We start from the raw sequence: 60,948 nt of genomic DNA on the forward strand, positions 1-60,948 counted from the left end.
TCAATCACTTCGTCTCAAGGCTCGTTTTCTGTGCTTTCACTATCAGAATGGCGAGCCGTGCTATGAATCTTCTCAAGAACCAATTGCATAGTCCCAAGTTCTTTCTCGATGATGTTAAAGGCACACTTGTCTCATTACAACTAAAACCAACTGCTAATTTTTTTCGACTCACTTTTTCTCTTACGAAGATTTGATCCATTGACATTTTATTTTAAAATGTGAAGAGTACTACTAGGTTACACAGATATTGGTTTCTTTTGGCCTATTGAGGTTTGTCCTCCGGCTCATATACTTGTAAATACTCTTTTTTTTAATACAAATTGGTTGAACTTAAAAAAAAATAATACTCAATAAATAAATAATCGAAATACTACTTTCATTGTCAAAACCTCGCCAAAGCTTTGATCAGTAAAAGCTTCATCGGAATTCTTCATAGAGCTTCGCTGGAATTGATCACCTCACCCACTATATTCTAAACTCACCTCAACTTATGAGCATTGTGTTGCGTTAACCCACTATGGGCCTTTTTATAGGCCCCTTGGTTTGTGAAACGATAGATTAAATAATATAATGTAAAATGCGAGCAACCCCCCTGAACTATGGGGGGGTTTTGCAACTAACCTCCCTAAACTACAAAAAACTCTCCTGAATTTTGATTTTGTTGCATACTACCCCATCAGGTCACCAAAAAAGATAAATGACATTTTCCTTACTATATGTTTGGCTCTTAAAAACCGTGGTCCTTTCCAAGTGCGGAAAGGAGGGTGAATTTTGAGCGTGCCAGGAACAAATACCGTTCCAAAGTGGATATCTGAACAATTATCAGAGTTGTTCTCTTGGAAAGCCGACTATTGAGATCCTTCAGAGTTGTTTAGCCGAGGGGTCATACCTTGATTCGAGCTACCAAGGGTCCATTCCAACATAGACTCGAACCTTTGAGAGATTCGGTCTACCATTTCTTTTAACTTTCGGTCTTGAGAAAGAATAGCTTTTGACAGGTCTTGCGCAACTCTGGATAAGTCTTGAGCGACTTTTGCTTGGTCTTGCGCAAACCTATCTTGCTGCATTGCCATCATGCAGATATTGTCTATTATGGGTCCATTTGCCATCGTTTGAGCAAATTTTTCCACCATATCATTTTCATCAGGTGCAAATTGTGAACTTTCCATTGGTAGTTCACTGGCTTGCATCTCTTCTAGTTCGGCAAGGTCTTGAACAAACTTGCCTTGCCTTCTTCCACCGAATATTGAATAATCTGTTAAGATGTCCCGCCGGGCGTGCCAAGATGTTCAGCTCCTAAAAACCGTGGTCCTTTCCAAGTGCAGAAATGAGAGTAAATTTTAGGCGTGCCAGGAACTGCTGTCGTTCCAAAGTGGATATTCGAACAATTATCCAGTAGGAGATTGTAGGGATCAAGCGATTGTACGAAGGACTGGAATTACCACCTTCAGAGGTTCTTTTTGCTTTGAACAAGGACTTTTGGACTACTCTATGGCTTGTGGAAAGGAAAGCGGTATTAAAAGTGCAGTACTTTAGTTAAAGGTGCTGGAAAGTAAGAATAATAAGTGCAGGACTTAAATTAAACATATTAAAAGTGAATTACATGAACGTAAAGATACATGAAATGTAATTGAAAGATAAGGTATTGTTGGTTGTGTGTGTTGAACAAGATTTGATAGTTAAACCTTGATGCTCTATTTATAGAGCTTTTCATATATGTAAAAGCTTGATGTGGCAACTTCAACGATTTCTACGTGGCCTTTCTTCAGACTGCCAAGTGATCCATGATCTTCCAGCCTTCTCTAAATGTTAACAAGTGTAAAACCATATTCTCCCATGATCTACAAATGATAAATAGTGGTCTTGGCAGTTGAATACATGTTTGTAAGCCTTCTCCCATGTTCTGGAAATACCCAGATGGAAAGGCGGCAGTTTCCAGCAGCAGTTGAGAACTTCCACTTAGAAGGTCAGGATCATGCCACGTGTCCCATGTCTTCCTTAGTCTTCTCCCTCATGCGTGGTCTTCTCCTTTATTTCAGACCATGATTCCACTAATTTAACCCTTGTCATCCATAACCTCCGACAGCTTCCTCTGTTAGTGGTAGTTACTGCATGAAGTACCACCACTTACAACTGATATATTCTTGTTTGGCCAAATATCCCACATCTCCTAAGCTTTAGGTAACCTATTCTAGGTTAGACTTTCCTTTCTGAATCGTGGCATCATGGCTTTTCTCATAATTTCAGTAACTTCTCCATCGTGGGCTGTATATCTTAGTTTAAGGTAACTTCTTTCAACCAGATTTTCCTTCCTTTCATGGCATCATGGGTTGTATCTAATACGAATATATATATATATATATATAGCCGAAGGGCATTACTTTCCATTCATAATGACCAAATGGAGTAGTGAAGGCAATTTTGTATCTATCTTTCTTTCGGAGACGAATCTGCCAAAATCCTGACTTCATATCAAATTTGAAGAAAATTACTGCTTAACTGAGGCGACTAATAAGATATTTTTTATTGGGAATGGGATATCTAATCCATTCTAAGACCTTATTTAGAGGTTTGTAATTGATAACTAGGCGAGGAACACCTCTTTCTAATTCAGAATTTTTCTGAACATAGAAGGCTGGGCACGACCAGGGTGACTTACTCTTTCTAATAATCTTCTTATGTAGAAGATCATTAATATCCTTTTTACAGAATTCCATGACTTCAGGGCTCATTTGGATAGGCCTTGCTTTAGTGGGAATGTGCTTTCTCTTAAACCCTTTAATGTAAGGTAACTTCACAGAATGTCTTTTTCTATGCCAAAAAACAGTGGGCAAATCAGAACAAACTGTATTTTTAATTTGTTGTTCAAAATCTTGAATTTTTGTTTAAAGAACTGGATCAGTTAACTGAACATCAATTCTTTTGTAATTGACTTCTTCTTTTAAGAAACCCAACTGTCGAGTTTTACTTTGAAGTAGATTTATGGATTTGGACACAGAGGAATCTATTACTGATTTCAATTCTTTCTTGGAAGGAGGACTCAAGAACTTAAACTGAACTTTGTGTCCAAAGGGTTGAGTGACTAATCCATCATTATCAGTGGTGAATGGGTAGAAGAGGTAGATGAATGGAACACCTAATATTAGCTTATCAGTCATATTTTTGACCAAGACAAATGATGTCTTAAAACATACATTGTTTTGGCAAATATAAGCTTTAGAAAGCTTGTATTTTATGTCCATTTTACTAGCATTAGCTGAGCTTAGCCTTTCAGAAGTTTTCTCATAGTATTTAGTTGGTATGAGGCCTTCCTGAATGCAATTAAGATCAGCTCCTGTATCAACCAAAGCAACGACTTCAAGTTTGAAATCTTTGTTGATGATAAGGGTAACTTTAGTATACCATTTATGGAATGAAATGTGATTTAAAGTTTAGATTTTATTAGAGGATTCAGAACCAAAGGGGTTTGAATGTTTTGATTCTGCAGAATGAGTGTAAGTTTCTTCATCAGAGGATTCAGAAAATTCTTTTCCGATAAAAGAAAAGGCAGGATTTTGCTTTAATTCCTGAATATCATTTTTGATAACTTGGTGATTCGTCTTGAGATTTTTAATCTCAGTTTTTATTATGTTAATTTCTGTTTGCAGATCTTGGATAGTGACTTCTTTAGGTTTGTTATTAAACCTTTCTAAAGTTTTATATAGACTAAAATTGGGCTTACTAATTGTTGGGGCTTCAGGTTCTAAGTTACCTAATAATACCTTAAGTTTTTTAAGATATAAGGTTTTTAACTCAGGGTCATCTACCTTACTGATTAGGTCAATGAGTAGATGTTCTTGTTCATCATTTTTTGTAAGAACATTAAGCGACTTACTAGGATTGCAGTAACTATCTTTACATCCTAAGGTAATATTGGGAGAACTAGGAGAAGCATCAGATGACTGGGAAGAGGAACCAACTTCTGGATCACTACTGCTATCATCAGTGTCTTTTAACTGGAGAATTTGGTAAATGGATTCTTTAATTTCACTAGGGATTTGTAACTGATTGATCTTGGTCTTTGCATAACAGTCTTTTGCAAAGTGACCTTGACGACCACATTTGTGGCATTTATCATTTGTGGTAGGGGTATTCTTTTTCTCAAAATCCTTTTTCCTAAATTTCTTTTTAGGTTTAGGCTTTTGAGAATAATATTCATTTTTTGAAAAGACTGGTTTCTTATTTTTGTAATTCCTACGGTAACTTTTCTTTTGTGACTTGGGGTGTTGTCGAGAGGGAGCTATGGGTGGAAGACCATATTTTTCACAAATGGTTCCCATTTCATATTTAGCTCGTTTTCTATCATCCTGTAACTGGTTACTAATTTTCATGTCAATACACATCCTTAATCCTTCCTTTTGGATTAAGCTGATGATATTGCCATATATGAGGTTATCATAATCAATGTTACCTGTGGCTTTACTAAGAGTATCTCGAATCTTATGGGCAACGAGATTAGGTAATCCAGTAATGAATTTTTCTTTCCAGAATGGTTTGTTACTATCATCTGTCATCATGACTCTGGATAAGAATAACTTAAAAAGGGGAAGCGCACAATAACTTAAAAACAATAACTTAAAACAAGTTAAGCATTAAAATAGATAAGGCGGTGTATAACCGACCAAGCATATATATATATATATATAACAGAAATATATAAGACGGTATATAACCGACCAAGATATATGACAAGATAAATAACTAAATATTAAACTGATATTAAAATCAGAAACTAATTACAAAAGATTACTGAAAATAACTTACAAATTAATGTAACTGATAGAGGTCTGAAGAATACAACATATTCGTGGTGTATTACACTCAGAAAGGATAAATAAACAAGAGCTGAATATTACAACTGGAACTGAATATTGAAGCCTGAATTCTCTCTCAAGCGAAGTCTGAAATCTAAGCCTGAATGAAGCCTGCTGAACAATGGGACTGACCACTGAATTTATAAATGGGGCTCGAGATATCTGGGGTGTAATTTTTGGCTTTCAAAAAGTAACTTTTGACTTTTGAGGCATCTGTGACTGTTCATGAATAGTAAGTTACTGTTCCTGTCGTTTGTGCCGACGGTTACAGTAGATGAATAGTTCTTTGTCGGGAGCATTGTTGAAATAGTGATTCTGTTGACAGTTACAGTAGAAATAATGACTTTGACCTGTTACTATAGCAATGTTGACTTTTCCTGAAAATCCTTAGTAAGGATCATCATAGGGATTTTGACTATCTTGGAATACTGAGTCATCATATAAATGAACTGGGTGACTAGACTCAGCTTCAGAAAATGCATCATCAGCTTCTTCCTCTTCCTGGGATAGCTCTTGGAGGCGATCAGTTAAGGAAGCAGCCATTTTCTTGAGCTCTTCAATCTCCGATTTGGGAGTTTTCTTGGATTTGGAGGTAGTTGCAGAAGAGGTCTGTTTGTGTTGAGTTACTTGTTATGGTTGTGAAACCGCTGTAACTGGTGTTGGTAACTGCTGGGGAAATTCTCCGTTAATGTAACCAATGATTCTGTCAATTTGGAATGCGTCCCACCATTTAACATAGTGACGATGGATAACTAGTGTGCCTTGGATATCATATTGTCATTTGAAAATCCATGGAACTTTGTATTTGCAGGAGAAGAGAAGGAGAATAAGGAACTGAGAGTTGTGTTTACTAACTTTGTAAACAATGTGGAAATATTTGATTTGGTTGGCAAGAGTTAGGGGCAAGATTTCTGGAATGAAGCCATACTAAGACCACCATTTCATAAACCAGGTAGGAATTGAAGTTTTGTAATTGAATTGGTTATCAAAATTGAGAAACCAAGAATGTGTGAATGACTCATTTTGGTGAAGCAGGATGATAAACCAGTCATTCATGTAATCATGGTAATTAAACACATAATCATTATCAGGCAATGGTTTGCATAGAGTAGGATGACTACCCCATTCTTCTAAGGTCATGATTTTTTGTATATAGAGAGAATGGTAAAGAACCTTTGTTTTATCAGTTTTGTCAGAGATTTTGTTAATACGGATGGATTTGGTGGAATACAGAATATTTTTGTAATATTGAAGTGACTTGAAGGGATGACTGGAGCAATAGTGAAGATTATGAGGAAAATAGGACTAGGCCAATTCAATAGGGTTCTGTATGTGACTAAGAGAGGGCTCTATGTAGAATAAGGGATGAAATGGTTTTTTAATGTAGTTACAGGGTGCTTTGGGAGTGGGTCTTGGTGCAAATGACTGGAGGGAGTTTTTAGTAGTAACTTCGAAGGGATCAAGTGCAAGGTCAACTAGAGCAGACTTGAAGGTTGGTAACTGAGAAGTAAGTGGTTGGAATCTATTGTTGACTGCTAGGGCAAAAGATTGTGACTGGGATTGTGATCTGGTGACTGGGGTTTTGCCGGAGCAAATATCAAAAGGTTTAACTCGGGGCCTCTGGGGAGGCTGTCTGTTTGCCATCAGCTTTCTGCAAGAATTCTCTTGTAAGAAAATCTGGAATAGAATTGTTACTTCCTTTGATATATTCGATATCAAAATCAAATATGCTTAATATAGCTTGCCACCGGGCGAAAATCTGTTTAGAAGCAATATTTTCAAAATCTTTTTTCTAAAACATATTTTGCACTTTGACAATTAACTCTGACTAAAAACTTTTGATTTAAAATATCATCTTGAAATTTACTAATACATAAAACAATAGATAAAATTTCTTTCTTAATAGTACTATAGTTACTTTGTGCTTTTGTCCAAACACCATAATCGAATCGAACTAATTGTTCAGGTGCATTTGGACTGACTCTTTGCTTGAGGATGCCACCATACCCAATGTCAGAGGCATCAGTTTCAATTATTTTGAAAAAATCAGTAGTAGGAATGCCAAGACAAGGCAATGACTTGACATATCGCTTAATAGATTTAACTATATCAATATGGACAGAGGTCCATGGAGGAGGGTTACTTTGCAAATGTTCAAATAGGGGCTTACATTGTTTATGAAGATCTTTGTAAAAATCAGCAATGTAATTTAGAAACCCTAAGAATCGCTGTAATTGTGACTTCTCTAGAATTTGATCTGGGAATTTATCAGCAAATTGAAGAGACCTATCAGTAGGACGAATTCGGCCTTGATAAATATTGAATAATTTTATTTTTGTAGCAGAAACAACTAGACCATTCTTTTGAATTGTCGCTAGAAATGATTTCAAATGTTTCTGGTGTTCATCAATTGACTTAGAGTAGATAAGAACAACATCAATATAAACAATGGAAAAGTGACTATAAGGATTGAAAATATCATTCATGATATTTTGAAATTCACTAGGAGCATTTTTTAAGCCGAAGGGCATTACTTTCCATTCATAATGACCAAATGGAGTAGTGAAGGCAATTTTGTATCTATCTTTCTTTCGGAGACGAATCTGCCAAAATCCTGACTTCATATCAAATTTGGAGAAAATTATTGCTTGATAGATACGACTAATAAGATATTTTTTATTGGGAATGGGATATCTAATCCATTCTAAGACCTTATTTAGAGGTTTGTAATTGATAACTAGGCGAGGAACACCTCTTTCTAATTCAGAATTTTTCTGAACATAGAAGGCTGGGCACGACCAGGGTGACTTACTCTTTCTAATAATCTTCTTATGTAGAAGATCATTAATATCCTTTTTACAGAATTCCATGACTTCAGGGCTCATTTGGATAGGCCTTGCTTTAGTGGGAATGTGCCTTCTCTTAAACCCTTTAATGTAAGGTAACTTCACAGAATGTCTTTTTCTATGCCAAAAAGCAGTGGGTAGATCAGAACAAACTGTATTTTTAATTTGTTGTTCAAATTCTTGAATTTTTGTTTAAAGAACTGGATCAGTTAACTGAACATCAATTCTTTTGTAATTGACTTCTTCTTTTAAGAAACCCAACTGTCGAGTTTTACTTTGAAGTAGATTTATGGATTTGGATACAGAGGAATCTATTACTGATTTCAATTCTTTCTTGGAAGGAGGACTCAGGAACTTAAACTGAACTTTGTGTCCAAAGGGTTGAGTGACTAATCCATCATTATCAGTGGTGAATGGGTAGAGGAGGTAAATGAATGGAACACCTAATATTAGCTTATCAGTCATATTTTTGACCAAGACAAATGATGTCTTAAAACATACATTGTTTTGGCAAATATGAGCTTTAGAAAGCTTGTATTTTATGTCCATTTTACTACCATTAGCTGAGCTTAGCCTTTCAGAAGTTTTCTCATAGTATTTAGTTGGTATGAGGCCTTCCTGAACGCAATTAAGATCAGCTCCTGTATCAACCAAAGCAACAACTTCAAGTTTGAAATCTTTGTTGATGATAAGGGTAACTTTAGTATACCATTTCTGGAATGAAATGTGATTTAAAGTTAAGAGTTTATTAGAGGATTCAAAACCAAATGGGTTTGAATGTTTTGATTCTGCAGAATAAGTAGAAGTTTCTTTATCAGAGGATTCAGAAGATTCTTTTCCAGTAAAAGAAAAAACAGGATTTTGCTTTAATTCCTGAATATCATTTTTGATAACTTGGTGATTCGTCTTGAGATTTTTAATCTCGGTTTTTATTATGTTAATTTCTGTTTGTAGATCTTGGATAGTGACTTCTTTAGGTTTGTTATTAAACCTTTCTAAAGTTTTATATAGACTAAAATTGGGCTTACTAATTGTTGGGGCTTCAGGTTCTGAGTTACCTAATAATACCTTAAGTTTTTTAAGATATAAGGTTTTTAACTCAGGGTCATTTACCTTACTGATTAGATCAATGAGTAGATGTTCTTGTTCATCATTTTTTGTAAGAACATTAAGCGACTTACTAGGATTGCAGCAACTATCTTTACATCCTAGGGTAATATTGGGAGAACTAGGAGAAGCATCAGATGACTAGGAAGAGGAACCAACTTCTGGATCACTACTGCTATCATCAGTGTCTTTTAACTGGAGAATTTGGTAAATGGATTCTTTAATTTCACTAGGGATTTGTAACTGATTGATTTTGGTCTTTGCATAACAGTCTTTTGCAAAGTGACCTTGACGACCACATTTGTGGCATTTATCATTTATGGTAGGGGTATTCTTTTTCTTAAAATCCTTTTTCCTAAATTTCTTTTTAGGTTTAGGCTTTTGAGAATAATATTCATTTTTTGGAAAGACTGGTTTCTTATTTTTGTAATTCCTATGGTAACTTTTCTTTTGTGACTTGGGGTGTTGTCGAGAGGGAGCTATGGATAGAAGACCATGTTGTTCACAAAAGGTTCTCATTTCATAGTTAGCTCGCTTTCTATCATCCTGTAACTGGTTACTAATTTTCATGTCAATACACATCCTTAATCCTTCCTTTTGGATTAAGCTGATGATATTGCCATATGTGAGGTTATCATAATCAATTTTACCTGTGGCTTTACTAAGAGTATCTCGAATTTTATGGGCAAAGAGATTAGGTAATCCATTAATGAATTTTTCTTTCCAGAATGGTTTGTTACTATCATCTCTCATCGTGACTCTGGATAAGAATACATCTTTATACCATCTAAAATCACTCATGGTTGGGCAAGAGAGATTGGTAAGCTGGTCATGTATTCTAGAGGTGATGTTACTGAGAGTACCTATAAAATGATCAACTATGGTATAAACAAGAGTATTAACTCCATCAGGAATAGCACGACCTATGGCTTCATAAAAAATGGGAAGACCATCATTGTCCTTTTGAATAGCATTTTTGATTTGTGTTCGAGAATCTTCAGTTAGATGTTTCTACCACCAAAATTTTAACATCCCAGAAAATCCTAAAGCCAGCAGATCAACTATTTCAGGTTGACTAAGATTATGTGTGGTAACATAATTATTAGCCACCATGGAAATATGACTAAGTTTATTTAGAATTTCCTGTTCTGATAAACCATCTATATTATATTCATAGAGTTTATCAGAGGATACAGAAAATTGATTTTGAATATTTCTTTCTTCATATTGAAGATCAGGGGGTGTTGGCCTAGGATACCAATTTTTGATAAGACTAGTTGGATTGACACGTTTATTGACTAATCGATTAATTTCTATATTAGAAAAAGCATGTTCAAGTTGTTGAATATCAGAGGGGTAACTAGAGGTGGAAGAAAGACTATCAAAATCATCAGTATTATTGATGACAGTGAGTGTTTTATCTTCTTTAATGGCTTTGCCTTTCTCCATGGTTTTGAGAAGAGTGTCAATCTGGAGAATTACAGAAGGATCAGGAAGGGCTTTGGGAAGGCCTTTTTGCTGTGTAGGCATAGAAATAATTGGTGACTCTAGTGGGGTAGAGATAACAAGTGGAATAGGAGGCTTACTAAGGGAAATTTCAATTTTATCTAGTTGAGTCCCAATAGTGTGTAAATATTGGTTAGTAAAATTATTTTGTTCAATGACTTTCCTTGTGTCATTATCAGTAACTGTGGTAATAACTTTTAAAGGAGAGGCTGGGATCTCTGTTCCCATGTGATCTATAACCAAGGAGTCTAGTGGAGGATGGGAGGAGGAAACTGTTGATTTATTTTTCCACTTGACTTTAGTTAATACATTGACTTGATTATAACAGTTTTCTAGATAATAAAAAATTTGATTTCTAGTTGATGCTCTGTCATAAATTTTTGCCAATGACGGAGGATTTTTTGTTGTTCCTTCTCAGTATGATTTTTCCAGAAAGTCTTTCTTTTTGCTTTGTTTTGCTAAGAGGAATATTCATCATGTAACTTGAAGAGATCATATTTAAAAGGTTTACGAATAGTGTTTAACAAAGGGTCGATTAGGTTTATTAATTGATATATATGTACATATCCAGAAATATACATCATTGCCCACAATCTTCTGTCAACCACGTTCCCTTGAATTTTGGTAATTTCCCTTCTTGAGACCTTCCTTCTAGGTTTAAATTTCATGGAGCCATGAACTCCTTGATTTTAGTAGCTTTCTCATCGTGGGTAGTATTCCAGAATATAAATATAAGGGTAAAGTACAACCACACCCCCTGAGGTTTGGCAAAAGGACACTCAGATGAAATTTACTTGTTTTTTGGACAAAGACCACCCCTGAAGATTCAAAAATGGACAAAAACACCCCTTTACATGAGAAATTGACTAAATTACCGTTTAACCATTTAGGAGACTTTTTTAACTTTACAATTTAATAAATTGGACCAATCTACCCTCATGAACAATTTATGCATAAAAAAAAAAGGTAACCAAAAAAAAAAAAAAAAAACCTTATATTGTTCACTTTTTTTTTTTTTTTTTGTTATTTACTTTATAAATGTCCTAACTTCTTAAAAATGTAGGCGTCTAAAATAATTTTTTGATCCAATACATATATTTCAAATAAATTATATTTTGTTATTACTTCTTTTCTTTTTCTTTTTTTATTTTTAAATTAAGATGCTTAATTATTTCATCTAAAAAAATTAAACTAATCTCTTTTCCTTAAAAATAAAAAATATTGTACCTTTATGTTGGGAAATGCATGATATTTGATATATAATTTAGGATGCATAAAAATAATAATAATAAAACAAAGGGGGAAAAAATAATAAAACAAAGGGAGAAAAAAAAAAAAAAAAAAAAGGCACGCATAAAGTTAAGATGCATAAAATTATACTGATACCTATTTTCTTTTATATTAGAAAATGTATAATATTTGATATATAATTTAAGATGCATAAAGTTATATTGGTACCATATTTTTTATTTTTAAGGAAAAGAGATTGGTTTAATTTTTTTAGATGAAAGAATTAAGCATCTTGCATAATATTTGATATATAATTTAAGATGCATAAAGTTATATTGGTACCATATTTTTTATTTTTAAGGAAAAGAGATTGGTTTAATTTTTTTAGATGAAAGAATTAAGCATCTTAATTTAAAAATAAAAAAGAAAAAGAAAAGAAGTAATAACAAAATATAATTTATTTGAAATATATGTATTAAATCAAAAAATCATTTTAAGAAGTTAGGACATTTATAAAGTAAATAACCAAACAAAAAAAAAAAAAAAAGTGAACAATATAAAGATTTTTTTTTTTTTTTTACTTTTTTTTATGCATAAACTATTCATGAGGGTAGATTGGTCCAATTTATTAAATTGTAAAGTTAAAAAAGTCTCCTAAACGGTTAAAGGGTAATTTGGTCAATTTTTCATGTAAAGGGGTGTCTTTGTCCATTTTTGAACCTTCAGGGGGTGTCTTTGTCCAAAAAACAGGTAAGTTTCCTCTGAGTGTCTTTTTGCCAAACCTCAGGGGGTGTGGCTATACTTTACCCTAAATATAAATATTTATACACACATATACACACATACATATATATATATGCAAAAATATATACTTGCTATTTTAAACCATCACCCACTTCCCTTTCTTCTGTAATGTTGCCGACTTAGCTGAAGTAGTTGTTTGGATTCTCATAAAAACAAGGAGAAAATCCAGCCCCACGTGCTCTTGGTCAACTCTTGCCTTGACGTAATTAAAAACCTTCCTTTTAGGATTCTTTAAAAGCACGATCTTTTCATAAACCTTCCATAATACCAACTCTTAAAAGAATTGATCCAACGTGGTCAACACCGTGACAAGCTCAGTAGAACTCGCCATGTGGGAAAAAACAATTGGTTTGATGAACTTTGACTTGGATAAGTGTATGAGGTTGAATATAGTATAGTATTTCCATGTAATCTCTTCATTCCATATAGGAAGATGTGGGCCCTTGTTTTAAAGATGGCAAGTCCTATTTGGACTCACCTCTTTCCTTTTTTAAAATAGAAAACCCCACATGGTAGGATTGTACTAACCCACTTATCTTTGATTTTTAATTACTACGTAATATTGCATAGCTCCCAATAATAACTTATTAGAGTTGCAATCCAGTGTGGTAAGTTCCATTGGAACTCACCACATATCGCCTTTCCATTGAGCCAAAAATAATAGAGTAAACATATGCCCCCCAAATTTCATGCCTTGTGGAACAATTTGATGACAAGGCATGTGATTTGAATTTCGCCATATAAAGCAGAAGAAAAAGAAATTGAAGAAGAAGAAGTGGAAGTACTGGAAGAATGAAGGGATGTTTTGTATAAAACAAAGGGATAAGAAAAAGTTTCTTAGGTACTTTCAATATGGCTGGACTTAACTTGGAATTGCTAACATGGAAATTCATGTATATACAAGCGAGATGAGTAATTTTAGTATGAATAGAACCTGGACCATGTAATGTAGACTCTTCTCAATGAAATGCTCCATACTTAGGAAATCAGCTGATCTTGGAAATTCAGCTAAGTCTGCTTCATAACTTTAGCCAATGTATTTGTCCAAGTACTTAGCTTTTCCTTCTTAGAATGGCCGAAGTATGGCCATTACGCTTCCTTTCCAGCTTTTCGGTTTACTTGGAAAGGAAGATACTAGCCATTCTACATGGCCGGTTGAATGATTGTGGATTTCCAGTTTTCAGAGATTGAAGGGTGATATTCTTTCAAGTATGCACCATTCACAGGATGCTTGTAGGATCCTCCATCTATGTTCATCAATCTATAAGCCTATTTTCCAAGGACTTGTTCCACCAAGTAAGGACCATCCCAATTAGGGGTCCACTTTCCATATTCATTGTCTTTAACTGCAGGTGAAAACTTGACTTGCCATACCAAATCTCCTTCAACAAATGATTTTGCCTTTACTTTCTTGTTGTATGCCCACATGACTTTCTTCTTTTGAGCAATAACATGGTCTAAGACATTGAGACAGACTTCATCAAGGTCTTCCAATTCTACCAACATAGCATGGTTGTAATCTGCTGGAGTTAGCTTATTTTGGAAAGCCACCCTTACAAACCTAATGGTCATCTACATTGGAAGGACGACATCATGTCCATATGTAAGTATATATGGTGTGACGCCCGTACTCGATCTTTTTAAATTCCTGTAAGCCTAAAGGGCCTCAGAAAGTAGGTGATGCCATTCCTTCGATGATTCTCCACCATCTTTTCAAAAATGTTAAGAATTACTTTGTTGGAAGCTTCTACATGTCCATTTGCTTGGGCAAAATACGGAGTAGAACTGATCACTTGGACACCACATTTAGAACAATAATCAATAACTTGGTTTCCAACAAAGGAAATGCCTCTGTCAGTGGTGAGAGTTTCTAGAATTCCAAACCTATGAATAATGTGTTTCTTGATAAAATCAATCACCGTTGACTGCTCACAGGTCTTCAATGGAATAACCTCTACCCACTTTGTGAAATAATCGATTGCAACCACCATATAAGTGTGGCAATCTGCAGATGATGGCCTTAACTTTCTAATAAAATCCAAAGCCCACCCTCTGAATGTCCATATTTTCACTACCGGCTACATGTTGATGGTTGGAACTCTTTGGACTGGGCTATGTTCTTGACATGCAATACAAGTCTTTACAAACTCTATGCAATCTTTTAATATGTCTTTCCAATAATAACTGTACCTTCTAAGAAGCCACATCATCTTGATTCCAGCTTGATGTGCTTCGCATATTCCAATGTGTGATTCTGTCATCACTCTCATGGACTCATTCCTGCCAAGGCGTCTAAACAAGAGTCCATCTTCTTTATTCTTTTTGTAGAGATCTCCATCAATCAAAATATAATAAGGTGTCAAAAGCTGACTCTCTTGTCCACCTTAGCACAAGGCTCCTGTAAGAAATGGATAATTGGTGTTCTCCAATCTTCCAAGTCTAATCCATCTATATCAACATTGAAAATCTCCCATGTCTTCCTGGCAGGTTTGATTTTTTCTGGCCCGTCAGCTTGGAAATGACCTGCCATCTCATGCCGTGACTCTATAGAAGGGAGAGTCCTTCTATTAATTGTAATCAAGTTCTCTTCTACACCCAGTGGGACTTTTACTCGAGAAGCTAATTAAGCTAGATCATCAGCCTCCATGTTTAAATGCCTTGGCCAATATTTGAGTTGGAAATCATCAAACTAGCATAGTAATTCCAAGGCCACAGAGTGAAAAGGCCTCAAATGCCAGTTGAGACATCTATATTCTTCAGAAAGTTGGCTAAGTATCAAGTTTAAATCTCCAATAATCTAGACCTTATCCACCTTTAGCTCTAGTAGGATTTCGAGCCCAATAATTAGTGCCTCATACTTAGCTTGGTTGTTTGTACACTTGAAATCCAAGAAGAAAGAAAATGTGGTTTTCCTTCCCTTTGGTGAAATGATGACTATTCCAGCTCCTCCTCCATCATGAGTGCTTGATTCATCAAACATAAGAGTCCAAGGTGTATAGTCAAGGTAGAAATTATCCACCTCGTCACATACTTCTGAATCTATCTTGGTAGAAGGATGATCTGTTAGAAATTTTGCCACCGCCCTTCCTTTGACTGCCTTTTGTGGAATATACTTGAAAAAAAACTTCATTAAGGCCAATAACCACTTTCCAATACGTCCAGTGATCAAAGGCCTCGAAAGTATATACTTAATCAAATCTGCTTGAGAAATGATATACACGACTACTGGCAACATGTAGGTTCTTAACTTCATAACCACATACTATAAGGAAAGGCACAACTTTTCAATGGAAGTGTACCTACATTCCACTGGAGTGAACACCTTACTTAGATAATAGATGGCTTACTCCTTTCCCCATTCATTGTTATGGGCTAGGAGGGTTCCAAATGATTCATCAGCGGCCGATAAGTATAATCTTAAAGGCCGCTTCTTGATTGAAGGCATCATCACTAGAGGGTTGGCCAGGTAGTTTTTCAAACCTTCAAAGGCTTTCTGGTGTTGTTCTATCCACTTGAATTCTTCAGCACCTTTCAATTTCAGCAATGGGGAGAAAGCTTGAGTCTTTCTAGTACGGTTGGCAATGAACCTCCTTAAATATCCAACCTGGCCAAAAAATATTTGTAGTTCTTTCTTAGTGGCCTGTGGCTTTGCTTCAATAATTGCCTTTACTTTATTTTGATCTATCTCAATACCTCTTTGGTGAACCAGGAAACCCAAGAAGTTTCCTGCTGAAACCCTAAATGTGCAATTCAAGGGATTCATCTTCAACTTGTGCTGCCTCATTCTTTCAAAAGCCATCTCAAATTCTGAAGACAGTGAACCTTGGCCGAGGACTTGATGACTACATCATCAATGTAGACTTCCAGAAAATGGCCAATCATGTCATGAAAAATGGCATTCATGGCCCTTTGATATGTTGCTCCAGCATTCTTCAACCCAAATGGTATGACAACCCATTCAAAGGTTCCAACGGATCCTGGACATCTGAAGGCTGTCTTAGCAATATCTTCCTCTATAATGTAAATCTGGTTTTACCAGGAATGTCCATCCATAAATGAAAGAATTTCATTCTTAGCAGCAGAATCTACCAACTGGTCAGCAACAGGCATTGGGTATTCATCTTTTGGAGTTGCAAGATTGATATTCTGGAAATCTACACATACCCTTAGCTTGTCATTCTTCTTAATAACTGGAACAATATTAGAAATCCAGTCCACAAACCTGGTGGTTCTTATAAAACCAGCCTTATGTAGCCTTTCAATTTCTTCCTTGGCCTTTAGAACAACTTCCTAGGACATTCTTCTTGCAGGCTGCTTGAAAGGTTTAAAACCTTCCTTAATTGGCAGTTTATGCTCCACCAACTCTCTGGAAAGTCTTGGCATTTCCTCATACGTCCATGCAAAGAAATCTTTGTATTCTTCAAGCAATGAAATCAATTCTTCTCTAAAGGTTGGTTCCAAAAGCTTACTGATGTAGGTAGGCCGTGGGTCTTGCTCCATTCCAAGATTAACTTCCAAAAGTGGATCTTGCTCTTCGGCCTTAAGATCATCAAGCTTCATTGGTGCTGCCTTCAAGTCTGTTAGTTGGATAGCTTCCAACTTGTCTTCAGTATCTTCCATAATCTCCAAAACATTGGTTGAAAATGAAGTACTGGTAGCTGCAGTCCTTTTCAGCCATAGCTCGGCTAGATATGCTTTCAACCTGGCAAGGCAGCAATTAACCACCTGGCCAAGTATTCTATCTTCTTTAGGTTTCTCTTCTATAAAAACTTTTATTTGAAATGTAGTGCTGAACACCGGCTTTTGGTAGAATTATTGGCATTGGTGTTCCTTGGAAAAGCTCACTTATGTCCTCTTCTATGAGAGTTCTCCTCATGGTGGTCTTCCTTGGACGGCCCTCGCTATCCTTTATAATAAATCTGATTGGAACGAATTCTTCACTGTAAAGCTCAGCATCTGCATGGTAAATTATTGCCACAAATGACCGGTTATCAGCCTCCACCACTTTTACCTCATCTCCATCCCAAAATATCAACATTAGATGGAGTGAAGATGGAATGCAAAAGTTTGGGTGAATCTATTCACGGCCTAAAAGCAAGTTATAGGCCGTTGTGGATTCAATGACAAAGAAGGCTGTGATTGAAGTTCTATCTCCCACCGTTAATTCCAACGGTAGAATACCTTGTGTCTTTATTATTCCTCCCGTGAATCCAATAATGGATACATCAATTGGAATGATGTCTTCAGGCGATTTTCCAAGCATACGCGTGACATTGATTGGAACAACGTTCAATACTGAACCATTATCCACCAGAACTCTTGTCAGGGGCCTCCCTTCCACCAGTACCTTAATATATAAAGGTTTGAGCTGCTGAGTCATGCCATATGGTGGCTTTTCCAACACAATTTTCTTTCGAGCTGCGGGGCTATTTTCTTCAATCACAACTCCCTTTGATTTATGAAGATGTTCAGCTTCATTTTTTAAAACCTCTTCTATATAGATACCATTATTTGGTTCCATTATGAATGGCCCGGAACTAAACTGTCCAAGGCTTTTCATGGGAGGACTTGTATCTACTACATCTCCTTCCATTGAAGTTGGCTGATTTGGCTGTAGCTCAAAAAACAAAGGGAGAACCACTACCATATTGCAAGTAAATTCACCTAGAAGGCTCCCAAAATAGATCTTTTTACTGTTGCTGGAACTGTTTAAGATTTTTAAATATGTTCCATCTTTTGTAGAAGGGTCATCTGTCAATAAGGAATTTCTAACTTCTGAATCAAAATCTAGCAAATCATCAGGATCTCTGTCATTTCCTTTAGCTGGAAGTTCTGATAATTCTGAAGGCTTGGTTACCTTTTTTAGCCAGTTGGACCAACCATGGTCTTTCTCCCATAGTCTCTTTCTATCTGCCCTCTTCCTTTGCTGCCTTCTGATGAGCGCAGAATATTGCATATTCAAGCGCCCTAAATTGCATTAGTTAAGTCCATTATTTGATTTTATTATGTAGATTATCTTCATTTGTGCATTTTTGTTTATTTTCAGGTTCATGGGCTTAAAAGAAGCAAGAATGATGTTTTGTTGAAATTTTGAATGCAAAGGCACAATGTTGAAGCTTGGCAGCAGTGGAACCTGACTTTTGTCACCATTTTCGACCTAGCAAACTCAAGAACTGGACTTCCATCATAACATGAAAGATTTAGAGCTCTGAATTAGCTTTCTAAATCTTCAAATGGTTTGTCATTCGGAGCTCGGAGCAGAGAGTTATGGCCTTGTTACCAGAGGTACGCAGAACAGCCTGGCAGCAATGAAATTCTTCCTTGATCTTCATTTCCGACCAACCATCCTTGAGAATTGGATCTCCACCAAAGCATGAAGTATTTAAAGCTCTGAATTAGCTCTCCAAATCTTCAAACGGTTCATCATTCGGAGTTTAGACCGCAAAGTTATGGCCATTTTCATCAAAGTAGGTCTGGGCAGAGCAAGTGAAACATGGAGCTTTTTACACTAAATTCGAGTGCTCGAGGCCTTGCTTCGAGTGCTCAAATTTTGGGCAGATTGTTGTTTGGGAATAGCCCATTTTAGCCACTTGCACTCTACATTTACCAACTTTGGATTTCCCTATTGATGAGGTGGTTGAGGATGTCTTTTGGGAGAGAGAGAGAGGCCTTATCTATAAAAGAGAAGAGAAGGGAGGCCACACAAAGGGATTATCCTACATTTTTACAAGATAGAGGAGAGAGAAGAGAGAAAGAAGGAAGTGTTCTTGAAGCCTAAAGAAGGGAGCTCGAAAATGGCTTGTTCATCCATGCTTCTTCCTTCTTCTAGCTCACTCATGGGTAAATAAACCTCATCTAGGGAGGTGATGAAGCCTCCCCTTTTGCTTATGTTCTAGATTAGGTTCTATTTTGGGGATTATGATGTATCATTTTTGGTCTTTTTATAATCTAGAGCATATTACTTCTTGTAATGAATTCTAATGTTTATAAATGATTGTTGTAAGTGATTTATCTTGTCTTAGATGGTTTCTTGTAGTAATCATAATGCTTGTTTCTTCATGGTGACAATGGAGATAGGATTATGAATAATTTTCAAGGCATGTTGATAGAGAAAATGGATAGTCCATTGCTTAGGAACTTCCTTTGATGGGTTATGCTAGTTTCCTACCTCATGTGCTTTATCATTTGATTACAAACTTGATAGTTCTTGCTTGAGTGAGTATGTTGAAGGCTACACTTTAGTTTAGGTAGCTCAAATGTATGAATTTTTGAGGGATTATTCTTGTTTAATGATTTAATGAACTTCTCTAAGGGTATATGGTAATCTAGTGTTGCTATATATTTCGTGACCATTTTATACATTGTACTTCCCCAATTTAGCCTTAATCTAGCATGTACTTAGGGTGTAGTGTGGATTCATCTCCCTAGTCTTTTCTACTTGTATCTCACTCCTTTAATTTCCTTGCAATTTATTGTTTTATGCACTCCTAATTTCCTAGTTTAGTGACTATCAAACAAACTCTTATTACCCCTTATCATTCTAAGAACAATTCTAGACTCTTAGGTTGCCATAGACTAGCGCAGTCCCAGTGGTTCGACTTACCCGACCAATAGCCCTATTTTACAATGATTTGTGCTATTGCGAAGGTTGATGTATAGTTGATCAACCGATCAATTTTTGGCGCCATTGCCGGGGACTGCAAACGGTTTAGCGACCAAAGTTCTAGGGTTAATTTTAGTTTGATTGTGAATATTGTGTCTTGTGAATATTCCTTGTGTGTTTTGACCATCTTAATGTTTTAAGTGTTGTAAGATTCTAGGGACTCGAAGCTCGCCGGGGGAATGTTAGCAAATTGTAAGTCTAGAGGACCCCAGGTAAGTCTCGTGACTTCTAGTTTCGAGTTGTGAATATTGTGCATGTGTTAAATTTAGTTTTAGTTTAGTTGTGAAGCCCTTGTTGAGGCTCTTATCCTGTTTAAATTTTGTGTTCAAGCATCGGTCCTTGTCGTGGCCAATTTAATTTTTGTCTTGATAATTGAGGAGAGAGGGAATATCATATGTGGAGGTTATGGTGATGAAGTGTTGTGTTGATTGCTTTGTGTGTTGTTGAATTACTCCTAGATGGAGAATAATTATCTCCTAACTCAATTCTACACACCACATGTGTTTTGTACTTTTTGCTCTAGTAATACACATCATACAAGAGATTGTCTTCCAAAGAGACAATTCTCGGATTTTTATCTAGAGCAACCAAATACAAATTTCTCTAAACCGGGTAGTGATCCATACTTCAATGGTTATAACTCGGGTTCAGGAGATCATCAAAACTTCTTGTGGCTTGACATAGGAAATTCAGCCCCACAATCTCTTGGGCAACATTTTCACTCCAATTTTCAACCCAATGATCATTATTTCCAGCCCCCTTCTTCTCCTTTTCTACCGTCTCCATTGGATGAGTTAATAGCTGCCAACAAACAAATGATAGAGTCTATGCATACGCAAATGATGGAGTCCAACAAGCAAATGTTGGATGACATTGTTAGCATATAATCCACCGCCTATTCTCATTCCCAATCTAGAGTTGATTTAGATGACCAAATAGCCCAAATTCAACAAATGGTTGATGTTCTAAATCAGGAAAAGGAAGAAGAATTTCCAATTGAACTTGTGGTCAATCCAAAAGAGAATTCTATGAATGATGAGTTTACTTCTAGTAATTTTCATCACGAGAATGTTCAAGTGGTTATCACATGTGAAAATGAAGAAATAGTGGGTGAAGATCAAATTGTAGCCACACAAAAAATTGAAGAATTTGTGGTTCAAAATGAGGAAATTAATGATGATGAGATTGTATCCTATAAAAATCCAGCACAGCCCCTACATAATCCCTTGCTTGATGCACCTCCTTTAATGGAGGATCCTCTAAAAACATGCTTAGTTCATTTTAATTATGAGGATTTTGATGTTGCCAATTCTGTTTGCGAAGTCAATTCTTTGCTTGATATTCCTCCACTCATTCACTCTCCTCATTGGAAAACATCAAATGTATCTCTTTCGTGGGAGCTTGCACCTCCTCTCATACCTTCTCCTGAGTTATCTCAAACTGTTGAGCCCGAGCCACCAGATAAGTGTGGGGAGGATGTTGAAATTCTGAAGGATAACTTGTTGATCATTCTCGTACTCAATATGACCCTTCATAAGTCGTTGCTTGGTGCACCCTCACCTAATCCATCTTCTTATAATCCAAATCAGCCCCATAGTCCAAAGTTCTTCATTGAGGAAGAAGAGTGGGTTGAGGTCTTTCCGTTACCTCTTTTCCACTTTTGTCTTCAAAGTCTTCCTCCTCCACTTTTAAAAGAACTATCCTATTTGGGGACCTATGACTCTCTAGAGAGACATGGTATAGGGTAAGGAGGACTAACCTGATCTCGGTGCGTCTAGCTATCGACATTAAATTTAGCACCCATGGGGAGCAATTCTTTCTACTTCAATGCCTCCCTAATGTTCAATTGTCTGAGCCATGAAATTTTCTGGGAAATGGTTAAGAAATGCCAAAATTTAACTTTCTCTGGAACTATCTTAAGTTGTGTTCCACATTTTTAGACTGGCTTCTTAGACCTTCTCAACTCTAATTTTCATTCCCGGAAATTTCCATCGCTTCCTAGCAATTTCACCGGATCTTGGGAATGCTACTCATGTGCATAATGTCTCATTTGTAATACATTCTTGAAAATATTCGCAAAATCATCCATGCATTGAAATTCTTGCACTGTTTAAAATTTTTCCATGCATTTGCAATGTTTGAAATTTTTCAAAATTCCCCATGCATTGTCCCATGCAAAATTTCAATTTCTTTCCATGCATGCAAAGCTTCAAAAATCCATCCATGCATTAGATTGGAATAATGTGCAAAGTTTTAAAATTTTCCATGCATGGCTTGAATTGAAGCTGCTGCTTGCAATGATTTTTCAATGCATAGGAGTGACATGAAAAATTTTCGATGCATGGAATGGCATGCAAAGTTTTCAAATATTTTTCCAACTACCATGCAAAGCTTTAAAAATCTTTCCATGCATGGGAATGGCATGCCAAGTTTAAAAATTTTCCATCCATGCATTGGAATGGAATGAATTTGTAAAGTTCAAAATTCATCCATACATTGGAAATGTGTTACATTTTGAAAAAATTTCCAATTATATCCATGCATTAGCAAGATGTTGCAAAGTTTGACACATTTGTTTCAACAATTGCATCCATTCAAAATGCTTACTGGGCCAAGATTCTAGTGCTCGAATGATCTAACCAATATTCCATGAGCCTACTGCCAAAAATTGGAGCAATCCAACTCTCATTTGGATTGCTCCAACTTCCTCACCATCATTCCGAGGCTACTGCTTGTATTTCGAGCACTCTAATTCCATTTTAGAGTGCTCGAAATGTGAACCAATCTCATCCCAAGCTCACTGCCCTCACTTCGAGCTCTCTAGCACCCATTTGGAGTGCTCTAAATTCCAGGTGCCATTTCGAATTTCCTCATCCAAATTTGGGCACCTCTCTGTTTATTTCTCGAGCACTCGAACCATGCATTTCGAGTGCTCGAGCTTCCAACCCAAAATTTCAGCATGCTCGAAACTTCTACCAAAAAAAAAAAAAAAAAATTCCGAGGCTTCTGCTTGTTTTTGGAGCACTCGAAGCCAAATTTTGAGTGCTCGAAAAACCAAACCCACCCTTCTTCACCAAACAAACCTCGGCTCACCATCCACCCTCACCAACCTCAACTTTCCTCCTCTCATTTCTCTCTTTACACACTCCTCACACCTCTCGGCACATGAACCAAACATCAACCCAACTTCACTCTCCATCACCTTCAACCATCTTCTTCTTCCTCTCGGCATCCTTCCAGACATATCCCATCTCTCGGCATCCCGAGCCCTCAAAGACCCTCATCAACCTCACCTCCACAACACCTCCATGCATGCATGCATGCACCAACCTTCCTTCCTCTCTCTCTCTCAACCCCAGCGTGCAAACCATGCACACCAACCCATCTTTCCACTCTCGGCACCTTCACTCCCTAACCACACCACCACTCTCGGCAATGCTCATCATCAACACCATTCATCTTCCCTCACACCACCCTACTCCAAAACCTCAACCATCCTCACCCCAACCCAACCAACTCTCGGCAACTCCTCCATCAACTATCCTCACTCCACCATCAACCCCACTTAACTAACTCCGACCAACCCATATCAACCCACAAACCTGCATGCCGAGTGCTCGAACACTCCCTAACCATCAACTTCCCCAACACAAGTCCTCTCGGCTTCAACTTCCACCACCATCAACCCTCACCCCAACCCAACCACCTCTCGGCATTCCTCTTCCATCACCATGCAACCAACTTTCTCTCTCTACCCAAACCAACCAACCTCACCACCATCTTCACCTCTCGGCATCTCTCCAACCATCCCAACCTTCACTCCTCTCAAACCGACAACAACCCACTTCCACAACCCACCTTCCCAACCCAATCAACTCCAAACCATCACCTCTTAGCAAACCCCAAACACCCACCATCCCTCTATCCTCACCACTCTCCAACACCAATGCACCACCACACCAACTCACCATCTCCTCTTTTGGAAAGTCCCTATGGCATCCTTCATTCTGAATTTTACACTGACAACAACCTTACTGGATTAAGGCTATCTAAGCTTCTTAGAGCTACTTTTCCAACTCGACCACTGTTTTCTCCATGGATATTGCTGGTTCAGGAATTTCTAGTTTTCCATTGGCCCTTGGATCTACCAAGTGCACCTTTTTCCTAGGGTCTTCCAAGGTAAAAGAAGTAACATTTGTGGAAACGGCCTTGGGGAAAGGATTTCCATCAACACCCATGACTTTTGTTTTTTCTGGAAACTTCAACCTGCCATCTTCAATTGCCTTCTGCACAATATTGCAAAAAATAATACAATTATTAGTGGAACACCCCTACAAATTGTGAAATTTGCAATATTCTTTCTCAGCCATTTCAGAGGCCGTTGGCATCTTATGGCCTACTGTGAAGATCAATTGTTTGTCAACCATAAGCAAATCAAAAATTTGCTCGGCTTTAGAGATGTCAAAAGAGTAACTCCTGGAAGGGTCTGTCCCCTTCCACTTGGAACCAGAGGTGGCCTACAAGTTGGCCGTGGCTGATTTTGGTTTTGCCAAAGCCTCATAAGTATAGGCCTTTTTTATGTTGAGCTCAGCTACATTCAGCTCAAACTCTCTATCAATTTCAGTGGTATACACCTCATAGTTGGGATCACGATAGTAGGTGCCCTTGGAGGAACTCTTCCAGTCTTGCTCCTCATGAAGGAGCTCTTCATACTTAGCCACTCTGCCGGCCAAGTCGAACAAGTCATGGAATTGTACTCCTTCAAACTTCTTACGAAGTTCAAATTCTAGGCTGTTCACAGCTATTTTCACATATTCTTCTCACGGCAAAGACAAATTACATTTGTACTTGGCCCTCCTGAATCTGGAAAGGAAGCTCATCACCGACTCTCCAGGTAGTTGATAAAGTTTGGAAAGGTCTGCCATCGACACTTCAGGCTCAGCTCTATAAAACTGAGTGTGGAATGAATCCTCAAATTGCTGCCAACTTTAGATGGAGTTGGCTGGCAAGTTGGAATACCACCCCAAAGCATAGCCAGTCAATGTATTTGGAAACAAGTGTACCTTCAGTCATGAATTGGCTTCTACTTCTCCACATTGGACGGTGAACCGGCTGATATGTTCCAATGTGGACTGTTCGCCTTCTCCATTGAACGTTGCAAACTCTGGAATTCTGAAATTCCTTGGGAACCCAACTTCATTAATGAACTCTGGATAGGGTTTTCTGTAGGTTGGCCTTCCACCTCTTCGAGTTAAGCCAAATTCTTATTGGAGAAACTCTACAAATTGTCCTCTATCAAGTGCCATAAGCTGTAAAGGGTTATTGTCTAGCCAACCTTAAGGTTGATTGGCCACTTGATGTCCTCTACCTACCATTAGCAATGGGTTGGCATCTGCATAGTTAATCCTACCGTGGTTCCTTCCTCCTTGGTCAATAAGTGGCTCCCTTGGGAAAGGTTGCCCCTAAACCACCATAGGAATGACCATTTGTGGCCTTGGAAGAACAGGTGCGGTTGGCTGAATATTCATAGGTGGAACATTCTGTTATGCTTAAGGAATGTGGTATGGCCATGGTTGGTCAGGCTGATCATGCCAAGTCTGCTGTGGAATCATTACAAGTGGAAGGTTCTGAACTTACTGAGTGACTGGCATGGGCATTGATTGTGGAACAGTTATCTGTGACACTGGAGTAGTCACAGATGCAGCTGGAATGTAAGTCTGTGCCATTGGAAGAGACTGCATCTGCTACTGAGTTGGAAGGAACGGCCCCGCAAGTTGTTGAAAGGAAGTACCTTCAACAAATAAGGTCGGCCTGTTGGCTTAGAAAGTCGACTGTTGAGATCCTTCAGAGTTATTTGGCTAAGGGGCCATACTTTGATTCGAGCTACCAAGGGTCCGTTCCAACATAGACTCGAACCTTTGAGAGATTCGGTATACCATTTCTTCTAACTTTCGGTCTTGAGAAAGAACAGCTTTTGACTGGTCTTGCGCAACCCTGGATAAGTCTTAAGTGACTTTTGTTTGGACTTGTGCAAACTTATCTTGCTGCACTGCCATTATGCAAATATTGTCTATGATGGGTCCATTTGCCATTGTTTGAGCAAATTTTTCCACCATATCATTTTCATCAGGTGCAAATCATAAACTTGCCACTGGAAGTTCACTGGCTTGCATCTCTTCTAGTTCGGCAGGGTCTTGGACAGACTTGTCTTGCCTTCTTCCACCGGCCATTGAATAATCTGTAAAGATGTCCCGCCGGTCGTGCTAAGATGTTCAGCTCCTAAAAACCGTGATCCTTTCCAAGTGCAGAAATGAGGGTGAATTTCGGGTGTGCTAGGAACTACTGTCGTTCCAAAGTGGATATCTGAATAATTATCCAGTAGGAAATTGCAGGGATCAGGCGATTGTATGAAGGACTGAAATTACCACCTTTGGAGGTTCTTTTTGTCTTGAAAAATGACTTCTGGACTACTCTATGGCTAGTGGAAAAGAAAGCGGTATTGAAAGTACAGGACTTCAATGTAAAATGCTGGAAAGTAAGAATAATAAGTGTAGGACTTGAATTAAATATATTGAAAGTGCATTACATAACTGTAAAGATACATGAAATGTAATTGGAAGATGAGGTGTTGTTGGTTGTGTGTGTTGAACAGGATTTGCTAGTTAAGCCTTGATGCTCTATTTATAGAGTTTTCCATGCATGTAGTGGCTTAATGTGGTAGCTTCAACGATTTCCACGTGGCCATTCCTCAGATTACCAAGTGTCCCATGATCTTTCAGCCTTCTCTAAATGTTGACAAGTGTAAAACCATATTCTCCCATGATCTACAACTGATAAATAATGGTCTTGGCAGTTGAATACATGTTTGTAAGCCTTCTCCCACGTTCTGGAACTGCCCAGATAGAAAGGCGACAGTTTTCAGCAACAGTTGAGAACTTCCACTTGGAAGGTCCGTATCGTGCCACGTTTCCCATGTCTTCCTTAGTCTTCTCCCTCATACGTGGTCTTCTCCTTTATTTCAAACCATAATTCCACGGTCATCAATAACCTTCGACAGCTTCCTCAGTCAGTGGTAGTTACTGCATGAAGTACCACCACTTACAACTGATATATTCTTGTTTGGCCAAATATCCCACGTCTCCTAAGCTTTAGGTAACCTATTATGGGTTGGACTTTCCTTTCTGAATAATGGTGTCATGGCTCTCCTCACAATTTCAGTAACTTCTCCATTGTAGGCTGTATATCTTAGTTTAAAGTAACTTCTTTCAACCAGATTTTCCTTCCTTTCATGGCATTGTGGGTTATATATATATATATATAACCCACAATGCCATGAAAGGAACCCACGTTTCCTTATTTATATATATATATCCATAAATATAAATCATCCCCTTTTTCTTCTGCACCCACGTTTCCTTGATTTTAGTAACCTCCCTCAACCAGACTTTCCTTTCTGGTTTTGAAATTCATGCGTCGTGGCCCCAAGACTTCAGCGATATTTCTCTTCATGGGTAAGATATATATATCTATATATATATCCAGAAATATACATCATTGCCCACAATCTTCTGTCAACCACGTTCCCTTGAATTTTGGTAATTTCCCTTCTTGAAACCTTCCTTCTGGGTTTGGAGTTCGTGGCGCCATGAACTCCTTAATTTTAGCAGCTTTCTCATCATGGGTAGTATTCCAGAATATAAATATAAATATATATATATATTTGTACACACACACACACACACATATATATTCAGAAATATATACTTGTTATTTTAAACCATCACCCACTTCCCTTTTCTTCTGTAATATTGCCGACTTTGCTAAAGTAGTTGTTTGGATTCTCTTAAAAATAAGGAGAAAGTCCAACCCCACGTTCTCTTGGTCAACTCTTGCCTTGACGTAATTGAAAACCTTCCTTTTAGGATTCTTTGAAAGCACGATCTTTTCATAAACCTTCCATAATACCAACTCTTAAAAGAATTGATCCAACGTGGTCAACACCGTGGTAAGCTCAGTAGAACTCGCCATTTGTGAAAAAATAATTGGTTGGATGAACTTTGACTTGGGTAAGTGTATGAGATTGAATATAGTATAGTATTTCCATGTAATCTCTTCATTCCATATAGGAAGATGTGGGCCCTTATTTTAAAGATGGCAAGTCCTATTAGGACTCACCTCTTTCCTTTTTAAAAATAGAAAACCCCACATGGTAGGATTGTACTGGCTCACTTGTCTTTGATTTTCAATTACTACGTAATATTGAATAACTTCCAATAATAACTTATTATAGTTGCGATCCAGCGTGGTAAGTTCCATTGGAATTTGCCACATGTCGCCTTTCCATTTGACCAAAATAATGGAGTAAACACTAAGAAATGACACCATTTGAAGCATTGTCATATCAACGGCCAATAGGAAATCGACAACATACCAAAAAGATTAGGTATGTTATCTTTTTTACTCCATCACACCAACAACCCAGCTCTTATTCGCGCCACAAACACACATACATCCATTTGTGCAGGTCATGTATGCTCCATGTTCTCTGCAAACCTAATCAACCTAATTGACCTATCACATATGTGAAACCCTATATCATGCTTGCGTTAAAGAGCCTGACTTGTGATCAGTAACTCTCTTTTTCTAATCAGCTGATTTTTTCAATTTCTGTGTGCATTAGTTTTTTGTAACTCTCGTATAATTTGGATAAGTAACTATCTTACTCTATAAATGATTTTTCTTGCTTTTCACAAAGTCTAAGTCGACATTATGAAGTATGGGACTAAAAATATATATTTGATGGTCTCTAATTTTTTTTTTTTTTTTTTTTTTGCCTTCTTGTAACTGTTCTAAACTTTTTTGAATGTATGGCTGCATTATCAGTGTAACTCTTTTTTCTTTTCTTTTTTTGCTGCAATTGAATGTATGATAGGCTATGATATTTAACAGGTCCTTTGCAGTGTCTAAAGCCATGCATTTAATAGGTGCACATTTTAAGACAGGGTGGTGCAATTGAATTGAATGTATGATAGCTTTTTTTTAATGTATCACAGGTAATTACAGCAGGACAAAGGTGCACATTTTAATGTGTCATCACTAGCAGGTTACTAAGTTCATCATTTTGACACTAATGATGTGTTTGTTTGGAGTGAGGGATTGAGGAGGGATGGATGAGAGGGTGGATAAAACAACTTTTTCGTGTTTGGTTGGAGGGAAGGGAAATGAGGGATGAAGCATCATTCCTTTCTTTGTATTTTTTTATCTGCCCAAAATTGGGAGGAAGAAGAAAGAGAAAGAAATAACAATTAACAAAAATATGTATTTTCCATTTCTGGCCTTCCAATAAACTTAGAATAAATATAGAATTTTTATAATTTTAAATAATGAGGGTATATTAGTAAAAATAATATAAAAACCCTCTTTCCTTTCCTTCCAACCAAACAAAAATAATGTGTCTCCTCATCCATCTTTTCTACTATCAATTCCATCCAACCAAACAAAAATAATGTGTCTCCTCATCCATCTTTTCTACTATCCATTCCATCCAACCAAACAAAATTTGAGGGAGACATCTTCCCTTCCCTAGGGATGCCTCATCCATTCCTTCTCCTCTCTCTTCCATCAAATTTTCCATCCCTCTAACTAAACGGAGCATAAGTGTGTCACTTTGACATGTTTCAATGTATTTCATTGAGTGCACTAAGTGCATTAAAGATCACTAAGTATGATATTGATTCCCCACACTATAACAGCCTGCATTGACTACACTAACTGCATTGAAAATAACTCTGCATACAACATGCAACCAAAAAAATGAGTGAAATAACTGCATTGCTTATCACTCCCTCATGACAGGTTTCATTAATTGCACTAAGTATATTGAAAACAACCTTGCATACAACATACAAACTAAAAAATGCAATGCATCATCATTCACCAAACAACCAAATGTAATGTGCAGTAAGTGCACTACAATGTCATTCATCAAACAACCAAGTGCAGTACACTATTAAGTGCAATGCACTATCATTCATCAACAACCAAAAACACCTTCTTGCATTTTTTGTCATTGCACAACACAGACAACCAGAAAAGCGACACAATTGCATTGCACTATCATTAAACAAAATAGAGACCATTTTCATTCAATATACTTAAACTATTACAAGAGCTTTAAATGATACATAAAAGATACAACACTACTAACTCCCAACCAAAAAATTCCACTCCTAAAATAGATCTTCAATATATAACACTATTAAGTCCCAGCCAAAAATCCCACTTCATAAAAAGGCAAATAAATAAGATTATAACTGACAACCCAAAGAAGAACATGCTTCCAACAAACATTGATTTAGCAATTGCAACCTACTCGAGCTTCATCTTTATCTTCAATGGCTTCACCGAACCTGTTGGAGGAGTCCACCTTTGGAAAAAATTACATTCCTTATTCTTGCAATTGAAATAGAGCTTGCCAGGATTGTCGGCTTACTCAAATATGAACACAACTACCCTTTTGTCACAACATTTACTATTCCTGAAAGGACCCCTTTGCACCATACCCTGAAAACTACGACTTGCAGATAATTCATAAACTCATTTTCTACAAATAATACCATAAAAATGAAAATTAATAAAGAAAATAATACCATATAATACCACATATAAATACATATACTGAATAATACACAACGAACATACACAAAGACAGAAAATGGGTTGGATACGACCAGAGCTTGATGATGAACAAAGTGAAAAAAATTTAATCGCTCTTTCCAAAATACAAACCTACAGATGGATAATAACCTTTACCAAGACGCACAGCTGATTGGCACGAAAGCACGATGATATTATCTTGTTTCTGACCACCAAAATCACCAAGATGCACAAATGATTGAAAACAAAGACTAACCTTAGCAGTTGAAGAGTTATCAATTTGGGGAAATTTTGATAAAGGCTTGTTTGGGTCGGTATTCCATTTTAAGGGATGGCTTTTTGGTCTAACGGTAGGAAATTAAGGGCATTATTGTTCTTTCATGCTTCTATGGGTAATATGGTCATTTAAATTTAAGAAACCAATTTTAACGGTCATATACCACCGGACCTTGGACGGATAGGGTGATCTGCAACAATTTTGCATAGTTCAGGGGGTTAGTTGTAGGTTTCTCCATAACTCAATGAGGTTTCTTGTATTTTACCTAATAATATATTGAGTTATGGAGCCCATAGATATTGATTGCTTCATCAATTAACTAATCAAACACAACATTTATATATAAATAATTTCACACACACATTCCAACAAAATAAATAAAGAAAAAATAACAAAGAAAAATATACAACGCAATATAGAGCATTACTATTTACTAAAAGATATATACATAGAGCACCACTCTCCCTCCCCTCTCCTATTTATTTAAATGAATGGGACGTGAGCAAAAAAATTCCGTATCATATGCATATAGAGTATATAGCTTCGTATACGTTCTAAAAAATCTTTAATACTTAATTTTGAAACAAATACTTGACTGCTGAAAAGACTAAAGTATACATCTATAATTGAATAAAAAAAAATAAAAAAAAGTTAAAAAGTAATAATTAAATGTAAAATAATTAAAATGTCCCTCTTTCGGTTCGTTGTATATATATAAAGGCATTAGCGGAAGATATATGGGTATTTTTAAAATTTTATATTAAAAATGTCATGGGCAATGTACATGACTAAATTTTTAACAAATAGGACCTCAAGCCTTTTTTTTTCTTTACTACATAAGCTTTTCTAGCTTTTTTTTTTTTTTTTAATATCACTTGCTATTGGGCAGGAGTATTACATTATGGTGCCCATTGTACTCCATATTTTCTCCTTATTGTCGGTCGAGCAGAGTGTTTTTACCTTCTCTGTTCAACAAATTCAAAATATGTTTTAAAAAAATAAAAAAAAAAAATTATATATAAGGAAATATTAAACAATTAGGTTGTTAACCTTGTAGTTTGCATTTAGTAATACCAAAGATTAAAAAAATAAAAATAAAAATTGATGAAAGTAAGAAAATTTGAATGTAGAATAATTATTAATCTAATTTTTTTTTTTTTTTTTTTTTTTTTTTACTAATTTGGATTCATTTTGAGTAGGGCAAACTTTGACTCTCCCCCCTAGACCCATTTCAATCTCAATTAAATTAATGAGGTAATTGTCATTCTCACTCTTCAAATAATAATTTTGGCAATATCAGTAATTGCTTTGAAACGCAACTTCATAACTTTATGCACCAATATCATTAATTGTATTTGAATTTGTGTTACTATCAACTCTAAATAATATATATATCAAATATCTCGAAAGTATGATGCACTGATTTCGAATCGTCCCAATCTTTGTGATAAAAATACATTATCACATTCACGATGGAATGGCACACACTTTCCGAGTACCATGATACTTTTTCCATCTCCACGTGGATGATTAAAATGAGTTGTGAACGGTACAAACCAAACAATCCTTGTTATTATTCATCAATTAAGCGAATTATTGAAGCTCAAAGTCATGGTCATGGGTCAGTCTCACTGAGAAAAGATAAAGGGCAATAAAGACAAAGCACCGACTATGGACTTCACTCATATATGATCATTACTTCAACAATATTTTATTTTATTTTTTATTTTTTATTTTTTTATTATTTTGGAGGTGGAAATTAAGAAAGTTAAAACAAATGTTTATTGGATAAGGGAAGAAAAAAGTAAATTTGTGACTGCTATTGAGTGATATATGTTTGCTAAGGTTGAAAATATTTTTATTTTAGCATTTTTTTAGGTACAATATTGAGATTTTTAGGCTCCACTTTATTTGTTGAATTGGTATGGAAAGGGAGAAAGAGAAAGAAAAAGTGGAGAAAAATAATTCTCTCCACTTGATTTGTTGAATTTTTAGGCTCTACTTGATTTTTCGAATTGGTATGAAAAAGGAAAAGACAAAGAAAAAGTGGAAAAAAAAAAAAAAAATTATTCTCTATATATAATATTATTAGTAAGAATTTTCTTGAAAAATAATTATCTTCAAATTTTTTTCCTTAAATTTCCGAAAGCATCTCCAACCATTGTGTATATTTTTTTTTTTTCGTAAATCTGATGTGTTATAATATATTTACACAAAAAAAATTGAATTATTTAATTTTAACTTCAACTGTTTTTTTATATCTTTTAAGTAAAAAAATATCCACCAATAACAACCAACCATGTGTCATACCAGACTCCATATAACGTTTACAAACCTACTTAACATAGGGTTGATTCTTTAATGGAGGAGAAATGAAATATGCTGATGTGACTGTGTAAAAATGTTGCGTAAAATACACATTAATTTTACACATTAGTACATATCAGTGTATCTTAACAGACTGCTGGAGATAAAATAAAATTAAAACTATCATCCTTGGTCGTGTATATTTTACACAAAAAGATATTTTAACAGATTGCTGGAAATGCTATGATGTTTTTTTTTTCTCTCTACTTAATTTCCATAATTATCAAATAGGAAGAAAAAAAAATAATTACCCCACTTGATTTGTCAAAATGTTAAAAAAATAAAATAAAATTATTATGTCGTCTATACAGTATGTTAGTGGTAAGAAGTTTCTTGAAAAATAATTGGTAGCCAAGAAATAAAAGAAATAATTAACAGTAAAATTTCTCCTTGAAATTTGTGATGTCTTTCTTTTCTCCATATTTAATTCCCGCAATTATCAAATGGGAAAAATATTGATATTCTTTTTCTTTTAAATTTTTTTTTAATAAATGAATGGAGTTAAACCTAAGAATCAGAGATGGAGCTAGGTTGGACCCAGTGGGGCAAATATCCCACTCAATTTCTTTTTCAAAAAAATTTAAAAAATTATTTTCTGTCTTTCTTTTTACATTTTTCTCTCATTTATCACCATATTCCTTTAAAACTCTTCCTCCACTCAATTATAGAGAGTTTGTATAAATTTGGGATCTCACTTAACCGAAGGAAAAGCAAGAAACCAAAATTTTAAATTTAATAATATTTTTATTTTCTATAAAATAGCAAATACTGAAATAGAAAGAACATGTTATCAACCAGTATTTAAGTTTTTGTATTTCTTATTTAAATAAATACAGAAAATCATAAATAGAGAATAAACTCCTTATTCTATCTCCTTTTAAAAAAGACAAGCTTCTCACTTTCAAAAACACTAAGAACGTTGACGGAAGATGGAAAAGAGAGAGCAATACAACTTTGAATTATGACATAGTTATTAAATCAATACTAGAGTACAGTGAGCTTGCAAATTTAGATAGGTATTGATGTGACCGAAAAGTAACTATACAAATAGAAGTAGATATTTTTGACGTGACAAAATTACTTACTGATAATTAAGGGTTTAATTGGTAATATGCGACCATTTTAAGCAACATAAACATGTACTATCCGTAGAAAAATATAAAAATTTACATATTTTGACGTAAAACTTTCTTATTGTTTGCTGTCTCATTTCTTTGTATAGATTCTACTATCCTAGTCGACAAAAATAAAAAGTTAAATAAGAAGTCAAAAAATTTCAGACTTCATATTTCTGTTTCTGTGTCACTCTCTTTTAGACTGTTTATTACGATAGTAGCAGATTTTATTGAAAAATAGAATCTTTTCGGGTTCAAATTATTCAATACTTCTAATTCTCATTAATTGCAATGGGTCCCTAATTTGGACACGGTAGATGGGTTATACCGTTCACGCGTCACTCTCTGATTTGGGCAGTCATGTGATCAAAACCCCCAAAACTCTCTAAAATATATATACACACACATATGTATAGCATTAGAAAAGAATATGAATGCACTATATAAAATGTACATAAATCAACACACAATTTCAAAAGGGGTGGGAGAGATGGGTCTGGTTTGGCCCCTTGTTTTATTTCTTCTGCTCACAACGTCTTCAATTGCAGAACATCAAGGCATGTATTTATATCATCTGTTTTTATATGATTTCTTCAATTGTCATTTAAATGAATCCAAGTGATGATTTGAAACACACCCAGAAGCATAATTAAGAAACTTTTCCCAATTTATTGCTCTGACCAATCCATAGATGTAATCAATTGGGAGTGACATATATGATATCTGTATCTATGTAGTATGGCAAGTATATGTTTATACTAATATTTTTTTTTGTATGAACCTTTCTTAAATTTTGGCAGAAGATGAGCAGGGACTCAACCATATGCACCTGAACTTACATCATGTGCTAGGACCTGGTTCACCTCTCGCCTCCCAATCTCCGTCATCCGTCTCCGACGTACTCCTTCGCGACGGATCCCGAGTCAAGCATCTAAATTACAGACTCAGGAACAAAAACAGTGCCACCACTAACTCTACTTCACACGAATCAGAACACCCAGTAGGACCAAAGTTAATCAGCACACCTTTGAACCCTGGTTTTTCGATTGGCGTGGGCAATTACTATGTGAAAATCGGCCTTGGGACTCCGCCCAATTTCTATCCAATGGTTGTGGACACAGGCAGCTCCTTTTCCTGGCTCCAGTGCCGGCCCTGCGCCGTGTACTGCCACAAACAGGTCAGTCCGCTCTTCAATCCAGCTGCATCGAACACTTACAAGTCTATGTCATGCTCGACGCCGCAGTGCAGCTCACTCCGGGAGGCCACACTCAACGACCCCCTTTGCACTTCCAAGAAAGTGTGTGTCTACACGGCCAGTTATGGTGACTCCTCCTACTCCACCGGATACTTGAGTCAGGATTCACTGAAGTTGAGTCAGTCCGAGACCCTGCCGGGTTTCGTGTACGGGTGTGGCCAGGATAATGAAGGATTGTTCGGTCAGTCTGCAGGACTGATCGGCCTGGCACGTCACAAGTTGTCCATGCTCGCACAACTGTCGGCCAAGTATGGGTATGCCTTCTCGTACTGTCTGCCAACAGGCCGTGGCAGTGGTGGGTCATTGTCAATAGGAAAAGCCTCAGTGGTTACTAAATCGGCCTATAAGTTCACGCCCATGATAACCGATATCCGTGACCCAAGCTTGTACTTTTTGAGGCTCGTGGCCATAGAAGTGGCGGGCAGAGCAGTGGGAGTGGCATCGGCCTCGTACCGAGTCCCGACAATTATAGATTCGGGGACCGTGATCACGCGGCTGCCTATGTCGGTATATAAAGCGTTTACAAACGAGTTCACAAAGGTCATGTCACCGAAGCACAAGACTGCCCCGGCATTTTCCATATTGGACGCGTGTTTTAAAGGGAGTGTGAAGGGGATGTTGGCTGTGCCCAAGGTTCGGATGGTGTTTCAAGGCGGTGCTGATCTCGTCCTTTCGCCTCAGAACCTCCTGATTGATGTGGATAAAGGGAATACGTGCTTGGCCTTCGCGGGCAGCAATGATTTCGCGATTATCGGAAACCATCAACAGCAGACATTTAGTGTTGCTTATGACATCTCCAGTTCAAGAATTGGGTTTGCCTCCGGAGGCTGCAATTGATTAGTAGTAGCGATATTTATTTCATGTATATGTGTGTGGTACCCCCATCTAATAAATTCCAGTGAAGCATAAAGTAATAGGGCACTGGGCTAGATTAAATGATGCCCTGTTTGCTTAGTTGTGCATTTGAAAGGATGATTTTATTGTTGAGGTAAATATTGATGTCACAGAGCCAAACTAGCTACTAGCTAAAATCTGCCCTGTATTATTGTATCAGTTGGGCAGCTGACTTTGGTCTTGTGTCAGGTACCTGTTGGAGCTTGCATAGCCTAGCAGCTAGGGTTGTCAAGGCCCATGGCACATTCTGGTTGGTTCAGCAATTGTAATTGTATACTATAAAGCCTTGTGGCCTGCCCTTGTTGGTTTGATCAACGCGTTTGATAAATAAATAATGCTATCAAAAGAATCCTTTCATGACAAAATTTACTAGTTATGCTAATTGACTATTGTATTGAAATGTTTATTTGATTTTTTATAAATATTTTTTAAAAGAAAATTACACAAAAAAAAAAACGCTTTTAATATATCCCCCGATAACTCGGTTGTCTCACAAGGGAAGTGATGGAGTGGTGGACCTCACTCTCCTTGTGAGACACTGGACTTTTGATTTGAGTGTAAGGCAGTTTTGATTTTTTTTTTTTTTTTTTCTTTTGGATAACGTTCCTCTATTACTGTTGGTGTATCTTTGTAAATGTCAGCTGCATCATTTGTGCATATGGATGGACACATCAATGTAACCATTTTAAACCGACATTTATGGCCATAGGGATTTAAGTGAGAGCCTTTAGTACACTATGGTACCACATACAATCCCTCAGTAATAATTGAATGTTCTAATTCTGTTTTGCATGGTTCGAACCACTTTTTATGATCGTATTTGGATTACATAGTTTGGTTTTTTTTTTTTTTCTCTTGGATTACATAATTTGGTTAATTAGTGTTTCACCACAATTGATTTTTTTTTTTTTTTTTTTCTTAATAACAATTCGACCCTCTTACACTTAATATGTCAACTTAATTGAACTTTGATTTAATTTGATAATAGAATCTGATGAGCAACTTAAGACATATATGACAAATATATGTCTGCACTATATGATTGACACTGTTTTGATGAGCACAAGAAAGTATTGAATACAGTATAATGTAGCTATATATATATATATATATAGTTGCATTATAGATGGACCCCTAGACAACTAAGAGTCCTAGACCAAGTTAAAGAAGTCTGGTAGCCAGATGTTAGCTGCCGTGATTAGCGGTAGTGTCTCCAGATCTAAATTTGAGCATTTAAAGGAAGGAACACTGTGTATTCCAAAGTAGTTGAGAGGGTATTGGTTAGTTGGCGCGGGAAGACTTTGTGAATACCGATTTTCTAACCACTCACATAGGATTATGTAGGTTTCACTAGAGCCCTTAGTGAGTGAGCGGGGCATGTCGACTGTGGTCTCCACCAGACCCTCTGTCGGGATATGCTAGGATTGCAATGAATAGCATAGCTTAATGAAATATTGAGGGCTAACAACATCAAGAATATGATGTATTTTGTCGCGATTGTTTTGACTACATAGTGAGCCAAAATTTTTGATGTGGGGGAGATAAAAAGCCTCACAAGTCCACGTTTTAAAGCCTAGTCATAAATGAAATAAATAGACCCCATAAGTTCTCGTTTTATATTTTTTGTGTGTGTGTTTGCCTCTAAAAGGATACATTATATATATGTGTGCAATGTATCATATGTACAGTCAGATTTGGTTACTAATCATGTATTAAAAATTGATAATGAATTGAATTCATGAAATGTGCTGAATAGAACAAATCAAAACTATATAAAACTATGTTGGATTAGTTTGATTTTATATATTAAACTTAATCAATAAAACAACAATAGGTAGACTTGACCTAACCCAAAATCAAATTCTAATCAGTCTTTAAGAAGTACTATTAAAACTTAATGGCAGCCCTAGAGTCAAGTTACATTGGCAAAACTTTTTGAACTCATCAAGTAATTTTTCACCCATCATGTTGGGAGGGAAAGAAAATTTGAAACAGCCCTTAATTGAAGGACCAACATGCTTTTGGATAAGTTGAATAGTTATTTCTTAATTAGATGTTGAGGTGAATTAAAAATTTAAACCAACCTTAGTTGTGGTTGGGGTTGGAACTTGGAAGAGGTGTTAGGCAACTCAAACTTATAGAAATACTAGCTACCCCATCTTAATCTAAGGTTAACTCCAGTCTAACTTGAACTTTTGGCTCGAGTGAGCTCGACGAATTGGAGGTTAAGGTCTGATCAGTTCGGATTAATCCCTCTATTTACCTAAACCCAACCAATTAGCACCCGTAAGCTCTTATTGAGTTTGTTCAATTTAACTCCAATTGAGTTAAAAGGCTAAAATTTTTAAAAAGTAGAAAAGATATTACTGAGGTTTTATTTTTTATTTTTTTGGTTCCAGGAAAAATATTACTAAGTTATAGAAAGTCTTTTTTAGCAAGGGACGTAAATAAAGGTATCTAGGCCAATGTTATGATCTTCTTTATAAAAAATGAAAGGGTGAGAATTGAGTCTACGTAGCATGGCCAGTAGATGTGTGTTTGTTTTAACTTAAAAAATATAGAATAATAATACATCATCCAAATTCGGAAATGTCAAATATGAAATATGTGAGTGGGTGGTGTGGGTCCCACCTCATAATAATTCGATTGAGAAAATATACCATATTACAATGATATCTTACGCGTGCCATCCCCCTCAATTCACATTTATGTGTTTTTTTTCTTGAAAACTCTCCATTTTTCAAGACAAATTATGAAATTCAACAACCATGCATTGGTCGAGAATATTGGAACTGGTTTGAATTAAGATAACAGTAAACAGTTTTTAAAGAGACAATTCTCTTCAAACAGATCTTTTTATAACTGAATTTTTAGAAAATAGCTTTCAAAAACTTAATTTTGTACAATTTCTTATTTTTAATTTTTTAAAAATAAAAAATCGCTTCTCAGAGTTACAAATCAAACTTTCTCATCCCTGAAATGTTATGTTATGGGGTCTACAGTCTCGTAAGGACACCAAGGCATCCTCTCCCAATTAAGTAAATAGCAGGGACCAAAGTTAAAACCACATGTGGCACCCTTGTGTGGACTCACTCAATATAAATACATGCCATAAATGCACCTAAGGTGGGACTTATTTTAAAATTCAATTTAGACCGCAGTTTTCAAACTTTTTGGCAGTCAGGTTGTCTCATGTATGAATCATATAACAATTATAGATGACACATATTTTGTGAATCCCACAGCCTTGATTGACTTGTCCTGCTTATGAAGACCCCAAACTCTTAAGCTCCATTCTCAAATCCGCCTCCAATAACCTCCTACTCTTTTAAATCCTCCATTAGCTACCAACACAAACTGTTGCATCAAAGCAAAACAGGGCATACAAGTTAGCTAAGACCCAAAAGTTGAAGAAACACCAATTTTTTTTAGCAGCCACTGTGAATCAACTCAGGATTCATCAACTTTGTTCATCCGATTCTCCATCATCCCGGAATACTTTCTCCGGTCACCTCCGATCCTTAATTTTATTGAAGTGGTATGTAGAAGATCAGTTCCGGTTAATATAGCTTATTTGCTCATTTTTCATCTGTTCTGTTCTTCAACCTTTTCTTTTTCATCATCATACAAGTATCAAGCATATACAGATTTTATTCTCTTGTTATTATTACCTTCATTTTTTTCTCTGAAAATGAAGAAATTGTTCCATAGATCATTGTTCCAAATTCGGGTGGGACCCACATATCCATGTGAGTGTTAGATTGATCTGAATTCGGACTAAGTATCACTGCTCTAATTATATATATATTTATATGATTTTTTTCGGAATTTAGAGATATATATATATATATATAATTGTGTGTGTGGGTGTGTGAGTGGAGCATTTTCGGGTGTCAAGTATTTTCTTGTTTCCTGCTTCCTGTCTGCCTTATATGCTGACCAGAATTTGGGGTTTGGTGTATGCGTATTTTTTACCATTTTTTCTCATCCCCACAAACTTATATGTGCCTTGTGAATTTTGTTGGCAGTGGTTATAAGTTGGAAAACTTGGAATTGATTATCTGTTTCAATAGTTTGTAAATGGACAGAGAAGCTCAAGTGTTTAATACCATATATGTGTGTGTGTGTGTGTGTGTGTTTTGGGGGGGGGGGGGGGGGGGGGGTTTAATAATTTAAGTACCTATAGTGCTATGTTTTTGGTAAGTAAATAAGTGGTTTTTTATAGAATAATCATAACTCCACAAGGCTCTATTTTGTTTCGAGTGTAAATGAGGTTGTTGATTCTAATATGCTTGTAATTCTGCTTGTGGCATGACATGTTATAGAAGCATTTGCATAGTACATGTGTGCATCGTATACACTACAAAATTAATGCCAAAGTTCCTTCTCTTTGTTGGACATATGTTTGGTGATGTCAACCAGCTTAAATGACAATGAGTTTTCTGGAACCTACCCATCAACTGGCCAATGGAGAGTCATTATTTTTCTTGAAAACTCTCCATGAGGGGTGCCTGAGGGAAACGCGGACACAGGTGGCGGATGGCTGTCGTCAGCTCGTGCCATAAGGTGCTGCGTTAAGTCCCACAACGAGTCAACCCTTAGTGTTTCTCTTTTATCAAAGCAAATGGAGAGTTTTCATGACTATCCATTGGCCAGGGGTGCCACGTATAAGTAATAAGTACCCCGAGGTATTGTATACTTTCTCCTTTTAGCCAAAATGTGATGTGTTCTTTGTGTTCTTGTGTTTTCTGCAATGTCATGTCAATGCTTTATTTTCAACACTTCTAAACATGCCTAATGATTGATTTGATTCTTATGTTCATTGTCACTTGACTCATTTCCATTATATATTTGCAGCACAAGGTCAGGGTTCAATCTTTGTCTGATTAAATGGGATGCATATCTTCGAAAGTTTTGACTAGATCACTAAGCATTCAAGAAGAGCTGAACCACAGCTTGCAGAGGAGAACCAATGGAGTCCCTGTGCTGGAAGAATTATTTACCTCCACTAATGGCAATGATCACCATCAGTTCCTTACCCTTGTTTGCACTGCCGACAAAGCAGCCAACGAACTCCGAACTGGGAGTTTCACTTTGCTGTCAAAAACCGGTCCCAAACCACCTCCTGAGCCTACAAATACCGAGGCTGCTGCTGCCACCAATTGGGAGTTGATGGCAGGCCTCAAAGAACAAGGAGAGGAGAAACAAGCGGTGCAGCCTGCAGAGTCACTGCTGCTATCACCCCCGAAAGAAGTAGAAACAAGTGATATCAAGACATCTAAACGATCTAAAAGCTTTCACCGGATTGATGGGCTTAAAGAAGGTGAGTATGATTGGGAGAACAAGGGCATGCCACGCTCGAGAAGCTTTCACACAATAGAGGAATTTGATGCAATGCTAGAAAAAATTCAAAAAGGTTTGTCGTCCAGGGCACACGAATTAGGGTTGGAGGATTACTGTGAGTCAGTAACCAAATTGCAATTTCAAGATGCTAATGCTTCATTTGAAAACTCTCGTCAAACTGATCAATCAGTTTTAAGGGATGAAGATTCAACCAGACAGAGGACAGTGACTGAAGTGTATCGCGTTTCCTTTACTTCGGAACCTGAGAGTAAAGAATCGCATCCAAGTCTTAATAGCGGCAGCTTAGCTGAGGAAATGGATAGTGTTGAAGATGCTGCTGAAGAAGGAAACGTATCCGAGAAAGGCATAAAAAGAAAGAGTGTCGCCAAGGGGCTAAGATCACTCGAAATCCCATCCACCATTGAGCTCCCCACCATTGGAAGCCTTAGGGAATGGCTTCATGATGGGGGCCAAGCTTTCACTCCTAAATTTGGGAGCTACAATTTAGAAACTTGTGTGTCAGAAAAGGATGGTGACGACGTGGACAGCATTTTCAGTCCAGAGATGGTGGCAGCTTTTGAAGAGTGTATGCAACAACTGGAAGTAGAAGAAGAAAGCATTATCAAACAAATTGAAGGGAGTCTGAAGGTAGATGACTCCAAAAGAGAGGGAAGCTGAAGAGGGAATTCCTTCCTGACATTTACAATCCAAAAATGTGGAAGAACTTAGCCCTCAATTCAAATTCCCAATGTGGAGAGAGAGAGAGAGAGAGGAATCTGCATTCTGTAACATATTGCAAGAATTCCTGTACAATGTGACTTGCAAGAAAATTAAAGCACTAGGCTTGTATCAGCATGTTCTTCTAGATTAAGCCAAGGATACAGATATTCATGATTGTTTTATTACTTTAATAAATAAAAAAATATGGAAAATTAGTCCAATAATTAGAACAATCATTTCCTGTGACTCAATCAAATTGGTTCAAATACTAAGAAATTTTGACAATAAATCTAGTTTATGATTGCACAAATCATAAACACGTGTACATGAACTCATTCATAAATATAAACATATGCTCCCCATCCCAAAAAGGACTGCTTTCACAACAGATAGTGAACCACTAGTGCAACTAAGGTGCACATCTCCATCAGAAACAATGAAAAGTACAATCCACTCTGTACCTTCAGCATCCAACAAATCTGAATCTGGTTCTCACAACAATAAAATATAATGATCTACATTATGTGGATGAGTACTGAAGAGTGGTAATGGCTCGTTGTGTGTGTGTGTGTGTGTCCGCACACGCCCGCAGAGAGAGATTTTCTTATTTGAGAGCAAAGAAGGGAGAAGTGAAACCAAAGAGAACCATATAACGAACATTAGCAAACACACCATAGCAAATAGTTGTAATGCATAATCAACATCGCTACTAATATTAATTAACCAAATGACCATCTGTAACACAAAAAGTTCATGTCCCCAAGACAAGTGCAACACCGGCCATTCTTGCACAAATTGGAATAATTTACCCTAACAAATGCATCAATAACATTGTGTGCAGCGTTATGTCATTAACAAAGGAAATTTGCCATTCTCGCGCTATGACAACGAGCACTTCTTAACCTCATCGAATGATCTATACAAAAAATCCATGCCCCACCCATCTCGTTCAAGTTCAACAGATTGACAGCAAGCATTATTTGAGAACATCAGTGCCATAACAAGAAACAATTGCAGTAAATTGTCCTCCTGCACTGTAACATGAGTTATGTCACCCCCATCCATGTACACCAACTGTAACATCGAGCATACTAACATATCCAAAAGAATGGATGCATGAACTCACAAATGGATCACATATACGAACTCAAAGCAGAGAGTCCAGATATGAATAGTTCCTGCGTCGATTGTACTGGAGAAGGCTACCATATGTGCGATCCCACACTCCAATGAACAGAGATTCTGTATCGGGGCTGAAAGAGACGCCAGAGATCTCCCCAAAAAAATCGATCTCCTGCTCTTTCTCATACCCATTCTTTGCATCATAGACATGGACAAAATCAGCCGGCTCGGCCATCGCCATAAACTGCCCATCAGATGTGAAACGAATTGATCTGATGGCTCCTAGATTTCCCTTAAGCACAGCAACAGATTTGGATAAGTTCCGAGCATCCCATACACGGCAAGTCTTGTCTTGGTTGCCAGTGGCAAATGTGTTACCATCTGGATGCCATGCAGATGCAAATGAGAAGTCCAAGTGCCCACGTAAAGGCATGACGGTCTACAATTACAAAATTTTAAAATTAGTTAAAAGATGTATCCTTCTCATTCCACCCTTCTCTGTGTTGGGTACAGAAGGTTTTAGGTCAATACAATTCCACTTAAAATTGTTATTCATGTTTCAAAGATGACTAGGTTTACCTTTCCTGTTTGAGAATCCACCAGTATCCCATCAGGGTTGTCACCTACAATGACAACAAGCTTCCCGTCTGGACTAAGAGAGGTATGCTGTAACAGAATAAACAACAGACATCAATACAACTTGGTCAAGTATTTCAAACTAGCAAACCTCAGGTTGACTTTGTGGGTTCGCTGATGTGTAACTCCAGCAAGCTGTTGGCTGCTATTTCACAATTAGCAGGGCAAAAACTTCACCCTGCCCTAACGATCCAATGTACACACAGTGCACACCTGCTAGTACTAAACATCCAAACTTCCTATCTACATAAAACTTAAGTAAGCCCAATCATATTAATTCTACCCAGGAGAAGCAACGCAATGGGGCAGCTAAGCTTGGTCATATTCCATAGCAACAATACCACTGGCCTAACCAGCCTAAGGTGCCTGAACCAATAAGCTTCAACAGCAAGAACAAAGGATCTGGCTTACAATTGCCACCACCGTAACCCATCAAAGAGTTATTATTATTTATTTTTTTATAAAATATTGTCTAGGCATGGAGAAAAATAAAAATGGTTGCAATGCTATACACATACACTTGTGAGGTGTAAAAGAAAATTTCCTTTTATTGGGAGTATGAAGTTCATAATGCTTTGGCAAGTTGTACCTTTACGAAGGAAAGTAAGACAATAAAATATCACAATCATTTAATGAGACACAATCAACTACGGCCTCAAAACTGGCTCTGCTTGTGTAGCATAACAAGAACAAAGTCATGATGCTGTTCACTGTTACTAGGGCATGATCCAGTTATATTAGTGAAAAATACACATGGTCATCTTTCCTAGTTCCCATCTAGCAGTTTCTTATATCTACCTAGTTCAACTCTATTATTTCAAATTAGTAGAAGTGTAGAACAACTAGAATGTACTTACATTCACCGGCCAAGGATAGGAGAAATGCTTTGAAAGCTGAAATCTCTCCATGTCGAAGTCCCTGACTCCACAATCATTATTTGAAGCCATGAAATGAACGGCACCACTGGTAACAGTATCAATTCAATTAGCACCCAAACTGAAGTCGCAGCTAAAAAAATAAAAGAGAGGAGGGAATGAAAAGAAGCAGACCTCGGACTGTCGTAAATGTCAACTGCATTTGTGATTGCGTTATCATCGTATGTTGTCCTGGAACAAAAGCTCACTCCAGGTCGATCTAAATACTGCATTCCACCATGAATTCAATGTATCAGCTACTGTGTAGTACATTTATTCAGAATTATCCAAATCAAAATTCAAAATGGATGTCATACCACAATCACAGTCACAACCAAAATGCATTCAGGTTTAACTAACTGGCCATGTGGCCCCTTCTCAAGAAACCACAAAACTATGTTGTATTAACAATTAAATCCTCTAACAGCATTTCACTAAATATAAATAACAAAGAGATAAAGAGATTGAATATAGATGCAGTATGTTTAATCAATCACTCTAATTTCTCAAATTTTAGACTACAATAATAATCAGGAAAGATTAATAAACTTTAAAAAGACAAAAGATATGTCAAAGGTTAAGTTTGTTTGCAGTCTTCCCCCTCCCAACACTCCATGTAGGCAGGACATACACTCAGTTGCCATTTTGTAACATAAACATTTTTATAACTAAAATTTCATTAAAGAATCACTCAAAAGGGGAGCAAGCCCATTTTATAACATAAACTAAATCACCAAAAGTGAAGTGGTAAACATAAAATTTCATTAGCAGCGTGGCAAGTAACAGAAGCCTAAAAGGCTTTAAAGATTAAGAAATCTAGAATTCATGCGACCAAAAACTAAAAAATAAAAATAAAAAAATATAACTGAAAGACATGAGAAGGTTATAGATTCATAGTTACTGATAGTATTTCTGTCAGTGCTACAGTTTTCTTGTTGAAACAAAACATACCATTACCAAATCAACTTTGTGTTTCATTTGGGATGTATCGCTAAGGAGTATGTATATATAATGTACACGCACTATATTATGAATATAAACATAAAGTACATGGAAGCAATATCTGAAAATTTATTAAATAAAATTACCTATTTAAGTTCTTCAATCCAGTTGAACAACTTTTTGACAATGTTGTACCAATGCATTAAAACTATACCAAGAACCACCAATGGGCCATTAGTCCAGCTGGCATAACCTCTCCTCCCTCAAAGGGTAGGCAAGGGGTTCGAGCCCCATAATTGGCATTTGTGGGTGGGGGGGTGAGTACTTACCAAAAAAAAGAAAACAATACCAAGAACCTGTTGGCCTTACAGTTAGCCATAATTCAATTCCTCACAATAATATACTTTATACACTATTAGTTTTCAAATTTCAAACATGGACAATAGAAGGTAATAACTTAAGTGGCATCAACCCGAAAAAAAAAATACTCAACATCAAAAGTAAAATAAAAGTGAAAGGAAAAAATAATATATTTGAAAGAAAGTACTTCTCGTCCATTTGAAATATCTAGAAGATCACAGTCGATCTGCTTCATCTATTATCCCGGATAGGTATACAACATATTAGGGAGGATTACATAGAATATAATATACATAAGGATATCACATTTCTGAGTAATGCCCCATAATTGGCATTTGTGGGTGGGGGTGCAGGTATTTTCCTAACAAAAAAAAAAAAACTTTACCAAGAACCGGTTGGCCTTACAATTAGCCATAATTCAAATCCTCACAATAATATACTTGATACGTAATGCCCTAGAATTGGCATTTGTGGGTGGGGGCCATGAGTATATTTACCTTAAAAAAAAAACCTTTACCAAGAACCTGTTGGTCTTACAGTTAGCCATAATTCAACTTCTCAAAATAATAAACTTTATACACTATTAGTTTTCAAAATTCAAACATGGACTATAGAAGGGATAAACTTAAATGGCATCAACCCAAAAAAAGAAAGAAAAAAAATTACTCAATGTCAAAAGTAAAATAAAGGTGAAAGGAAAAAAATTAGATTTGAAGGAAGTGCTTCTCGTCCACTACTCCAGCTAGTCACCGGAGTCATAAACTCCGGTGAAATCCTCTACTTTTCTTCTTTTCTGCGTTTCTCCTTCTCTGTTGGGCTTGAGGTTTTTTGATTCAGTAGGTTTCTTGTCTTGTTGGTTGCTGTCATCTTTGTCATGTGTTCATTTTTGGAGGTAGCTAGATTGCCTCGTCTGTTCCAAGGTGGCTCTGCGAGATCTGCAATTCCGTAAAGAGGACCCTCGATTTTCTTGGATGACGACTCGGTTGGTAGGAGGAGAGAAGATCTTCAATCATGTTTGGTCGGAAAGTTTGATAAGGAAGTGGGTGATGGGGATCAAATCGCTACTTGGGCTTCGCGAGCTTGGAAGATCTCCGCTAGAGTGACGGTTTCGCCTCTATCGAATTCTCTGCTTCTTTTTCGGCTTCCCTCTGCGACAGAGGCAACTCGGGTGGTTAAAGAGGGTCGCCGTGATTGGGGGAGGGCCACTTTATGAGTGGATGCTTGGGGTTTCAGAGTGGGTTGCTCGAAGGTCTTAAAGGAGAAGGGGCTGAAAAAAGTGACGATCTACGGTCTCCCTCTTCACCTGTGGAGCATGCTCTGTTTGTGACAGTCGGTGATTTGTGTGGTGGTTTTGTGTGGGTGGATGCCGATGAAGCTATTGATGCTGAAAGAGTCCGTATCACTGTGTCGGATGGTCGGGTTTGCCCCCCATTTGTGTTCGTCCAAGATGATCGGTTTTGTTATAAAGTGGCTGTTTGGGAGGAGAAGAATCCCGAGCTTGTTCCGACAACGGATAGTTTGGAAGGAGGAGATGGGCAGCATTTGCTTAAGGAAAAAGAATGGTTGAAATGGGAATCTATGGGGAAGAAGGGGATGGCAGAGTTAAAGATATGGACAGAATGGAGGGATGAGATGTGGATCCAGAATTCGGAGAGTTTTAAAAGGCTTTTCACCCAGAGACGTTGTGGTGGCCCTTCTTCCTTGACGGATCGTCGTCGGCAAGCAGGTCTTCGGCCGTTTCTGAGGGATGGAGGTTTTGCAGGATTTGGCCGCCGTTCTTTCTTGCAGCAATGGGATCAGAGAAGGCACCGTGGTGGGTTTCACGTGCATCAAGCGCGTGGGTGGAGGAGAAGTGCTAACCAGACACATGGTTGGCGTTCAGGTGTCACCCGGTGGAGCACAGTTGTTTCCAACTTTAATTCAAATTCCTCTTGGGTTAGGCAGGCTCAGAAGCCCACTTGTGTTGCTGGCCTGTTATTGGGACGGGGAATAGGGCTTTGGTGGTTTGTCAATCTCCTTCTTTTGGTGGGCCGGCTGAGGGGCTTTTGGGCAATGACAAGCTTGTTAATGGACCTCCGGGTTTAGGCAATCATGGGCCAACTTCTAGTGGATCGGTTGGTGGGTCAATTGTCTAACCACTTTTGAATGGGTGTGTTAGTGGATCTTCTGGGCTAAAAAGTGGGACGGTCACAGTACCTGTTGGGTTGAAGAGTGGGCCGGGTACTGTTCCTTCTTGTTCTAGGCTTAGTTTGGATAATAAGTTTGGGCCTTTATCTTCCTCATTGGAAGGAAGAGCCTCTTCGACACCTGGTTCGTCTTGTACAGGACGAAGAGATGAGCGGCGACTGAAGGTCCCCGTGCAGCGTCATCAGCTGGCCAAGAAGAAAATCCTTCTTCCTGCTCTTCACAAAAGATGGACAAGAAACGATAAACAAAAGTGGGTTCATTCGGATTCTGATCCAGGTAAGTCTTCTTTGTTTTCTGCGAATTCTCCTCTCAATTCGCTTTCTTCTCCTTCTTCTTCTTCTGTTGGGGGGTTGAAGAGGTGCTTGGGATTGGAGGAGGGAGGGGTGATCACTGATTCGTTCCCTTTGGCCCCGGTTGTTGAAGGGATTTCGGAGACTATACCGCTGGCGAACAGGTTGGGTTTCTCTAGGCCTAGGGAGGACTATGGTGAGGAAGTCACGGTGTGTGTAGGTCGTGATGTGAAGATAAAGGTTGATAATGTTTCTGCCACTGTTCTGCTGAAGGAATTACGGGATATTTTTTGGTTTTGAAAGGCTTTCAGTGTGATTCAAGGGGAGGGCCGCCTGAGGAGGTGACTGATACGCAGCAGACCGGGTGTTCTCATTCCTCTTTTGTTCTTGATGATTGGGAGGGAACTGCATGTTCCTCCCTTGATGGAGATATGAGTTTGGTTCAGTGGGAGAATTTAAAGCAGACTGTGAACTTGGCTGTCCCTTTGGATGTTGTCCATCTGGAGGGGGATTGGGTGAGTGGATCTACGGATGTTAAGGGAGTTGAGGAGTGGGTGAGGGAAAAGGGTTTGGACGTGGGTTCTCTTTTGGGAGTGTCATTCGAAGGTAGGGTGGATGGGGCAATGTGTTTGTTCCATGATGTTCTCAAATCTCAACTTAAGGAGAGGATGGGAGGTAGGAGTAGGATGCAAGATGGGGTGGGAGAGATGGGGTTCAGAGTCCCACTGATGTTATCACATGTGGTAGGAGGAATAAGGGGTCCAGGGAGAGGGATAGTGGTAGGAGGGGAGGATTCGCTAGCTCAGTTGTTTCCCTATGAAGCTGCGAATTATTTCATGGAATGTCTGGGGTCTCAATGACCCGGTTAGGGGGAAGGTGGTAAAATCGGCTATTCGTAAAGGGGGAGGTCATGTGGTGTGTTTGCAAGAAACCAAGCTTGCATCGATGTCAAATAGGATGGTGCGAAGCCTTTGGGGAGGCAGATTTGTGGAGTGGCTTGCCTTGGATGCTGTTGGTTCCTCGGGTGGTATCTTGATCATGGGATAACAAATGGGTGTCTAATGTGGATTCTCAGGTTTGGAGTTTCTCTGTTTCGTGCATTCTCTCTTGGTGGAGGATGGTGTTGTCTTTTATGGTGTTTATGGGCCTACTGAAGACAGAGCTTGCCGTTTGCTTTGGGAGGAGTTGGGGAAGGTTAGAAGAAGATGGTTGTTTCCTTGGTGTGTTGGAGGGGATTTTAATGTTGTTCACTCTCCTTTTGAGAGGTCGACGGGGGGTAGGTGGACGGCAAATATGGAGTCCTTTTCGAAGTTCATTGATGAGTTTGGGTTGGGTTACTTGCCTTTAGAGGGAGGGTCTTTTACTTGGTCCAGTGGCCGCTCTCCCCCTACTCTTTCTCGGCTTGATAGATTCCTTGTGTCCGGGGAGTGGGATGAGAGGTTTTTAGATGTTGTGCAGGCTACTTTGGCTCGCCTTATCTCTCACCATGTTCCGTTGATGTTGGATTGTGGCGGGTTGCACAGTAGACGTTCTCCTTTCAGATTTGAAAATATGTGGCTTTAGGCAGAGGGTTTTCTGGAGAGGGTCCGTCTCTGGTGGGAGGGGTTCGGGGTGGCTGGCACCCCAAGTCATGTGCTTGCAGGAAATTTGCGTCTATTGAAGGACAATATCAAAATTTGGAACGAATAAGCCTTCGAGAACATTGTGTGGAGAAAGAATCGGGTTCTTGCTTAGATTGCTAATATTGACCGGATAGAAGGTCAAAGGGAGTTGGTGGATACCTTGAAGGCTAGGATGGTGGAATGTCAGGCGGAGTTTGCTAAGATTGCGATCATTGAAGAGATCTCATGGAGGCAAAAGTCTAAGGCTTTGTGGCTTAAGGAGGGGGATAGAAACACAAAAATTTTCCATAGATTGGCCAACGCTCATAGAAGGGGCAATCATATTAGGAGGATTCGGGTGGAGGGGGGGTTATTTTGTAAGGAGGAGGAGGTTTGCAAGGGCATTTCAGAGTTCTATGAGAAATTGTTCACAGAGACCATTGGGTGGAGACCTTTGCTTGATGGGCTTCAGTTTGCCTCTATTTCGAGCGAGGAGTGCACGGGTCTGAAAAAGCCTTTTTCTGAAGAGGAGATTCTAATTGCTTTGAAGAGCTGTAATGGGGATAAAGATCCAGGTCCAGATGGGTTCACCATGAGATTCCTTCTGGAGTGTTGGGAGGTAGTTAGAAGGGAGGTGATGGACACTTTTCATGCTCTCCATGCTCGAGGCTCTTTTGAGAAGAGTCTGAATACCACTTTCATTGCTCTCATTCCGAAGAAGGGAGGGGCGCTGGATGTTAAGGATTTTCGGCCTATCAGTTTGGTGGGGTGTATATACAAATTGATTGCTAAGGTCCTTGCTTCTAGGTTGAGGAAAGTTCTGGATGGTGTCATTTCTGATTCTCAAAACACTTTTGTGGGTGGTCGTCGGATTCTGGATTCAGTTCTTATTGCTAGTGAGTGCGTGGACTCCCGATTGCATAGTGGGGTCCCGGGTGTTCTATGTAAGTTAGACATAGAGAAGGCGTATGATCATGTGAGTTAGAGCTTCCTTCTTTACCTGATGGAGATAATGGGGTTTGGTGATCGGTGGAGGAGATGGATCCATTTTTGCATCTCTAGTGCTCGCTTTTCGATGGTGCTCCTTCAGGTTTTTTCACTAGTTCGAGGGGCTTGAGACGGGGATCCGCTCTCCCCTTTCTTGTTCATGTTCGTTATGTTAGCCCTTAGTAGATTGATGAGTAAGGCGGTTGAGCTGGATTTTTTGAGTGGATTTCAGGTGGGCAGGGATGTTACTTCCCAGTTAGAGATTTCCCATTTGATGTTCGCAGATGACACGTTAGTTCTTTGTGATGCGAATGTGTCCCAGCTTCATTATCTGCGGTGTGTTCTGATTTGGTTTCAAGTTGTTTCCGGCCTCAAGGTGAATGTTGGCAAGAGCGTTCTGGTGCCGGTGGGGGAAGTCCCAAAGATTGAGACTTTTGCTGATATTTTTGGTTGTCGTACTGGTTCTTTTCCCATCTCTTACTTAGGGTTGCCTCTGGGAGCTCCTTCAAGGTGTGTGGGAGTTTGGGATCCTGTGGTAGATAGATTTGAGAGGAGGTTGGCTGGTTGGAAGAAGCAGTACCTTTCCAAGGGAGGTCGGGTCACTCTAACTAAGAGCACTCTCTCATGCCTTCCCACTTACTTTATTTCCCTTATTCAGATTCCCTCTTCTGTAGCAGAGAGGATTGAGAAATTACAGCGTAATTTTCTGTGGGGGGGCAAAGGGGAAGAGTTCAAGCTCCATCTGGTTCGATGGGAGCATGTTTGCAGACCTATTCGGAATGGAGCTTTGGGCCTTAGAAGATTGGTGCCTTTTAATAAGGCTCTCCTTGGGAAATGGCTGTGGAGGTTTGGAGTGGAGAGACACTAGCTTTGGAGAAGGGTTGTGGCGAGTCGGTTTAGGGAGAGTAGAGGAGGGTGGTGTTCCCTAGATGTGCGTGGGCCTAGAGGTGTGGGGGTTTGAAAGGTTATTCGGAAGGGGTGGGATGATTTTGTTAAGCATATCCGTTTTCGACTCAAGGATGGTAGAAGGATTAGTTTTTGGGAGGATGTTTGGTGTGATAATGTTCCTCTCGCTCTCGCTTTTCCTCAGCTTTTTAGGATTGCTACGGATAGGCAGGCCATGGTGGTCAACTGTTATCATCTTGATAATGGGAGACTAGTGTGGGATGTTCGATTCAGGCGATTGCTTCAGGACTGGGAGATTGAAGAGACTATTCGTTTTTTGGAGCTGTTGTACCGCCGGAGAATTGTGGCTGAGGATTCTGATTGTTGGACTTGAGCTGATAACTCTAAGGGGCGTTTCGAGGTTAGGTCCTTTTTCAAGTGCCTCACGGATGACCCTAGTGATATTTTTCCTTGGAAGTCCGTTTGGCACTTAAAGGCTCCTCTTAAGGTGGCCTTTTTTGCGTGGTCCTTTGTTCTAGGAAAGATTTTAACTTAGGATAACTTAAGGAGGAGAAATCAAGTGGTGGTTAATCGTTGCTATATGTGCCTTCGCGATGAGGAGACAGTGAATCATCTTCTCTTACACTGCACCGTTGCTAGAGCCTGGGATTTGATGATTGGCTTGTTTGGGTTTCCATGGGTTATGCCTTGTTCTGTGAGAGGGTTGATTGAGGCCTGGAGTGGTTGCTTTGTGGGAGCCCTCATTCGGGATGCTTGGAGGGCTACACCTCTGTGTGTGTGGTGGTGTTTGTGGCTCGAGCGGAATAGGAGATATTTTGAAGGGCAGGAGATGTCGATTTCTATGCTTAAATTCTCTATTCTTTCCACTCTTTTTTGTTTGGTTTCAGGGAGAGATTATAGTTCTTTAAAGGAGATTGTTGATTTTTTGGCCTGTTTGAAGGCTTAGGTCCTTTGTGGCCTTTTGTACTTTCTTGGGTTTCGCTCCCCTTTTGAGCGTTTTTATACAATTTTACTTATCAAAAAATACATACATATATATATATATATCTAGAAGATCATAGTCGATCTGCTTCATCTCTTGTCCCGTCACGGATAGCTAAACAAAATATTAGGGAGGATTATATAAGAATAAAATATACATGAGGATATAAACATTTATGCATAAATGACCCATAATTGGCATTTGTGGGTGGGGGTGTGAGTATTTTCCTAACAAAAAAAAAAAAAATTACTTTACCAAGAACCTGTTAGCCTTACAATTAGCCATAATTCAAATCCTCACAATAATAAACTTGATACGTAATGCCCCAGAATTGGCAATTTGTGGGTGGGGCCGTGAGTATTTGCCTGACGACAAAAAAAAAAAAAAAAAAAAAAAGCTTTACCAAGAGCCTGTTGGTCAACTTTAGGGTAAAATGCAAAAAAAAACCCTAAACTATTGGGGTTTTGCAACTAAACCCCTGAACAACAAGAACCTCCCTAAACTATGATTTTGTTGCAAAAAACCCCCTAAACTATTGATTTGTTGCATTCCAGTAGATGAATCGGTCGGAAATATTAAAAGACAAATTTACCTTTATTTAAAACTACGTCGTTTTGAGAGTTATACCCTTAACTTGATGATGTGGCATTTAATAATTTTAGAAACCAATCAAAATGTGACACCAATGCCAACCTTATCTTCCGCAAAACAAAAAATGAAAAAAACAATGGTGCTATATTCTCCTCTTTCCCCACTCTCTCTGTTCTCCATTTTCTCTCTCCTCCTGGCATCCACAGATCCCAGCAACACCCAAAACACCACCGATGTTACCACTCCTCCACATAAACCCACTTCCTTCCCTATCCGAAGCCCTCTCCTCCAACACCCACCACCTTTACGCTAAGTCACGAAATCCTTCTCAACAGATGCCGCTCTCACGATCTAAGCGCGCTCACGCTCTGCGCGTATTCTCGCTCAATTTCTCACTATTTGTGATTTATTTTGCCGCTTTCGCGCTCACGCTCTGCGCGTATTCTCGCTCAATTTCTCACTATTTGTGATTTATTTTGCCGCTTTCGCGCTCCCACTCTCAAATTCGCTCTCGCATCCACTCCCACTTTATGTGACTCAGCCTCTACGTCCTCTTCTCCGCCCTGCGCCGCCACAAAACCCCCCAAATCCCCCTCATCTCCAGCGCCGCAAAACCCCCAAATCCCCCTCAACTTCGGTATTTCATCAATCTCAGCCTCGACACCCCTCCCCAGCGCCTTCTCCTCATGGCCGACACCCGTAGCGACCTTGTCTGAGTCACCTACTCTACTTGCTGCAGCCGCTACGACAACCACCCACCGGGATTGGCTTTCCTCGCCCGCCACTCCACCACATTCTCTCCCCACCATTGTTTCAACTCGTCGAGTCATCTCGTCCCCCACCCCAAGCTTATGCAATTCAACCACACGCGCCTCCACAACCCATGTCATTATGAATACACATACGCCGACGACTCCACAGCCGCCGGCCTTGTTTCCATAAGCGACTATCATAGGATTTGAAGCCAATGCCGTCTATTGTTTCTTCTCCGGCAAGCGCTTTTTCTAAAAAAAGATTCCATTGTCCGAACAATCTATACAAGAACATGAGATAGTTATATATATATATATATATATATAGACAGAGGAAGGGAGAGAGGTGAGGAGAGCTATGTTTAGTTCATGAGTCCGTTAATTTTTTATTTATTTTTTTCATTCAGGCCACATTGTGAAGATCAACAATATAAGGGTGTGTTTCGGGTGTTTAAAAGGGGTGTGGATTTAATAGTTAAAATAAGGGGCATTAGTGTTTTTTCATGGTCACGAGAGCATTATGGTCATTAAAATTATAGTGTGTCGTGTGACCATCACGTGGTCACTTTAACGGTAAGATCTGACCGGAACAGTGACGGATGGGGCTATCTGCAAAAAAAAATGTATAGTTCAAGGGGTTCATTGCTGATTCCCTAATTGAGTTTTTTGCATTTTACCCCAAACTTTATACACTATAAGTTTTCAAAATTCAAACATGACTATAGAAGGGTATAACTTAAGTAGCATCAACCCGGGGAAAAAAAAAAATACTCAACATCAAAAGTAAAATAAATGTTAAAGGAAAAAAAATTAAATTTGAAGGAAGTGCTTCTCGTCCACATTTGGAATAACTAGAAGATTCATAGTTGATCTGCTTCATCTATTATCCCAGATAGCTAAACAAAGAAGAACCGTTGGATTTCCAGTATTAGACACATGGAGTATCTTAAAAAAATTGTTGAAAACCAAGAGAAGCCGAATCAGTATCTAATGGGCCCATAATAGACTGAGTGGACCATTTCCTTTCCATAATAAAACATTTTGGATCGTTTCAACAAACAAACGGAATTAGTAACTACTTTGCATGCCAATAAGTTTGTTAAGGAGACAAATCACCCTCAGGTTGGTTATATGAAGATACAGTAATGTTAGTTTCCGTATGCTTGGTGCTTACATAGGTCACACCCCCCTTGGTGCTCTTAAAGGAATCTTATATATCAATACAATGAGGATGATAATCTTAATAGTAACGCAGTAGCAAGCCATATTAACATATTGAATTATGCTTCTAACATAACTATAAATTTTGTACGATTATATTTTTCCAAACCCCGCTATTGGATTAAATGTTTCTCCTATGCTTTTGATGCGTGCTAAATATCAAGACAGTTGGAGACTGAAAGAATTCCCCGTCAATTCAGCTCCACCTTAAAATTTCCATTTTAATTTTTTACTAAATGAGCAAGACATTCTTGAATGTTAAAAACAACGCATATCCAATCTACTTGATAGTTAGAATGCATGATGGGCACAGAAATAAATCTAAGACAATGGGGGGATTTATGACAACCAAAGCAAGCTACTGAGACTTGCATTCACATTAATACTACATCCAGTGAAACCGTGTCAGTAAGAATAAAATTACCTTGCAAATAAGCTCTCCCTGAAATCCTCCAGCAATCAACAAATTGTCTCGGACTGCTAGAGTACTGACTTGTGTCTGAGTAAATCCTTCCAGGAGACTTCCAGGGTGTTTCTATTAGATAAAGAAGAAATTTAAGTCCAGAAATGGAAATTCCATAAAATGAACATTATAAATTCAAAACATTTCAAAAGCATAAACACAAAAGTGTTGAATCTGTTAATAGCTATCACAATGAGAAATATGTACCTCGAGTGGTGCAACATGCCCAGAAACATCGAGTACTTCAGTTTTCTTACTGCTTAAAGAAGACCAATGCTTGATAGAGAAATGCGACATGAGGTAGACATCATGCTTCGACGTAGACCAAACCAAATTCCTCAACTGCAATGCCAAACAATAGTACTTTGGTAAGATATGCTTATATTTTTTTCTATAAAGACAAATATGCAACATTGTAATAACTTAGATGGACGGCACAATCATCACTCAAAAACGATTCAAACATAGAGGGGGAGGGGAGGGAGGAAAGAAGTAACAAAAATTACCCTTGAAACAAACACTAGTTGAACTGTTGAACTTTCTATTTTTTATAGTAATACATTGAATTGCTTCTTTAGAAAGAATAACGATATTCAGAAAAACATATTCTACAAAGCTTTATATGCAAAGATAGGTTCTTGCATTTGATGTTTGTCATTTTTATTCAGCCTAATCCGCCCATGCCCACTTGTACATAGGGTATAAATCCATCAGGTACATATATAAAAGAAATTTGGCCCTAGATAGAGTAAAATGGCAAAACAGAACTTGTGTAAGTATCCAAATAGTTGGGAAAAGGCCTTGTTGAGTTGAGTGTGAAAACATCCATTCTCTTGAAAATGGTTTTTACTTTGTAAAAACATATTCAAAGTTAGAATCTTTTCCAAACACCATTTTCTACAGCATAAGTTAAGAACCAATCTAATTTCTTATATCAACGTTGCATACTTCAGGCCCTCACCCACAGGGAAAACAGAAGCCTGTGAACAGAGGAGCTATTAAGAAGAGGGGGGAGGGGGGTGGGTTCATGAATTAAGCAACCCTCCAGCAAACTAACTTCCTTTGCTCTTCAGTGTGGCAGTACCATGTCTAATCCACTCCAATCTGGTTGAAGAGGAGGATAATTGATTCTAAAAGCCAACCCCTCAACATATCACCCCAACCCTCCAGACATCACAACTACAAATTCATTTAATCAAAAAATTGAAACCTTGAAAGTTAGATTGATCATTCCCAACCTCAATAAACAAATCCTAAATTCACAGCAGAGGTGCTTAAATAACAATAAAGGAGACAGGCACTTCATTCCTTCCAGTAAAGAACCTTAACTAGATTGAAGATTCAATCAAATGCAACAATACTGAACTCATACAAAGCTTCTAAATGGCTTCAACCAATGCCCATGATGGTCATGTATGGAACCAGAGAAATATAGCGAATCAAACTTCAAAGATGTTTAACTTTAATAGGGGAGGGGCAGCCTTTAACGAAATACTAAGGCAAGGCTCATTGCAAGCATTTTGCCATGTTTAGAAACTTACATCAGCACCAATCGAATTTGATAATACACCATTCAAAGACTCAAGAAAATAAAACAAGGCAGGCAGATATCATAAGAGTTTTTACTATTAGTGTGCCTAGAATTTACAGATGGAACGATCCCATTCCGCAGCATTCTTTGCTCATCATTCAAGGCACACCTAGTATTCGACACTCATTAACTATTCAAATAATGAGTATTAAGTATTTAACACTGGCAACTATGTGGCATGCTGCAGATTAAGAAAATAAAATATCACAGAGATAAGGAAAAGAATTGCCATATCATGTATTATCTACATACCAGCTAACTTGAAAAGTCATTATATGTAAACTAATGCAAGGATTACATGAAAGCATGATGCAAGTTAAAATCATCTTACTTGAAAATGAAGGATTGTTGACTTGACAGATCTTGTGTTCTGCCAGAATTCATAATACGCCCCACCTTTCTTTGTGGGCTTGCATTCCTGTAAACAAATAACGAGGAATATGAACAATGCGGAAAAGAGCATAGCATTGTATCAATCTGATAGCACAAAAACCATAACTCAATTTTACCTTCTCTGAGCCTTCCCCTGATTGAGGTACATTTTCATAGTTCTTGTACTGCTCTAGTCTAGTTTGTCTATATTTCTCACGGGAGATGCTAAGTCTCTCCCAAGGAATTCCCTGAATATCCTTTCCTCCCCTAGCCTCTGCCGCAGAAGTATCACTTATCTTATTGTCCTACACCAAACCATCAAAAAAATGATAAAATTAAACAATCTTCCGTTTGCTTTATTCTTAAATCATGCAAGAGTGACAAAAAAACATGACACAAACAAACAACTGCATTAAAAGCAAAAATAAAACACGTAAGTACAGTTTGAGGGCAAAAATAGAACAAACCAAGTGGTCATATTCATCATCATCATCTGAATCTGAGTCACCCATTACTCTACCACGGAAATATATATCATCATCTACTTCTGCCATTTCATAGTCATCTGCTACATGATCAATTTCATCACCTAAGAAGGCCATGCTGACCCGCACGACTTTTTACCTAGACGAACATCAATTTGAAGTTTAATTTATTGATACATTAAGGAAAAATGAAAAGATTTAATATATATATATATATATATATATATATATATATATATATATTCCAGAGTTAATTATATAGAGAAAGAAAACTCATGGAGTTCACACACTAATATGCAAATTTTACTTGTATCCTCAGACATATGAGAAAAATAATGTTAGGTGAACAAAACCCTCAAACATACATATGTTTGAAATGACACAGACAAAAAATAATACACAAGACTTGTAGAAATAGATCATCACAGCAGTTCCATCTTCTATGCTTATAACAAAGTCCATAAATTCTAGAGGAGACAAGAGAGTTAAACAACGAGGGTTTCATAGTATGACAAGCACACCGAAACATAAATCAGAATATTGGGACGATACATTCAATACCTTAACAATCACAAACAAAAAATCTAACCTAACCAAAATAAAGTAACCAATTTGAAGAACATCCATCCAACATGAAAACCCCAAAAATAGGATTGATTCGTAAATATTAAAAATACTGGAATTTGTTTTAATTTCCTTTTATTTCTTCATTTTTTGGCCTTATAACCAAACATCGAAATTCAAAAAACCTAAAATAGCAAACGGAGAACAAAACAATTAAATACAAGTTTAATAAGAGTTCAAAGACGCAAAAATAGTGGATCTTTTTGAAGGGATGTGATTTCTGACCTTTTTGTGTCTTTGATTTATCAATCTACAAGAATAGGATCGAAAATTCAATCGACCAGGTAGTCAGATCTCTCCTTCAAAAAGTAAAAATTCAATCTTTTTTTCTAAATTCGATCGAAAAAATCGATTTTATGTTTTTCCTATTTAATACTCCGGCGATCTAGTATTTGGTCAATCGAGGCCGAAAATTTATTTAAAAATATATATAACAATAACATATGTAAATATATATACGAGTGTGTGTGTGTGTATAAAAATATATATTATATAAATTCAGAAGAATGGAAGGATAGTTGCTAACTTGCTATGGCTTCTGCAGCGTCGCCCCCAACAAAGATGTGAGAAACGGAAACCGACAGATTAGGAGAATGACATACAGATCATTTTTTTATGAGACTTAAACTGTTAATACAACTTTTTTTAACCTTGTTTGGTTAGAGGGAAAGTTATAGGGGAAAAAATTTAATTTTAAGAGTTTGAAGAGAAAAAAACTGAAAACTTTTAAGAAAATTTAAATTCCATAACTACTTAATTTTCATAAGACTTTATAAGGCCATAAGACTTTATTAGGCCATGGATCTTAGTATTGTTTTATTTTTATATGCATAAATAAAAATTATTCTCAATAAATAATAAAGTTGCACCATGTGAATTAAAATTATACTTTCTGTTATTTTTGGATCTATGCCTTAACCCAAAGTTTAGAAAATTAACTATTAATAGAGGGGAATCTTAATTCACAAAGTAGTTCACTTGAGGTCTAAACTGCATAAAAAATATTTTTGAACTACTCACTCAAAGTCTAAGTCATATAATTCTTCTAATCGAGTGTTGTTCTCGCGACTCCTTGCATGCTCTCACTCTCGTGTTTGGTTTGGTTGGAGGATAGTCGAGTAAAACGAATGGTATAAAGGATGGATGGGTAACATTTTTTCTTGCTTGGTTCGAAAGAAGGAAAAAAGAGTATTTATAGTTTTTTTACTAATAAACTCTCATTATATATAATTATAAAAAGTAAATATTTATTTTTAATTTTTATAAAGGTTAAAAATTTGTTGGTA

The 60,948-nt window shown here is 37.6% G+C and overlaps 4 protein-coding genes across 7 annotated transcripts; 2 read left to right on the forward strand and 2 right to left on the reverse strand.

The window, feature by feature from the left end:
• Positions 1-13,615: 13,615 nt before the first annotated feature.
• On the reverse strand, positions 13,616-14,337 carry LOC132276950 (uncharacterized). Its single transcript, XM_059778604.1, has 2 exons — positions 14,080-14,337; positions 13,616-13,918 (listed from the first exon to the last, which is right to left on the reverse strand). Exons 1-2 carry the CDS (start codon positions 14,335-14,337, stop codon positions 13,616-13,618), a joined length of 561 nt encoding a protein of 186 aa, XP_059634587.1.
• A 20,486-nt stretch (positions 14,338-34,823) lies between these two features.
• Positions 34,824-36,938, forward strand: LOC132304856 (aspartyl protease family protein At5g10770-like). The gene is made up of 2 exons (XM_059802567.1): positions 34,824-34,981; positions 35,225-36,938. The coding sequence occupies exons 1-2, from the start codon at positions 34,855-34,857 to the stop codon at positions 36,514-36,516; spliced, it is 1,419 nt and encodes a 472-aa protein (XP_059658550.1). The 5' UTR covers positions 34,824-34,854; the 3' UTR covers positions 36,517-36,938.
• Positions 36,939-39,722: 2,784 nt separating this feature from the next.
• On the forward strand, positions 39,723-42,803 carry LOC132304886 (uncharacterized). 2 transcript variants are annotated; one of them, XM_059802594.1, is made up of 3 exons: positions 39,723-40,111; positions 40,996-41,261; positions 41,431-42,803. In XM_059802594.1, exon 3 carries the CDS (start codon positions 41,464-41,466, stop codon positions 42,592-42,594), a length of 1,131 nt encoding a protein of 376 aa, XP_059658577.1. In that variant the 5' UTR covers positions 39,723-40,111; positions 40,996-41,261; positions 41,431-41,463; the 3' UTR covers positions 42,595-42,803. The 2 variants fall into 2 exon arrangements, with proteins under 2 accessions (XP_059658577.1, XP_059658572.1); XM_059802589.1 differs by lacking the exon at positions 40,996-41,261.
• A 514-nt stretch (positions 42,804-43,317) lies between these two features.
• LOC132304865 (uncharacterized WD repeat-containing protein C2A9.03-like) lies at positions 43,318-60,281 on the reverse strand. Of its 3 annotated transcripts, XM_059802583.1 has the most exons (11): positions 60,189-60,281; positions 59,021-59,177; positions 58,691-58,858; positions 58,513-58,599; positions 56,798-56,932; positions 56,552-56,662; positions 45,444-45,535; positions 45,252-45,357; positions 44,338-44,424; positions 43,763-44,197; positions 43,318-43,670 (listed from the first exon to the last, which is right to left on the reverse strand). In XM_059802583.1, exons 2-10 carry the CDS (start codon positions 59,153-59,155, stop codon positions 43,784-43,786), a joined length of 1,335 nt encoding a protein of 444 aa, XP_059658566.1. In that variant the 5' UTR covers positions 59,156-59,177; positions 60,189-60,281; the 3' UTR covers positions 43,318-43,670; positions 43,763-43,783. The 3 variants fall into 3 exon arrangements, with proteins under 3 accessions (XP_059658566.1, XP_059658556.1, XP_059658561.1); XM_059802573.1 differs by having other exon boundaries at positions 43,318-44,197; XM_059802578.1 differs by lacking the exon at positions 60,189-60,281 and adding an exon at positions 59,888-60,144 and having other exon boundaries at positions 43,318-44,197.
• Between the last annotated feature and the right edge of the window lie 667 nt (positions 60,282-60,948).

Source organism: Cornus florida, unplaced genomic scaffold (assembly GCF_030987335.1).
Source record: "Cornus florida cultivar Cherokee Brave unplaced genomic scaffold, ASM3098733v1 CherokeeBrave_3.0.0_Hap2_Chr01, whole genome shotgun sequence".
NCBI lineage: Eukaryota > Viridiplantae > Streptophyta > Magnoliopsida > Cornales > Cornaceae > Cornus > Cornus florida.

Coding starts and splice junctions, on each gene's coding strand:
- LOC132276950 (XM_059778604.1), bottom strand. CDS start 14,337: ATGGTGGTTGCAATCGATTATTTCACAAAGTGGGTAGAGGTTATTCCA. Junction 13,919..14,079: donor ATGTAGAAGCTTCCAACAAA/GTAATTCTTAAC, acceptor CTTCCAATGTAG/ATGACCATTAGGTTTGTAAG.
- LOC132304856 (XM_059802567.1), top strand. CDS start 34,855: ATGAATGCACTATATAAAATGTACATAAATCAACACACAATTTCAAAA. Junction 34,982..35,224: donor TTCAATTGCAGAACATCAAG/GCATGTATTTAT, acceptor AAATTTTGGCAG/AAGATGAGCAGGGACTCAAC.
- LOC132304886 (XM_059802594.1), top strand. CDS start 41,464: ATGGGATGCATATCTTCGAAAGTTTTGACTAGATCACTAAGCATTCAA.
- LOC132304865 (XM_059802583.1), bottom strand. CDS start 59,155: ATGGCCTTCTTAGGTGATGAAATTGATCATGTAGCAGATGACTATGAA. Junction 58,859..59,020: donor ATGATGAATATGACCACTTG/GTTTGTTCTATT, acceptor GGTTTGGTGTAG/GACAATAAGATAAGTGATAC. Junction 56,933..58,512: donor CAACAATCCTTCATTTTCAA/GTAAGATGATTT, acceptor TTGGCATTGCAG/TTGAGGAATTTGGTTTGGTC.